The sequence below is a fragment of the Nuphar pumila genome, chromosome 5 (assembly GCF_984573655.1).
Source record: "Nuphar pumila chromosome 5, dmNupPumi1.hap1.1, whole genome shotgun sequence".
Lineage (NCBI taxonomy): Eukaryota > Viridiplantae > Streptophyta > Magnoliopsida > Nymphaeales > Nymphaeaceae > Nuphar > Nuphar pumila.
In genome coordinates this window covers 82063626-82135714 of record NC_143253.1, presented here as the reverse complement: position 1 = coordinate 82135714, position 72089 = coordinate 82063626, and the positions used below count along the sequence as shown (strand labels likewise).

At 36.8% G+C, this 72089-nt stretch overlaps 1 protein-coding gene across 1 annotated transcript; it reads left to right on the top strand.

The window, feature by feature from the left end:
- Positions 1–27152: 27152 nt before the first annotated feature.
- Positions 27153–57021, top strand: LOC149837782 (folate synthesis bifunctional protein, mitochondrial-like). Its single transcript, XM_090006206.1, has 2 exons — positions 27153–27265; positions 55523–57021. Exon 2 carries the CDS (start codon positions 55624–55626, stop codon positions 56938–56940), a length of 1317 nt encoding a protein of 438 aa, XP_089862332.1. The 5' UTR covers positions 27153–27265; positions 55523–55623; the 3' UTR covers positions 56941–57021.
- The last annotated feature ends 15068 nt before the right edge of the window (positions 57022–72089 follow it).

The window sequence follows — 72089 nt, the reverse complement described above, 5'->3', positions numbered from 1 at the left end:
TAAGGAAGTACGTACCTAACTGATCCACTATGAGGTGATTGAGGTACAGCCTAACTTGACAACAGAAGAGAGGCGAGTGGAGATTGTAGACCACTAGGAGAGGGAACTACGCAATAGCATGATCTCGTTCGTGAAAGTGCGTTGGCAACATCATGGGATGGACGAGTGCAACTCAGAGTCAGAAGCAGATATGTAGCAACACTACCCATAATTATTCGGTACGCCCTAATTTCGTGGATGAAATCCTTTTAAGGGGGTAGGGATGTAATATCTTGTATTCTTACACTTAGTTGAATTTGAGTTTTCAAAAAAATAGCAAAGTATAGAAGAAAAAAATTGGGTAAACCTCGATAATAGGCTTGTGTTCTTTGAGTCTGGAATCAACCCAGGTCTCATCGACAATGTCTAAACGAGTCAATTAAAAGGTGCAAAAAAGTTTTATTTTTGACCTTTAAATTCATGCAAATTTTGAGCAAAATTTAGGTTAAATTTGGGTGAACTTCAGAAACAAAATTCAAAGTATGTGTCGTTGGATGCATGTTGCAATCTCGAGTCCAACGATATTTTACTTTTCCCAATCCGAGCTACGGTTGGCCCAAAAAAAATCAAAAAGGGACCACCTCAATGGGCTAGGGCTGGGTCCAGATTTGGATCGGGTGGGATCCAATGTCTTTGACCGAAATTAACATGGATCTTGACTCTGTCCAAGACCCATAATTAATTAGGATTTGATTCAGCCCAGGATCCAAATGAAGTTTGGATATGGATTTGGATCTGGATCCAAATCCAAGCCCATACCCAACAATGATATAGCTTTAAATTCATTTTTATATTAAAATTAAAGTTAAAAAGTCCCTCACAGGGATAAGATACCTTTTGGAAGCTTCTAGATGCTTATTTAGTAAAAATAAGTCATAAATAAGTAATTTAATATTTAATAGGTATTAATTCCAAATTTCAAAACTTACCTTATGGTTATTCTTGAGAAGATTCTACCCTAACCATAGAATGAAGAGAGAAAAGGTAAGTAAAAAGGGGTAAAGAAGAACAATTCGTGAAAAAGGGAAAGTAGTAAAAAGGGTTTGAAAAAGTTAACAAAAATGGTTGAGGAAAAATGGGAAAGGTGAGATTTGGAGATTGAGTGAGACTCTATTTCCAGCCCACCATATGGGGAAACCCTAGAGGGGCATCACCTCTAGGGGCTTCCTCAATAAAAATAAAAATAAAAATAAAAGAGGGGAAAAAAAGAGAGGGAGAGAACAAGAAAGAGAGAGAGAGACGTGGGAAGAAGAATGTGGGATTCTTTTCAAATATCAAAAAAAGGTATGATCCCTTCTCTCTTCTCAAATGAGAAAATGAAGATGTAAATTGGATTCTACAAAGTATGAATCCAATTCATTCACCTTTCATATCTCGTTATTGATTCCCACTTCATGAAAGTCAAATCTGAAAAAAAAAATCTGGATACATGAATTTGTATGCAGATCTGTCCACTTTTACAAGAAAACAGATTTGCATAGATTGGCCACACGTAGTGTGGGCCGATCTAGACAAATCTAACACACACACATGATGTAGTCTTGGAATAGTTCGGCTATGACTGCCATACGTAGGTCTGGCCCAGATCTGCTATAGGGTGATTTATAAAGTTCTTATTCAGTTCTTAAAGAATCTATGATTTATAAAGTTAATATTCAATGCATATTAATTGTTAAATTGGTGATCTATAGGAGTATCATCCAATGCATAATGAATTTGTGTTTTATAAAGTGGTTATTCGATGCTTAATGAATGTTACATCTGGGATTGATAAGGTTGATGTCCAATGCACAATGTATGCTAGAATTAATATTTATTGCAAAGAGAATATGAAATCTGCAAAAAAATAATACATGAACTGAGATGTGTTATATTTCCATAGTTCAAACTCTTTACATATTTACATTTTTGTGCAAGTTTAGATGATTGGTTGATAAAGCATACATTGTATAAGTTCATGTGTTGAAAACAGATTTTTGTTTTTGTTGTGATTTTGTTTTTACGCATATGCATGTGGCTGGACCCAACCAACTGTGTTGGCTAGGTAAGCCTTAGTAGGGCATACACATGTGGTTGGGTGTAAACTCCTCAAATTTTCCTCATTCATTTTTAAACACACCCCTCGTGCAGTGCCAACCCTGTTAGGTTAGTGTAGGAGTCAAACCCCGAGTCTGTGTCAGAAAACTACCATTTTACCCACTTTTATTAGGAAAATTGCCATTTTGCCCCTAGGTCATGCCAGACTCTAATCAGTCAGAGTCGACCAGGCTCATTGGTCAGTTCAGAACAGTTAGAATATCAGTCATTTCAAGCTCATCTGAGCTCACAGTGAGCAGGTCATGTTCATTTCTGATCATTCTTGCCAAAATGGGATCATTTCTTCATAAATGAGCTCATTTTTCACTCAAATCCAGGTCAATTGTCTCTAAGTGAGTCATTCACAGTCAGTCATATTCCCTTGAGTCTAGCTTGAGCTCACCAGGAGTTCAAGTGCTCTAGTTTCAGTTCAAATCCACTTCCAAGTGTCCAGGAGCCCATTTTAGTTCATTTCAGCTCGTTTAGCTGAAATTGAGTTGAGTCGAGTCAGTTGAGCTAGTGTTTGAGCTTCAGTTTTAATTCATCTCAGTATTACTGATCTTTGTTCCAACTCAAATCCAGCTCTGGTCTGTAACTTACTTCACTCCAGTGACCATTTCTCTAAAAATGGCAGCTTTTCTTGACGATTCAATTCGAGAGTTCAGTCGAGTCAGTGTCTTGTCAGTTCATTTGAGTTTTGAAGCCCTAGAACCCAGCTCAATCCAGTTTATTTCAGTTCAAACCCCAATTTTCAGTATCACTCTAGCCTGGTAGAGCCCGAAAACCATTTCTTGAACCATTTTGCAAATTTTATCAATTTTAATACTTTTTGAACTGGTACAACTGCCAATCGGAGTCTAATATCCAAATTTCTTCAGTCAGGGTTAGCATTTTGCATGGCATTTCATACCATTTCTCAACATTTCATAACATTTCATCACATTTCATTTCATTTTTGAAGTCCAAAACTCCAGTTTTATAAATTTTAATCCAGATTGAATTTTAAAAGTTTTCAGAAATCAATTTCAAACTCTGGGTTTCTAAAATTGATATTTTTACCCCCAAGATTCTAAATTTGGAAATATTTTTTTGAGAAAACAATCTTAATTCTTTTCAAACTCAAATTTTCAAATTCTAAACTGGATTTGATTCGCAATAGGGTATGAAATTTCAAATTCAGTGCTCATTTCAAAAACTTCCAAAAATAGCTCATTTTGTCTAAAAATTTTCTAAAAAGACCATTCTACCCCTATGATCTTCAAAATGAATTTCAAAATTGAAAAATGGGCCCACTCTGAGATGGCTTATCCATTTGCATTTCCTTTTAATATATATATATATATATATATTCTTTTATTATGTTTTCCTTCATTTTTACTATTTTTTATTATATTTATTTTTATTTCATTAATATTTTTTTGTGGGACCCACAAGGGGGTCGATTAGCCCTCTCCCCACTTTCTTTTTCTTCTCTCCACTTTCCTTTTTTTTCTGTTTTTCTTCCTTTTTCTCATTTTTCCCTCCTCTTTTTCTTTCCTTTCTTATTTCTTCTCTTTCTTTTCTCCTTTTCTTCTTCTTTTTTTTTCCTTCTTTCTTTCCCTCCTTTCTTCCTTGCTCTTTTTCTAAAAACCCATCATACAGCTGGACCTTTCTTGCTAAAAAAATCCATTTTTGTCATTAAGACCTGATTTTGTTATTATTTCAAGGGGGAATCACATTGCTGAAGCTTTTTCTCTCCTATTCACAACCCTAACACTCTTCTCTCCCAAACCATTCACGCATTGCTCTCATCCTCTCTCTTCTTTCAGTCCCTCTCTTCCCTCTATTCTTTCTTTCCTTTTCCTCTCCTCCCTTGCTTCCTCTTTCTTTCTTTATTTTTTTTCCTTCTTTCCTTCTTCCTTTTTCCCCTCTCTTCTTATTGCTTCCTCTTTCCATTTTTCCTTTAAGCACCTCACGGCTGGGGATTTTGAGCTTTGATTTTCTCTCTCATACTCTCTCATTTAAGACCACTCTTCTCCTCTCTTGACTATTCCCTCTCTCTATCGCACGGATGAGACTTTTTAGGTTTTCTAACTCCCTTTTCCATTATCTCATTCAATACTCACCATACAGTTGGTACCTCCTTGCTCCATCCTTCATCACCTAACTGCACCAACCAGCTGCAACCTCCTCTAAGGCAGCCCTCCACTACATGCAACCTTCAAGGTCCAGCTTCCTTCCTTCAGCCGGTGCAGCAACCTCCTCTCTAGCTAGGTGCAAGCTCTCCATTGTGACCAGCCTTCAACTACCACTTCAACGCCATCACCGACAACTCCCTCTTGCTATCTCAACCTCCAGCATCGCCAAGGTGGCCATAGCCTCCTCCAGCAGCAAGATCAAGACCCCTTCATTGCAGCCATCTTCAGCAGATCCAGGCAAAACCTATTGTGATAAGGTAAAATCCCTTATAAAGCTTCTTTGTGTTGTCCTCATGAATCTGACATGAATCCAATTCACGTTACTGAAACTTTTTATTGATAAGTCTCTCATGTTAGTGCTTTGCAAGTGAGAAGATCCATCCGACAAATGGATCAGATCCCACCTTTCCATAGCAAATAATAATGAAAACTTGTCTCCCTAATCATTTCTTGTTTTATTCTTAGTTTTAGGTAGGTTTTACATTTTTTTATGTTGTATTCAATTTTCCTTCATTGTTTTATGCTACTTAGTTTTATTTCATAAAAGCATCATTATTTGTTTATCAGTCCTAATCTTAAGCATGTAGTGTAGTCTTTATTTTATATAAATTTTTTTATCAATAAATCTTGAATTTTTTATGCTCAATACATTTATTTGTTCTTGAAATCATGCAGAAAAAACCCAGATCCTTTTGAGATCCCTAGCCCCATTAAATAAATCAAACACTAAACTAGGTTTTCAACCCATTGGAATTTCCAGACTTATCTTTAGCAGACTTGAGGACCCGAGATATCCTCCATGGGAGATCTGAATCCTCCCCTAAAACTTACAGTATATCCAAGATGGAATCTACTAATTTTCTGCATTTTTGGGTTTTTTATAAATAGATTTAATCATTGTTAAAAATCAGATTTCGTATAACCCTGTGAAAATCTTGATTCCTGCTTGTCAGGGTCTAGACCGACCCTAATCCGCTGCGGTGCTTCAACCCATAGGTCTAGTGCCAAAATCATCAACAGTGGAATTGTTTCTCATGAACTCCTATACCATTTCCCAAAATGTCAGAATTTTTAGGATTCGGATTCCTATTTTTCTAGATTTTACAAGTTCAATAGTCAATTCCTTGTTAACCCGATTTTATCAGATTTAGACCTCTGATAACCCTCTGCTCATTTCCAAACCATAGCTCGAATTCTAATACTTTCAAAAGAGGAATTTTTCCTCTGTTTGTCAGAAACATGTTCCCAAAATTTCAATCATTTTCCTCACTGTTTTCTATTTTTTCCATAATTTTTTCCGAAACCTATCAGTCTGTTCTAAGTCCTAGAGTCGTCGGATTCCGATCCAACTTGCTAGAGTTGTCAAGCTCCGACCATAGGTCAAATCCAATATCTATAAAAGGAAAAAATATTTTCATAACTGTCCTCTATCATCCCATAAAATTTAGAGAATTTCTATGGTAGTTTAGTACCCAAATATCAGTTTAGATTTAGAATTTTAGGCAAAATCTTGATTTTTTGAGATTTTTAGTTATTTTTTATATTAAAAAATCATAAAAAATAGATTTTTGAGCTTCATTCTGTTTTTAGGGTTAGTCTAGGTGTCCATGTCAAATTTGGCTCAATTCTAAGATCATTTACCTTATGTGTTAGTTTATCTTTAAATTCAGAGGCGAAAATCAAGTCAAATTCAAGAATTTGTGATATTTTTGCCATTTTAGGGTTTTTATCATGTGAATAAGCATATCATATCATATCAGGGTTAATTTCAATATCATTTGCATTTCATATTTTAACTTTTTGCAAAATTTATTTCAGAAAACCCTGGTTTCAAGGCCATAGTCTTGTTATCAGGGGCATTTCGGTCATTTTGACCTCAATTTTGAAATTTCAATCTTTAATTTTTTAAGTTTTCATGCATATAATCATATTGCATCATCTTATGTTTAATCCTATTTCATTTGATTTTCAAATTTCTAAATTTTATAAAAATTCCCTTAGAAAACCCTAATTTCAATGTCATTAAGGGTATTTGGGTCATTTTTACTTTAATTTCGAATTTCCAAGTTTATTTTTTAATTTCATTACTTATTTCTCATGTTTATTTCAAAGAGAGTATGATTTGGGTTGATATCTAGATAATATTTGATAATTTCCAATATTTTCGGATAAATCCAAATAAACCTACATTTCTGTGCTAACTTGTTTTCTAAGTTTTGCAGAAACATTCAAGGAGAAGAATTTTATTTATTTATTTTATTCAATTCAATGTAAATATTTGGAATAAGAGTTACATTTTATGCTTAGAATAGGACTGTATTGCATATAGTTTAATTCTGTAAAATTTTGATATCTGATGTATGATTCATTGCATATTTTATTCAAATCCACTATGGTTGACACGAATGGAATGTGCACAAGCTCTTATGGAGTTTACAAACTCGGTGGAATTCGTATTTATGGCCATAGTCAGAATACAAATGAAACCCAGATTTGTGATCATCATATTAGCCACATTCAGCCTACACTCTTAGGCTAACTTCAAAAAAATGCAGTGCATTTCTCAAATTTTCAAAAAGATTTTCCCAATTCCTCAATGAATTATCTTTAAAATTCATTTATTCATTCAATTTGCATCATTTTCTAACTCATTTCCCAATTTCATTTTAGAAAAATTGATTTTCTCAAAATTTCCCAAGTCTTTCTCAAAAATTGATTTTCTCAAAAAACTCTGAGTTTTCAAATGATATTTCAAAGTATTTTCCAAGTTCAAATCATGATTTTCCAATGTTTTAACATTCTCAATATTATTTTCAAAGTTCAAAAATCAATTTTCTCAAAGTTCAAATTTTCCTGAGAATTCATTTTCCATTCAAAAGTCATTTTCCAATGCAATTCTTGATTTTTAATAAAATTCAATGATTTTCCCAAGTATTTCTCAAGCATTTTCCAAGCACATTTCAATATTCCAAGCAAACATCATATTTTTCAAACTTACATCTTTTCAAAATTTCATAGCACATGCCTGATTCTCTGTGCATTCTAGGAAAATAGAACATGATTTAGATATTTGAGTCAAGTTAAAGCGCACATTTGATCATTGGTTCGATTACCCCAGGTAAAGGCGCCAGAAATGGTTGAACCTTGTACCGACAAGCAGATCCCATTCCACGGATTTTTCCTATAAATTTTCAAAATGGAGGTGAGTAATTTTCAAAAACCATTTCCAAAACTTTGGTCGAGTTTGACTCGCAGAGGGAGGAGAAAAATTTTGCAATGATAACACTGTGTAAGCCTTAGCAGGGCATACACATGTGGCTAGGTAAGCCTTAGCAGGGCATATGCCTATGGCTAGACTCAGCCAATTGTGTTGGATGGTTGAATATTAGCAGGCACAGACCTAGCCAACTATGTTGGTTGGGTAAGTCTTAGCACCTATGGCTAGACCCAGCCAACTGTGTCGGATGGGTGAATATTAGCAGGCACAGACCTAGCCAACTGTGTTAGTTGGGTAAGTCTTAACAGGGAATAGACCCAGACGAACTGGGATCGGCTGGGCCAGATGTCTGCAAGCAATATATATATAATAATAATAAAAAAATATATTTCCTGTCAAGACCAGCCAAACTGGGTTTGGCTGGCAGGTGGGCTGGAATCCTGTCAAAGAAAATATATATGTGTGTGTGTGTGTATGTGTGTGTGTGTGTGTGTGTGTGTGTTACTTTTTTTTTTTTCAAACAGCGGCCCTGTCAACCCAGCCAAAAGGAGTTTTGGCCAGATCGATATAGATGCTTGTTAGGCCTAGCCGAACTGGGTTCGGCTGGGCTGAACAATTTCTGTCAAGCCAGGCCAGCCGACCTGAGTAGGTTGGGCCAAGCCATTTAAAAAAAATGCCACTTTTTAATGGGACAAAGTTGGGTTCGTTACAAAAGATGGGTGGGTTTTGTGGATTCTTGCATGAAAAGTTTGGATGGTTTCGCCATCCTGGATTATAAGTCTACGCAAATGGATTGTTTGCAGGCCTAGCAAAACCATGTGCCAATTGAACTTGTTCCTAAACAAATTCAGGATACTCAGGTGCGACTGAACAATCCATGACATGGTGTGTCAGGCTAGCACACAAAGCACACACATGTTGTGTTGGGTTAGAGCATGAAAGTAATTGATTCAATTTTTAGGTTAGTGTATCAACTTTCTGATGCAACTCTAAGGAGGCCCCTACCTTGTATATCCCTTCTTCTTAGGTCCCACAGGTGTCCTCTCAATCTGCGAGGTTATGGCATGATGCATTGAGTTTTCACTCAATGTTTTAAATAAAAACCATATTTCATACTCGCTCTTTAACATAAATGTGCCCTCACATGATGACTCAATCATTTGCCTATCTTTGTCAGACTGGCCATCATAAAAATATTGCACCAATTGTCACGTGGGCACTTGGTGGTGGGGATACTTCCTGATTACATCTTTCAACCTATCCCTGGTCTCATGGAATTGCTCTCCCTCTATTTGCAAAAAGTTAGTTAAGGCTTTTCGATACTGATTCGTCTTGCCAATGAGAAAGTATTTTTTTTAAAAAAAATGTTATAATTATTCCTATGTAGTAATGTGAACTATGTCTAAAGACTTAAGCCAGTGTTTTGCTTTGTCTTTTAGGGAGAAAGAAAACAAAGTTAACCTCAAAGCGTCATCCTCGAAGTTGTGGATTCGTATAGTGGAGAAATCTCTAAAAAATCATCGAGGTGGTGATATGGGTCCTCGTTACTAAGGCCATAGAACGAAGGTAGCATCTGTATCACACTGGCCTTAATCTCAAATTGGTTTGCTCCCATATCCGGTCTCGAGATGTAGGAAGCAAGGTTCTAGACATTGAGAATAAAGTATTCCCGGAGTGGACGGGTAAGCCTTTGATCTTCCTCCATGGAGATGGATCGATGAGATTTCCTTACTAAGAACTCGGTGTCCTCGAATGGCAATACAAGCTCAGGATCTTTTAACCTATGCCCTTGCATGCACCTAACGTGAGACCAGTGTAAGCAAACATCCTAGATTTGGGTTTTCTACCAAACTAAGGTGCACTCGTGATCAAACCACGCAAACCACGAAGCAACAATTATTTTGAAAAGTAAATAAAGCAAGTAAACACTCAAACAAACAACATGCACTTGTAATTTATGCAATTGATTTTTCAAAAATTAAACTAAGTGCAAGGTACCAATAAAGCACAAGTTATCACCTATGATAGGATTTTCCTATTTGGGTGAGTTGTGCAAAAAAGTAAACTCGGAACTATGTGATGCTGGAGTCAGCATAGGAGCCGATTCACAATTCAAGATTCAACTAGATCTCAACACACGCGAAAGCTAACAATATACTGGAGAGTCCGAATAGGACACTAACAAACAATGATTTGGTGCCTAAGCACTCTGTTTTGACAGAGGTTGCCAATACAAGAAAGTTGCATGATGCGCACACCCTTCTCACGAATCCAAAAATACTGGAATTGGATCTAGAATATCTGATCAATGGATAATTGTCTGAACCAGTGAGACTAGTCTTTGATGGGCTGGAAGAACAAGTAGTCAGTCGGCTTAGAGAGGGATTTTGAGCCCTCTAACGAAGAAGATTCAGAAAACTCTAAACTGACAAATAGTAGATCACTTTGTAATATTTCCAGAATGCCAAAGTTTGTAATTTTTGAATGACCTACAGGATGCTACATATTTTTGAAGTTGGTATGCTTTCTATCATAGTTGTTTTGAAATGTGAAACACGGGCTGATTCATGCAGCAACTCAAAGATGATTTTTGAGCATCCAACAGATTGATTCAGGCAAGACTCAAAACATGAAAAAAATTTGACAGAGTATTAACTAATTAACAGAAGTTTTAGTTTCAAAAACTAAGCACAGATGGTCGAAATATTTAGCAAACATCAAATACTATTCAGAAAATAGAATAAACAGGATGAAAATAATGATTTTTCGCATGCAAAGAATGATGATGACTTTAGACCAACATCGGTGTTGATTCAACAAAAATCATAAACATGAAACTTGTAAAGCTATGCGTTAACTTTTCAATAAATCAAACCATGTGATTTTTCATGCAGCGGGCATGGAAATTCGAGTGCAGAACAACAAGTTTCTCAACAGAAATAAAGTTCGAAGAAACCACAACTTGCAGAAAACAAAATCAAGATTTGGGATCATTCACTAATATAAAACATGAATAATTTCACTCATCAAAAGTTCATATAGGTAGAATAAGTAGAAACTTGCAAACAACAAGAAATTCAAGATTGGAATGGAGTTATCTGATTGCAGCCAATGAAAAAGGGAGCAACTGAAGAGCTGCAGCCACCACCGTGATTTCAAATGCATAATAAGCTTCAGGCTTTTCTAGAATCTTCAGCAACCCAGATCCAAAATCACACCTTCACCAGCAAAAATCAAGCCACCCTTCAAAAGTTCTCCTTCTCTCACCAAAATTCAAATTTTTTTCAAGAACCAAAAGCCCCCCTCCCATGGTCAACCTCCCCCACTTTAACATACATAGGGAAGGGGTCTCATAAAGAGAGAGTAGCATCCTCCACCGTGATTTCAAATGCACAAGAACCTTCAGACTTCTTCAGAATCTTCAACAACCCAGAACGAAAATCACACCTTCACCAGCAGAAATCAAGCCACCCTTCAGAAGTTCTCCTTCTCTCACCAAAATTTGAAATTTTTTTCAAGAACCAAAAGTCCACCTCCCATGGTCGACCTCCCTATCTTTAACATACATGGGGAAGGGGCCTCATAAAGAAAGAGAACCCTTCCCCATGCTTAGGGCTCTCTCAAGGTTGACTAGGCTAAAATTAGCACTATAGCCTTTATGAATTTCCAACAGTTATCTTGACTTTGGAGTCAAAGTTGGATTTCAAACTGAGGGCTATGGATGTCCACACAAGGTGGTGCCACCCATGGGTCCATTTAGGGTTTCGATCTTGACCCAGATCCAAACAATGTTGAAATATGAACCCTACACAAAATTACATTAAAATAAAATATAAAAATAAAAATAAAAACTACCCTGGATCCCCATACACCCTCTAGTACCACAAAAATAATCCTACAGGGCACTAGAACTATCCAGATCTGAAGAATCCGACACCTAAAAATAAAAAAAAACATAAAATAAATAATAAAGACAAATGACTCAAAAAATAATTTCACGCTGAACACCATGGAATCAATACATCCAAACAAAGGAATTGGTGGGCATAGGCTAAGTTGCAGATCCACTTGGACTAGAGACGTCTTGCAAGCGAGTGGATCGCCTTGGGTAGCGATGCTCGAATTGGGTCTGGAGAGTTGGATTGGGATCCAACTCAGCTTTTGTGCTCTGCTCATCTGGATGCTCTGCATCATCCCCCCAGGTTGAAAAGACTTTGTCCTCGAAGTTGGCTCCTCGCCATCGACGTCACCATGGTACCGCTCCAAATGTTTCATGTTGAACATGTTCGAAGTCTTGATTTGAGGTGGCAACTGAACCCTGTAAGCATTAGAATTAATGACATCAGTAATTGCACAAGAACCAATGTGCCTAGGCGCCAACTTACCATGCAATTCAGGAGGTAAATGTTCTTTAGTTAGAGTAACCCATACCAGATCTCTAGTTTTAAATAATACATGTTGATGTTTCTTATCATAACTTGATTTATACTTACTAATGCTATCTTGAAGCTTTTGATGTACGTGTTCATGAATATCTAGCAGAAAAGAAATACGAACTTGAAAAAAATTTAAAACAGGACCAACAATAGAAATAAGAGTTAAATCAACAGAAGAGCATGGATTAAAACCATAAAGAACAACAAAAGGACTAAAACCAATAGAATGATTCACAGATTTATTGAATGCAAATTTAGCTTATGCAAGTATGTACAACCAAAACTTGGGTTTATCGTTTATTAATTCTCATAACAGGTTTCCTAAAGACCAATTTATAACTTTAGTTTAACCGTCGGTCTGAGGATGATATACAGTGCTAAATTGAAGATTGGTTCTTAACTTTTTCCATAATTGATGCCAAAAATGTCCCACGAATTTGGCATCTCTATTAGAAGTGATAGTTTTAGGAATGCCATGTAACTTATAAATTTCTTTGAAAAATAAAACAGCTATGTGAGATGCATCCATGATTTTCTTATACGGAATGGATTAAGCCATTTTTTGTATAGCGATCACAAAGATAGAATCAAGGTCGTGAGAGGTCTTAGGCAACCCTAGAACAAAATCCATGGTTATATCTTGCCAAGGCTTCTCATGAATAGGCAATGGTAAATATAACCCTGCATTGGTGACATTTCCCTTAGCTATATGACAAGTATGGCATTTTTTCATAAATTTATTCACATCTTTTTTAATGTGGGGCCAAAGGTATGTTGAAAACACAAATTTCATTGTTTTATCATGACCAAAATGTCCTTCATTATGTAGCTAAGAAATTAATCGTTGTCTCAGGGAATAATCTGGGATACAAAGCAAATTGCCTTTAAATAAAAACCCATCGACTAAAGAAAAATTGTCATGAGAATAATTATTCACTTCATTAACAATTTTTGAGAAATAACTATCTGACTCATATAACGAAGTGAATTCTTTAAAACCCCAAATGGATAATTTCATGGTAGAAAGCAGAATTGTTTTTCTACTTAAAGCATCCACAACAATATTATCCTTTCCTACTTTATGTTTCAAGACAAATGTAAATTTTTGCAGGCATTCGACCCATTTATCTCTATGGGCATTCAATTTATGTTGACCGTTGATGTATTTGAGAGTTTCATGGTTGGTATGGAGAATAAATTCTTGATGAACTAAATAATGCTTCCAGTGCATTTGCTCTAACAATCGCATAAAATTCTTTATTGTAGGTGATATACTTCAGTTTAGCTTCATTCAACTTCTCACAAAAGTAAGCAATAGGCCTACCTTCCTGGCTTAAAATAGTACCTATACCTACTCCAGATGTGTCACACGATAATTCAAAGGCAACTTCAAAATTGGGTAAGGCTAATACAGACGTCGAAAAAGGATAGAATTTCAAACGTTCAAATGATTGTTGAGCTTCAGGATTCCATTGAAAGGTCTTTCCTTTAATACAATCTGTCAACGGCACAATTATACTGTTGAAATGCAGAATAAACCTCCTATAGAAGGAAGCTAATCCATTGAAACTATGAACGACAATAATAGAGTTTGGCACAGGCCAATCTCGAATTGACTCAACCTTTAAGGAGTCAACAGATATATTAGATGTCGATAACACGTAACCAAGGAACAATACTTCAGTGGCCCAGAAGACACACTTATCGATCAATGCATAAAATTGTTCCCTTTTAAGGATGTCAAATGATGATGCATAAATTACTCATATTCTTAATACATTTTCACTACATAAATGCATCATCTATAGGTTTAGAATCCGTACTTAGATGCATATTGATGTTATAGAGCTATAGTTCGAATTTCGCCAAAATCAGAATTAAAATGAGGAAGTTATTGCATTTACAGTGTAACGGGTCAAACCTCGAAGCAAATCCGGATACTTTGGATCCAAACCGCCCATTTGGGCCTTGGATCTGGACCAAAATGCATGTAGATCCACTCCAGCCCAACCCATTCACGTTTTATAAAAAAGGTTTTATAAAAAAACCCTATCAAAAGAGGCGCCCAGCTGATGTTTTGATTTTAATCCCTTTTCTGGAAAATCCAGAAAAGAGCCCAGTCGTTTAAATGGAAGAAGATGCCCAAGCATGGAAATGTCTTTGCCTAGGTTTTTGTGCCCTAGGGGCACGTCTCTTGCTCCAGCCACCTTACTCCCCAGTCCTCCTTCATCCACTATTCTTCATCCTCCATGATTGGCCATGAAGTTCACGCAGATCCATTAAAGAGCCGATCCCTTCTTCTCTCACTTCTCTTCTTTCAGATCTACCTTCTCTTCTCACCCTGCTGAAACTAATCATCAAGGTTGTCTTTTTGTAGGTTTCAGCTGCAAGTAGAGTGAACCAGCCATAGTAGAGGTGCCGCTCTTCCATGGCCGGCCGACCATGACCCCCGGAACTTCATCCAGCCTGTTTCCCTGCAAATGGCAGCAAAGCGATGTTAGACAGCATCACTGAGGTCCCTCGTGACACGAAACCATGGCGAAGTCCGCTCATCCACTACCCCTCCACTCGTCGGATCGCCCTTGAGGTATGATCTTCTCATCTCTTTCTTCTAGTAAAAACCCAAACTATGTGTGGTATTCTTTTCTTTTATTTTCTGTATGTGTGTGCGTGTTTGCTGTTTTGAACCTTAGCATAGTTGTTCATGCATAAACTAGCACGTACATGTGTCTAGGTGTTTTCTTTTAGATAATCGTGATTTACATGTCAATTTTGGTTTTGAGGTGAAGGCGTGCATGATTGAATTTTCTGCTTGAGTGTGCTTGTGTGTCTGATGTTTTCCAGCCATAGTCTAATCAGTGTGTGTTGAAATCAATTGTGTTTTTAGTTGTCAGTTTGATCTATTAAGTCATTGTGAATATCGTAGTCTTTTTAGTTGCATAAAATATTTAGTTTAATGTTAATTGGTTGTAGTGTTTTCTGTTAGATCATTAGTGTAGATAGATCAGTTTAAAGTGTTTGAATGGCTGTGTAGATTTGAGTAATGTTAATATTTCATTAGGTTTAGTCGATTGATGAATTTCTGTATTGTTTTTATCTTAGTCAATTTTAATGTAAATGCTTAGAATGCATTTTCTGTTTTGGTGTAATCTTCAGCATATTCGTTAGATTAGTAATGGTGTTGCTTATTCTAAAAGTCCATAGATAGTCGTGTATTCATGTAGTGTAATTTAGATTCTTGATTAGAGTATGATATTAGATAAATTTAGTTTAGTGGTAATTATCGTATAAAATCTATGTAGAGTTTTGTTTAATTAGATTCTTATTTAATTCTTGTTTTGTTTACATTATGTAGATAATAGTATGTTAGGTTAACGTTAGAGGCATGTAGATTAGATGTAATTATAAGGTTAATTAGCATATTTAAATGTAGTGAGATTCGTTTAGTCAATATTAGAATTTAATTAGCTAATTCGATTTTTATGTAGTCTTTAACATAGGTAGCCTCTCATTTTCGGTTTTCAATTAGTTATTCTTACCCTTTGAGTGATTTGTATATATATTAATTTAGTTAGATTAATGTTAGATTAATTTAGTTAGTGATTAGTTTTATGATTTAGATAAGGGGCAGTGAGGTCATTGTGTTTGAAAATCGGTTTTTGGTAGAATGGAAAACCCTCCAAATTCGTGGATTGCATTTAAGGAAATCTTTAATGATTTTTGTTCAGCTAATTTAGAAGGATGTCTTTCTTGTACACGTTTGGAAACAAAGTTTGATTTTAAATTCATTTCTAAAACTCATGTACAAGAGTTTGGGAAAGAAATTCAAAAAGGGATTTAGTGTTTTTAATGAGAAATTTAAAACCGTGTGGGTCCCATTAGCTGGATGGTTTTTGCAAATTCTGAGATTTCTTATTGAGCTATTAAGGTAAGAAGGAAAGGAGGTGGTTCTTGCCAAATTCGTGATTTAGCATTTAGAGCCCTATTTCCTAATTTCTTAGATTGATTTAGTTGTGTATGCCCATTTAGGTAGGTATTAATAGTATTATGCATTCCATGTAGGAGTTAAAGCATAGATAGGATAATATTAATTTAGTATGGATTAAATTGGCTTAGGATTTGCAAAGTTGTGTAGCCTAACTTAGTAACTGAGCTAGATTTGCATTAAAGTTGAATTGCATTTCATTTAGGAATTTAATTAGATAGCTTAGTGTTACTTTGATTCCTTTCATTCTTAGTTTAGTAAGTAATATTTAATTATTAGGTATAGTTAATCCATAGGTTGGCGTGAACTTAATTCCAAGCTCTACTCTAAACCGCCACCCTAGCTAACCTTAGTTAGTTACTAACCCTAGATAGTTAACCGTACCCTAGCTAATCTTAGTTAGTTACTAACCCTAGTTGACTTAACTATTAGGTTAATGGTTGTTTCAATTAGGTTTTAGAATTCATCATGGATTAGTTAGTTAGTTAGTAAGTTATATTAGATAGAATACATTAGGTTTAATTAGTTTAATTCATGTAGATCTTTTAATTAGAATCACAACTTAATTTAGGATAGATTAACCTTAGTGACTTGTTTAGATTAGACTTAGTATTAGTTTGTTTAATGCATTTACAAGTTTTATAATTAGCTTAATCGTTGCCCTTTTCTGTAGTTTAGCAGTAGATTAGATTAGTTTAGGACTGTTTTGAAGTGTGAGTTAAGTCAAAGTGTCAATAGTGGATTCACATACAATGAATAGTGCACTGATTTCAAAACTTGATTTTTACCCTATCGTGCACTCATCATTTTATGTGAATATTTTTGGAGTTTTCTGAAAATTTTTCTTTTGTTCTTTACATCCGTGTGTTCATTGTCTGCAGACCAAAAATCAGCTCATTTTGAGTTGATTTGGTTTGACTTTTAAGTGTTTTCCAAAAACTGCCTTTTCGGGATTTTCAATTTTGGGTCCTGCGATTTCCAGATTTATCCTGAATTTGAAACACTTATATCTGGAGTTTCGGAATGAATTTTTCAAATCCGTAAAAACTGTCAGATTTTTGGATTTGTCAAAAATGAAACAGAAGTAATTTCATGAAATTTGGAATTCGTTGGTCCTTCAAATCATCTGTTTGCAAAAAGCTATCAGAATCCACTTTTGCACTATTTAGGGACAAAACAATCATTTAGTTAATTGTTTGATTTAACGTAGTTTTCAGTATTTTCTAGCTTGTAGTTAGTGAATTAACTGTAGTTAGACCAATTAAGATTGCTTTATTTAGTTAGTTGAATTAGAATTTGTAGTTTTAGTTTTGTTTAATTGTTTAATTGTAATTTAATTTATTTATTAGTTTAGAAATAATTAGAGTGTAGTTTAGATTTAATTCTTAATTGTTACTAACTTTTTATTTTCATTGTTGTAGGTTGATAAGTTAGAAACAGATTTACAGGTGTATTTCCAATGCGAAGTGTAGATGCACATGTGGTGAAAAGACAGATTTACCCCTGGCAATTTGAAGAAGACTTAGATGCCTGCTTTAGTTCATTTTCATGTTTTTAGATTGTTATTTAATTCGAATTGTAATATTAACATAGTTGTAAAACTCTGTGATATTAATAAATTGTTATTTTAAAATTAATTCATAATACATCCTGTTCCCTGTGGATTCAACCCGTACTCGCCACTTCTGTGGAAAGTCAGTTTTTATTATCTTTGGTTGACGATTTTCCAATTGTTTTTATTGAAAATAATCTTTTAAAAATATCATTCCAAAAGTCAAACCATCAAACACTAAACATAAGTGTTTCAAATGTTCGAGCTCAGTTTGACTGAAGATGAGAATATCATCAAAATAAACAACCAAGAATTTGCCAATGTAGGGTCAGAAAATTTAATTCATGATTCTCATGAAGGTAGACGGGACATTGGACAATCCAAAGGGCATTACGAGCCACTCATACAGTTCATCACGAGTTTTGAATGCAGTTTTTCATTCATCATCTTGTCTAACTCGTATTTGATGATATCCACTTTGCATATCTAATTTGGAGAATATTTTTGAACCAGTCAATTGGTCCAACAGATCGTCCAATCTAGGAATAGGGAACCTATACTTGACAGTTATTTTATTGATAGCTTGGCTATCAATGCACATTCTCTACGTTCCATTCTTCTTTGGCACAAGAAGAGCAAAATTGCTTATGGAATAAGACTCTCGAATGTGACCCTTAGTCAATAATTCCTCAACTTGTCTACAAAGTTTTTCATACTCCGTAGGACTTATTCGGTAATGCGGGGCATGTGGTAAGACCGATTTTGGCTGAAAGTCTATGTGATGTTGGACTTTCTGTAGAGGAGGCAATCCATCATGTAATTCATTAAAAAGACTTCATGGAATTCTTCTAACATGAGAGTGACCCTAGAATCCACAACGGTGGGACTAGACTCATCATGAGATGAATCAGAATCGACTAAAAATGGGAAGTAACACATACTAGACTGACTCAGAGTCTCTTGGAGCTCATGTCTGGCAATAAATGCACTTAAAAGTTTAACCTTTGACATAGCAGACTTGAATGAAGTGGGGTGGGGAATTAGGGTGGTAGATGGAGTGTGAGATAATGATGCAAACAAAGAAGAATAAGACAAAAGTGGTAAATCCTTGGATGACTTCAAATGAATCTTCGATCCTTCGAAGGTGAATGAGTAGGAGTTAAATTGACCATTATGGATAACGGAATGATCATACTACTAAGGCCTTCCTAGAATGAGATGGATCATGTCCATAGGGAGTACATCACACCATACTTGATCGAAATAAATGTTCCCAATGGAAAACTTGACCAAGCAATGCTAATCGACACGGACATCAATGCTCTTTTGTAGCCATGACATCTGGTATGGACGAGGGTGAGTCCTGTAACTCAAGTTTAATTTGGTCATGGCTTCGATCAATTTCACATTCTCATAACATCTGGAGTCAATAATGAATCAATAGACTTTCCCATTAATGGTACAGGCAGACTCAAATATATGAGTTTGAAGCCAACGGTCATTTGCTTCTTGACGCAAGACTAAACAAATCCTCCTTGTGATGAGTGCTTCGCCTCTATCTGACAACAACACTTCTTCCTCCACATACTCTTCTTCTGGTTATTCTTTAAATGACTCAATCTCGGGATCATAAATTGGATCGAATTGGGCATCCTCCTCTTCATGAGATCCCTCAATGAATAAGGCCTTGCCACGACACTCCGTGAACTTATGACCAGATTTCTCATAAGTATAGCACTTGATGGGAGCATTTGAACTAGAGGTCCTCGCTTGATTTCCTACCGAGACATTTTGGCTCATAACCCTAGATGAGTTTGTTTCATTTGGGTGACGGTAGGGTGGGACGACTTTTGCATTGGGGATCATAGGGGCTCGCACTGTTGGTCTAGTCACAGGACTAGGCCTAGCCAATGTCTTCTGTTGAGAAGACCTTTCCCATTGACATGCCTTTTGTTGAGCCTCAGACACAGTCCAACACTCAACGAAATTCAACATATCCTGTAACTAGAAGTTCAATCCTCCAATATACTTGGATACGAGTTGTTAGTCACTTTCACGAATGTCATTCCGTGCAACAAGGTCATGAAATTCTTCGATGTATTGATCCACCGACCAAGTTCCTTGTTTTAAATTTTGGTATTTTTGATATAATTCACGATGATAATTTAGAGGTAGGAACTGAGCACGCAGCTTTTGCACCATGTATTCCCAATGCTCAATTGGTGCACGACCCTAATGCTTGCATGTTTGTTTGAGCTAATGCCACCAAGCCGCAGCTCGTCCCTTTAGCTTGAGGGATATTAAACCCACTCGACAATCCTTAGGAACTTCCTTAAATTCTAGGATTTCGCAAACTTCGCTAATTCAGTCTAAGAATTCTTTGGGAGTTTCAGTTCCCTTGAACTTGGAAATATCAAAATGTAAGCCAAAATTCAAATAAGATCTCATCGGCTGGAGGTTATCTTTCCTTTCTGGACTTCGATGATTTGGTTCAAAGTCGTCATCAGAATCATAAGACCGTGTCTCACGTGTTTCTCGGGAACCGCATAGACTGTGCTCAACTCACCTTTCTTGATTTCTCGTGAGTTCAGCCATTTGGCGAGTTAATTCCTCAACTTGACAATTAGACTCAACAAGTTGTTGCAAATGGCGAACTTCATAATGTTGATCACGATCGTCATTTTTTCTATTAAATTCATTTTGACCACGACCTCTCATTCGACCTACCATGGTGAATGGTACCTAAAAAAATTTGAGGGACCACAAACAATGGGATCATGTTGGATTCAGAAATTTGGAAACCTTCGCTCTGATACCAAAATGATGGTGGAGTCAACACAGGAGCGGATCCACGATTCAAGATCAAACTGGATCTCAACATACGCGAAAGCTAACAATATCTTGGTGAGTCTGAATAGGACTCTAACAAACAGAGATTTGGGGCCTGAGCACTCTTTTTTAATAGAAGTGGCCAACATGAGAAAGTTGCATGATGCGCACACCTTTCTAACGGATCTAAAAACACTAGAATCAGATTTGGAATATCTGATCCATGGACAACTGTCTGGACCAGTGAGACTCATCTTTGACAGGCTAACATAACAAGCAGTTAGTCAACTTAGAGGGATTTTGAGCCCTCTGACAGAGGAGTTTCAGAAAACTCCGAACTGACAAATCATAGATCACTTCATGATCTTTCCAGAATGTGAAAGTTTAAAATTTTTTAATGATCCTACAGGATGCTATGTATTTTTAAAGTTGGTACATTTTTTATCCTAGCTATTTTGAAATATGAAACAGGGGTTGATTCATGCAACAACTCAAAGATGATTTTTGAACATCCAACAAATTGATTCATGTAAGACTCAAAACATGAAAAAGATTTAACAGAGTATTAGCTAATCAACACAAGTTTTAGTTTTAAGAACTAAGCAAAGATGGTCAAAATATCCATTAAACATCAAGTACTATTCTAGAAATAGAACAACTAGGATGGAAATAACAATTTTCTATAGTCAAAGAATGATGGTGACTTTAGACCAACATCGGCATTGATTCAACAAAAGCCATAAACATAAAATGTGTAAAGCTATGCGTTAACTTTCCAATAAATCAAACCATGCGATTTTTCTTGCAGCAGGTAGGGAAATATGCATGAAATACAAAATACTATCAGGAAGTGTTCTGCACTGGACAAGCCTCAGAATGATTCTATCTATTCAAAATTTAACAATAATTTTTTTAGGACTAAGCAGAGTGATTCACGCAAAACCTTCAACAGAAAAGTTGTCGGGTTAGGTCTTAGCTTTCCAACAAGTTAAAGAACTCCCAATTTGGACTTGTATGCAGGTAGATATGGTCAAAACACTGGGGTCATATCTGATAACCCGAGTACAGAACAACGAGTTTCTCAACAGAAACGAAGTTCGAACAAACTACAACCTGCAGAAAACAAAATCAATTTGGGATCATTCACTAACATAAAGCATAAATAATTTCACTCATCAACTGTCATTAAAAGTTCATATAGGTAGAATAACCATAAACAACACTGAAACTTGCAAACAACAAGAAATTCAAGATTGGAATGGAGTTATCTGATTGCAGCCAATGAAAAAGGGAGCAACTGAAGAGCTGCAGCCACCACCGTGATTTCAAATGCATAATAAGCTTCAGGCTTTTCTAGAATCTTCAGCAACCCAGATCCAAAATCACACCTTCACCAGCAAAAATCAAGCCACCCTTCAAAAGTTCTCCTTCTCTCACCAAAATTCAAATTTTTTTCAAGAACCAAAAGCCCCCCTCCCATGGTCAACCTCCCCCACTTTAACATACATAGGGAAGGGGTCTCATAAAGAGAGAGAACCCTTCCCCATGCTTAGGGCTCTCCCAAGGTTGACTAGGCTAAAATTAGCACTATAGCCTTTATGAATTTCCAACAACTATCTTGACTTTGGAGTCAAAGCTGAATTTCAAACTGAGGGCTATGGATGTACACACAAGGTGGCACCACCCATGGGTCCATTTAGAGTTGGAATCTTGACCCAAATCCAAACAATGTTGAAATACTAACCCTACACAAAATTGCATTAAAATAAAATGCAAATAAAAAATAAAAACTACCTTGGATCCCCATACACCCTCTAGTACCACAAAAACAATCCTATAGGATACTAGAACTATCCGGATTCAAAGAATTCGACACCTAAAAATAAAAAATAACATAAAATAAATAATAAAGACAAATGTCTCAAAAAATTATTCCATGCTGAACACCATGGAATCAATAATCCAAACGAAGGAATTGGTGGGCATAGGCTAAGCTGCAGATCCACTTGGACTAGAGGCGTCTTGCAAGTGAGTGGATCGCCTCGAGTAGCGATGCCCGGATCAGGTCTGAAGAGTTGAATTGGAGATGCTTTGCTCATCTGGATGCTCTGCATCACTATAGCTTTGCAAGCAACGTGAATCTAATCCTAATTTTCAAAAACAAACTATCAATACTAATTCAAGTGAAAGAATTTAAAATAACAATTCTAATTATTTTTCAAAAATCAAATCTAACAATCCTAATCAAGCGTAAACAAACAAGTAGGCAATAAATGAATACTAATTTTTTCATTCGCCATTCTCTGGAGATGGCGCCAAAATTTGGTATACCTTTTTGAAGTGTATTTTCAAAGGTTATTTTTTTAAAAAGAGTTTATAAAAGTTGGTTACCAAATTTAAAAATTCAACTCTCACAAGTAGTGAGAACTGGGATCAAACACGATGAAGGGGTTGATACAACTTCGTATTTCATAAATGCTAATTATTTATTGTCTTGAAAAGAAAAATTAAACTAATTAAGAGTACTTACAAAATGAGAGTTAAAAGATTATTACAAACCCCAAATGATGCTGAAATTAAAATTAATTACAAAATTCAAATGTGGCCAAAAAACCCTATTTAACTAGGAATTGAAAATGCTAAAAAAAAACTAAAATTGGAGCTTCTTCGCCTTTGCTTCTTCACTTCAACTTTAAATCTACTTCATTTCAATCATGTGGAGTCAGTAAATGGTGCCACCTCCTGCAAAAATAATACAAAAACACATGAAATGCAAAATATACACTAATTTGAACTTTTACTTGAAATTATAATTCTGCCACTAGCTATAAAAAAAAATCCGGTCATAATAGGTTTCTGTAATTTGATAAAATCATATAGCAATTGGATTTCAATCCTTCTCAAAAATTGTAAATATATTCTCAAAATATTAATGAAAAGAATCCAATTCACAGAATTGAAAATTTTAAAGTAGAACTTCACTTATTAACAAATGAACAAGAACTTTCAAACTCTGGAAATTGTTGTCAAAACTTCTGATAGTTTTCAGAATTTAATAGATTTAGTCTAGCAAAATAGATTAAAAATGAATGAAATTTTCACAGCAGAAATTAGATTCATTTATGAATCTAATCTATTTTACGGATTTGGATTCCAAAAACTCCAGATATAACAAAAACAAAAACTAAACAAAATAAAAGTTGCAGAACATAGAGATGCCAGAATATGCAGCTGGAAAATGCTCATAACAGCCCATCAATCGAACTTTGATTGTGCTGAATTTTTGCGGAGAGCAAATAGACTCAAGCATGAATCAGATCCAATTTACAGATCATAATTTGAATTCCAAAAGCTCTAGATATACTAAAAACAAAAAGCTACAGAAAATCACGAAAAACGAACTTCCAAAATTCTAGAATTTCACACTTTGATTTATTGCATTAGATCAAAGGATGAACACTTAGAAATTCATAGAAATAAGATCCAATCATTTAACTAATCTAATTATAAATAGAAACAAAAATACAAAAATTAAAATGCAACAATTAAGATCTAAACTACAATATGAGATGGATATATCTAATGCTTTAATTGAATTGAGATCAATTAAGCATAGAATCCCATCTTGTTTTTGGATTTTCTTAAAAGCAAAAAGAAAATTACAGAAAAAGAGAAATTATAGCAAACAAATTGTAATTAGACAATGAAAAATTGTAAACTAAACAAAATTTAACAAAGAGAAATAAAGAGAAAAGAGAAAAAGAATTACAAGAGATAAAAGAGAAGAAGGGGGATTGAAAACTCATCAAACTTGTAAATTCAATGAGTTTGAGTGATCTTCAACCATGTAGATATGCAGCTCCCATTCGGAATGAACTCCAGCACTACTCCATTGCTTGATGAGAAGAAAAGAGAAAGAAGAAGAAGAAGAAGAAGAAGAAGAAGAAGAAGAAGAAGAGAAAGAAGATAGAAAGGAGAAAAAGCAAAGGAGAAAAGCTTGTTGCAAAAGAAGAGGGAAACAGGAGAATAGAGGTGGCATGAATTGGGCTGAAGATGCCCTTCACACACCTCAATGTTATGTATTTATAGTAATTTTTAGGTTAAAATAACTTCTTCAAGTTTTTCTTATTTACAAATTAATACCTAACTATTTGGATTTTTGCAAAGAAAAAGGGTTTGACTCATTGAAAAGGAGTTTTTGAAAATTCTGAAGTGAGTTTGGGTTTAAGTGGTTGCTAAACACATTAGTATTGGATGCAAGATCCAATTAATGCATTTTGGACCGGATCAAGGTCCGAATTGACTTGACATTCAGTTCAAAATCGTAAAACGACCATAATTTCCATGTTTTAACTCTCAATTCTGTAAGATTCGAACCGTGACTTCTTTAACCTTGTAATATCATAAGCATGAAATGTAAACCAATAAAATACACTTAAATGCATGATTTATGTAATAAAATGAATGCATATTCATATATTATTAAATTTCCTAATGCTTATTGTTTGCTAGTCCTCGAGCAAACACTTATTGTTTGCATGCTTAAAATGATTGTTTGCTTATCACCTTTATTTTTTAGTCATTTCTTATGTTTCAAGCAGTCCACCTTCTTATGCCCCTTCTTCTTACAAAATAAACACTTTATAAAGGAGCATCCTGCCTGAGATTTGGTTTTCGCCTGAGAGTTGAAACTCTCCCCAAAGGCTTTCTTTTTATTCTTCTTTTTGAAGAAACTTTTCTTTGGCATTGACTTCTATTTTTTCTTATAAGATGCCATATATGCACTCAACACCCTTTCACCCTCCAGTCTCTCCAACATACTTGGTCAAGAGGTCATTAAAGGACCACTCATCATTATGTGTATTTTAAGAGATTTTGAAGGGTTCATATTCAGTAGGTAATGAGGTCAAAATCTGATGGACCAAAAAAGAATCATAAATAACAAACTTCATGTCATTCAATTGAGATGCAATGTTCCTTATTTCAAAATTGTATTGTCAGATGTGACTGTCACCAATATATTTCATAGATATCAATTTGGACATAAGTTTACTAGCCCTTGCCTTATTAGAACTGACAAATTGAGCCTCAATAGCTTACAAAAATTCCTTCACTATTCTGTAGTGAAGAATGACACCTTTAATATTCTTAGTCACTCGAGATTGCAAAAGCAATATGCTAAGTTTGTTCGAGTGCTCCCACTTCTCAAAGACAATCTTCTATTCAGCTCTGCTCTGTAAGAGCTCACGTTCGTGAGTCCTAATGGCCAAATCTATGTCTATGTAACCTAAAGTGAACAACACTATTTCTTTTTAATATGAAAAATTAGATTCGTCTAATAGGAGAATGTTACTAGAACCATCGATAAGGAAATAACCTGATACAACAAGGAATGAAAGAGAAAGACATTATTATCACTTATATGAGACTCGAGATAAAAAGGTAAAAGTGAAGACCCTTTATTATTCACCTTTTTTGAGACAAGCATAGGTGAGTCATTATCGTTTCACTTTTGTGGAAACGACAATACTCATAGTTGCTCTGTCTCTTTAATTCACAAGGAATCGACTTCAGTTGGTGAAACTAACATATCATGTAATCAGAGGCAATTCAATAGTGTACCTTTGGGTACAAATGTGCTTCATGAGCTATAATACACATCTACTATTACACCCTGTATGAATTTGGAATACAACGACCTACCTTTGGGTTAAAACGTTGTTTTATAAAGTCATACATAATCATAATAACGAATCTTAATACGGTCTAAAAAATTCATAATCAACGCAACTCAGATTACTTTGATGATTGCTTGAATTGGTCAATCAAGATCTTCTATCGAGATCATATTCATATTATAGAACATGCCTACGCACACATGTTAATACATGTATATTCATCACAAAATATATATTATACCAACAAAATACAAGTTCATACTTTAACTTATATCTATAAACTAATTTTGATGATAAAATGTTATGAATTTAGTCATAATTCATGCTTAAAAACATTATGCATAACTTAACCAATATAAAACACATGAATTAACATGCATCAGTTATGTTTTCTTAACAATGAATAGTTATAAAACATGAAAAATAACAAAAATATACTCATATGGGTAAAACCCAAGGTTTATAAGTTGAAATCGGCCTAAAAACACTATGAACCGATCTGAAACGACCTCAGACCGATCATCTAAAGGTCTGAACCGGTTCTAAACCTAATGAACTAATACAAATCATGAAGAAAAGCTCATAAAACCCTATAACCGAATGAAAAAATCTTTATCTTTTCATGGATTCATGAAAACACGGTCTTTATATCTTGAAACCAGTGAAAAACCGAAAAACCCCGACAAAAAATGGCTCCGAACTAGTCCCCCAAAAGGCCGTATCGATCACTAATCCAGTTCAGGTGTAAATAATGTTTGGATTGTGTTACAAATCCTATCCGATTCAATTCGAATATAGATTCAATCCATAACAAAAACCGGGGTCTGACCTGATCCAAACAGGGCTCGGTCCTGACCCTGTCCAAACAGGATCCAGGTTTGACATAGTCTAAATAGGACCTGATCTGACCCGATCGATAAAGGATCCGAATCTGACCCGATCGATACAGGATCTGGGTCTGACCGATCCAAACAGGTTTGGGCTCTCCGGATCAGACCCAGAACACTAATGAGTTCGGGTTCAATCCAGGGTTAGGACCGACCCGATGTCCGAGCATACCCGATCTACGCAAAAAGGGTCTGGATCGGGCCCGTCACCGGGTCGGTACACCGATCCGATCTGGTACCCAGCATAAAATGAGGCCCGACGCCTTTCGGTTTCTCAGAAACCGAACGTCGCCCCACGGCGACCGACACCGGTGGCCGGCCGGCGAATAACACCCCGTTTCCCGGCGACGAGCCACGGCAGAAAACCCCGGCAACGCTCCCCTCGACAGGTAAGGCTCTGTATTTTTTTTATACAGAGGGTCGCCGGGGCTGCAGTTGCCACCGGTGGCCGGCTAAAGGTGCATCGGCGACGGTCGGAGGATGGTTACCAGTCGCCGACTTCCACCCCCGTCCGACGGCGGTGGCAATGGCCACCGATCACCATGTCCTGAAACAGGCGCCACCGTTCCAGAGACTCTCTCTCTCTGGGGTTTCAATCGTGGTCCGGCGATGCGAGCTCCAGCGAAAATCACCCCCGTCCCGGCGACGCCTGCGGCTCGGCGACGGCAGCCGGTTGACCGGCCATAGCAGAAACAGAAGAGGGCAAATGCCCCTTCGGTGCATCTGGTGACAGGGGAGGTCGCCGGTGAAGCGGCGACCCCCCCGGCGAAAAGCAACTCCAGCTCCCCGGAGATGGCAGCTGGATTGCCGGCCAGAGCAGAATCTACACTCAATCGCCTGAAGAACCCAGCCTATGCATGGGTTTTGGGGTTTCGGCCAGCACGGCATGGAGGTCCGGCCATGGGGGCACTCCTGCGATGGATCAGATCAGCCAACGGTGCCGGTGAGGCGGTCGGCTATCCACGGTCCCCTCACCTCCACCGGCAGGTAAACTTTGATTTTTTTTTTATGAGTGAGAGGGTGTCGAGTGCACATATGGCTCTCTCGTAAGAAAAAACAGAGGCCGATGCCAAAGAAAAGTTTTTTCAAAAAGAAAAATTAAAAGAAAGCCTCCGGGGAGAGTTTCAATTCTTAGACGAAAGCCAAATTTCAGGGAGAAGGTTTTCTATAAAGTGTTTCTTCTGGAAGACGAAGGGGCATAGGAAGGTGGACTGTTTGAAGCATAAAAAATGACTCAAAAATAAAGATAATAAGTTATTCATTTCATATGAGTACAATTTGATTCATGTTTCATTGCATAGTTGGTGGATTGATTCTGGTGTCACGGTGCATATTGCCAACTCTTTGCAAACATTTCTAAACAAAAAGGAATAAATAGAGCATGAAAGAAACATCTTCTCAGGAAATAAGATGCGTTCGCATGTCAAGAACGTTGGGACCTGTAAAATTATGTTGGAATCATGATTCATTTTTGGATTTGGTTGATACATTTTATGTTTCATCCTATAGTTAGAACTTGATTTCAATTTTGAACCCTGATAAGCTTTGTTTTATTTTTAAATTTAAAAATTTCAAGCTTATTATTATGAATTTTTTTATGAATGTAGGTTCTGCATACGTGTGTGTTGGTTTGTATCGGTTAAAAACCAAAATTCAAATTCGAGAATCTTATTTTGTTGAGAACTCCATGATTGACAATACACGTGATCTAAAAGAAGATCAATCCTACAAAGCATGAGTTTCTAGAGATCTGTTTTATTGTTAGGATCAACAAATTTGAAGATGATGCATGTTTGGTTATTGCAGACACCGGGTTTCCTATTTCTACATGTTGGTCATTAAATTGTTGTATGCTTTCTAGTGGCAAAGAGATTAGAGTTTAGCTATAAATAAGCTTTGTAGAACTCACTAGAAATGTGTTGGTTGTACTTTCTAGATAATGATCTCTTTGCTTGACATTGTGAAATGGTTATCCATATTTTTTTTAGCATTGTCTGCCCTTGTTTTCCTTGTTTTGGTAGGATTTGAAAGGCTCTTCCTCTAGTGCCATGAATGTAGAGACCTAATCTCTCATATGAGAAATTGAAAAAAGTAAAAATTTGTATGTCATTTGAAGATGGTGGCTTTTCACTTATTAGTGTGAGGTTTAGCAGGATCAAAACTTTAGGAATTTTAAAGTGAATGCCTAATGATCTCAATAACTTCATATCTCACATGAGATTATTATATGGGCCGGAGATTAGGGCATGTTTGGTTGAGTCCCGTCAGAATCATATGGCTCAATTTCTCATGACCAGCCAAACATGTGAAAAAGGGCCTATGTGGTTTCAAATCAAATATTGATTATGAATCACTTCGGCTTGTGAGATTTCGAATATCTTGGTTGTGATTTCCAATCCGAATCACATGATTAGAAAAAAATTGTAGTGAAAGTCGGGGTTTGAGATAGGGCTATCAATGGGTTGATTTACCTTGACCCGACTTGGACCAAACCCTATAGGGTTCGGGTATGGTGACAAATAAGATGACCCGATTAAGACCTAAGTTCGGACCCAAAAGTTTGATTAATATATGAACCAAATATATACAGGGCATGGATGTTTGTGGATAGTATCACAACAATCCCTCACGAGACCTTACTCGTCCACTAGGGTAACCTAGGAGTTTAAAGATCTTTTTGCATATGCTAAATGCAACCGTGATTCCTATGAAAGTAAGTTAGGCTAGTTAGTTGTTTTAATTACTTTATGTGTGCCTTTTGGTAGTTTAGATTTGTTTGCTCAAGTAATAGCAAACATTCAGCATGGAGAAATTTGATCATGCATAAATTATATGTATTTGGATTGGGTTGAGAAAAGAGTGAATCTTCCCTATTATGGTGATGCATTCTAGAGGTTGCCCACAACGTGAGGAGTGATGCCAAATGACTGTTGCATGTGAAATTAACTTGGAAAAGAAGAAGAAAGAAGAAGAAGAAGAAGAAGAAGAAGAAGAAGAAGAAGAAGAAAGAAGAAAGAAGAAGATGGAGAGAGAGTTCCCCACATTGGGAAATAAGATGAGGAAAGAGGGGGGTTGGTGGCAGTTCCTAAGGAGAAGATCCCCTCTCCTTAGGTTTCCTAACCTATTTATAATGATAACTTAAAAAATTAATTTCTAAATTCTTAGAAACACTTCTAACATTTCTATTTTAAAAAACACTCAAAAGTAATACTTATTTCTAAAACTACATTTAAATACCATTATTTTATAACAATTCCAACGCGGCTCCTCCTATGGAGGGCTATTTTTGACTTTTTAACCTTTGTTCAGCTGGATTTGATATTGGAGCGTGTACGATTTGGATCTTGACTCCATATCTTCGCTCAAACTGCTTTGAAACAACTCTAAAATGCTCGAATTGCACTCGATTTGGACGAAATTCCCACCAAAAACTCCTTGCACACAAAACACCAAAATTCATTAACTTGTGGGTATTTTAACATTAAAATCAATGAAATTCATGCATACATTGTATAAAAATAAATGTAATTTATGCATTAATACAATCCAATTCTTATCAAAGATGGTCCATTTAGGGCATGTTAGGTTGCTTTTGCAAATATGAAAATAAGACTTAAGATTTGAAATCTCATGAGAATCAAAATCATGTGAATTGGAATCTCATGTGACAATGATCTATTTGCTTGACATTGTGAAATGGTTATCCATATTTTTTTTCAGCATTGTCTGCCCTTGTTTACCATGTTTTGGTAGGATTTGAAAGGCTCTTCCGCTAGTGCCATGTATGCAGAGACCTAATCTCTCATATGAGAAATTGGAAAAAGTAAAAATTTGTATGTCATTTGAAGATGGTGGCTTTTCACTTCTTGGTATGAGGTTTAGCAGGATCAAAACTTTAGGAATTTTGAAGTGAATGCCTAATGATCTCAATAACTTCATATCTCACATGAGATTATTATATGGGCCCGAGATTAGGGCATGTTTGGTTGAGCCCCGTCAGAATCATATGGCTCAATTTCTCATGACCAGCCAAACATGTGAAAAAGGACCTATGTGGTTTCAAATCAAATGTTGATTCTGAATCACTTCGGCTTGTGAGATTTTGAGTATCTTGTTTGTGATTTCTAATCCGAATTATATGATTAGAAAAAAATTGTAGTGAAAGTTGGGGTTTGAGATAGGGCTGTCAATGAGTTGATTTACCTTGACCCGACTTTGACCAAACCCTATAGGGTTCGGGTATGGTGATGACCTGATTAAGACCTAAGTTCGGACCCAAAAGTTTGATTAATATATGAACCAAATATATACAGGGCATGGATGTTTGTGAATAGTATCACAATAAACCCTCACGAGACCTTACTCGTCCACTAGGGTAACCTGGGAGTTTAAAGAGCTTGTTGCATATGCTAAATGCAACCGTGATTCCAATGAAAGTAAGTTAGGCTAGTTAGTTGTTTTGATCACTTTATTTGTGCCTTTTCGTAGTTTAGATTTGTTTGCTCAAGTAATAGCAAACATTAAGCGTGGGGAAATTTGATCATGCATAAATTATATGTATTTGGATTAGGTTGAGAAAAGGGTGAATCTTCCCTATTATGGTGATGCATTCCAGAGGTTGCCCACAACGTGAGGAGTGATGCCAAATGACTGTTGCATGTGAAATTAACTTGGAAAAGAAGAAGAAAGAAGAAAGAAGAAAGAAGAAAGAAGAAAGAAGAAAGAAGAAAGAAGACGATGAAGAGAGAGTTCCCCACATTGGGAAATAAGAGGAGGAAAGAGGGGGGTTGGTGGCAGTTCCTAAGGAGAAGATCCGCTCTCCTTAGGTTTCCTAACCTATTTATAATGATAACTTAAAAAAGTTAATTTCTAAATTCTTAAAAACACTTCTAACATTTCTATTTTAAAAAACACTCAAAAGTAATACTTATTTCTAAAACTACATTTAAATACCATTATTTTATAACAATTCCAAGGTGGCTCCTCTTATGGAGGGTTATTTTTGACTTTTTAACCTTTGTCCAATTGGATTTGATATTGGAGCGTGTACGATTTGGATCTTGACTCCATATCTTCGCTCCTACTGCTTTGAAACAACTCTAGAATGCTCGAATTGCACTCGATTTGGACGAAATTCCCACCGAAAACTCCTTGCACACAAAAACACCAAAATTCATTAACTTGTGGGTATTTTAACATTAAAATCAATGAAATTCATGCATACATTGTATAAAAATAAATGTAATTTATGCATTAATACAATACAATTCTTATCAAAGATGGTCCATTTAGGGCATGTCAGGTTGCTTTTGTAAATATGAAAATAAGACTTAAGATTTGAAATCTCATGACAATCAAAATCATGTGAATTGGAATCTCATGTGATAATGATCTCTTTGCTTGACATTGTGAAATGGTTATCCACATTTTTTCAGCATTGTCTGCCCTTGTTTACCTTGTTTTGGTAGGATTTGAAAGGCTCTTCCTCTAGTGCCATGAATGCGGAGACCTAATCTCTCATATGAGAAATTGGAAAAAGTAAAAATTTGTATGTCATTTGAAGATGGTGGCTTTTCACTTCTTGGTGTGAGGTTTAGCAGGATCAAAACTTTAGGAATTTTGAAGTGAATGCCTAATGATCTCAATAACTTCATATCTCACATGAGATTATTATATGGGCCGGAGATTAGGGCATGTTTGGTTGATCCCCGTCAGAATCATATGGCTCAATTTCTCATGACCAACCGAACATGAGAAAAAGGGTCTATGTGGTTTCAAATCAAATGTTGATTCTGAATCACTTCGGCTTGTGAGATTTTGAATATCTTGGTTGTGATTTCTAATCTGAATCGCATGATTAAAAAAAAATTGGAGTGAAAGTCGGGGTTTGAGATAGGGTTGTTAATGGGTTGATTTACCTTGACCCGACTTGGACCAAACCCTATTGGGTTCGGGTATGGTGACAAATAAGATGACCCGATTAAGACCTAAGTTCGGACCCAAAAGTTTGATTAATATATGAACCAAATATATACAGGGCATGGATGTTTGTGAATAGTATCACAACAAACCCTCAAGAGACCTTACTTGTCCACTAGGGTAACCTAGGAGTTTAAAGAGCTTGTTGCATATGCTAAATGTAACTGGATTCTTATGAAAGTTAGGCTAGTTAGTTGTTTTGATTACTTTATTTGTGCCTTTTGGTAGTTTAGATTTGTTTGCTCAAGTAATAGCAAACATTAAGCTTGGGGAAATTTGATCATGCATAAATTATGTGTATTTGGATTAGGTTGAGAAAAGAGTGAATCTTCCCTATTATGGTGATGCATTCCAGAGGTTGCCCACAACGTGAGGAGTGATGCTTGCATGTGAAATTAACTTGGAAAAGAAAGAAGAAGAAGAAGAAGAAGAAGAAGAAGAAGAAAGAAAAAAGAAGAAAGAAGAAAGAAGAAAGAAGAAAGATGGAGAGTTCCCCACATTGGGAAATAAGAGGAGGAAAGAGTGGGGTTGGTGGCAGTAGAAGATACCCTGTCCTTAGGTTTCCTATCCTATTTATAATGATAACTTAAAAAAGTTAATTTCTAAATTCTTTAAAACACTTCTAACATTTCTATTTTAAAAAACACTCAAAAGTAATACTTATTTCTAAAACTACATTTAAATACCATTATTTTATAACAATTCCAAGGTGGCTCCTCCTATGGAGGGTTATTTTTGACTTTTTAACCTTTGTCCAATTGGATTTGATATTGGAGCGTGTACGATTTGGATCTTGACTCCATATCTTCGCTCCTACTGCTTTGAAACAACTCTAGAATGCTCGAATTGCACTCGATTTGGACGAAATTCCCACCGAAAACTCCTTGCACACAAAAACACCAAAATTCATTAACTTGTGGGTATTTTAACATTAAAATCAACGAAATTCATGCATACATTGTATAAAAATAAATGTAATTTATGCATTAATACAATCCAATTCTTATCAAAGATGGTCCATTTAGGGCATGTCAGGTTGCTTTTGTAAATATGAAAATAAGACTTAAGATTTGAAATCTCATGAGAATCAAAATCATGTGAATTGGAATCTCATGTGATAATGATCTCTTTGCTTGACATTGTGAAATGGTTATCCATATTTTTTTCAGCATTGTCTGCCCTTGTTTACCTTGTTTTGGTAGGATTTGAAAGGCTCTTCCTCTAGTGCCATGAATGTGGAGACCTAATCTCTCATATGAGAAATTGGAAAAAGTAAAAATTTGTATGTCATTTGAAGATGGTGGCTTTTCACTTCTTGGTGTGAGGTTTAGCAGGATCAAAACTTTAGGAATTTTGAAGTGAATGCCTAATGATCTCAATAACTTCATATCTCACATGAGATTATTATATGGGCCGGAGATTAGGGCATGTTTGGTTGAGCCCCGTCAGAATCATATGGCTCAATTTCTCATGACCAACCAAACATGTGAAAAAGGGCCTATGTGGTTTCAAATCAAATGTTGATTCTGAATCACTTCGGCTTGTGAGATTTTGAATATCTTGTTTGTGATTTCTAATCCGAATTATATGATTAGAAAAAAATTGTAGTGAAAGTCGGGGTTTGAGATAGGGCTGTCAATGAGTTGATTTACCTTGACCCGACTTGGACCAAACCCTATAGGGTTCGGGTATGGTGATGACCCGATTAAGACCTAAGTTCGGACCCAAAAGTTTGATTAATATATGAACAAAATATATACAGGGCATGGATGTTTGTGGATAGTATCACAATAAACCCTCACGAGACCTTACTCGTCCACTTGGGTAACCTAGGAGTTTAAAGAGCTTGTTGCATATGCTAAATGCAACCGTGATTCCTATGAAAGTAAGTTAGGCTAGTTAGTTGTTTTGATCACTTTATTTGTGCCTTTTGGTAGTTTAGATTTGTTTGCTCAAGTAATAGCAAACATTAAGCGTGTGGAAATTTGATCATGCATAAATTATATGTATTTGGATTAGGTTGAGAAAAGGGTGAATCTTCCCTATTATGGTGATGCATTCCAGAGGTTGCCCACAACGTGAGGAGTGATGCCAAATGACTATTGCATGTGAAATTAACTTGGAAAAGAAGAAGAAAGAAGAAAGAAGAAAGAAGAAAGAAGAAAGAAGAAAGAAGACGATGAAGAGAGAGTTCCCCACATTGGGAAATAAGAGGAGGAAAGAGGGGGGTTGGTGGCAGTTCCTAAGGAGAAGATCCCCTCTCCTTAGGTTTCCTAACCTATTTATAATGATAACTTAAAAAAGTTAATTTCTAAATTCTTAAAAACACTTCTAACATTTCTATTTTAAAAAACACTCAAAAGTAATACTTATTTCTAAAACTACATTTAAATACCATTATTTTATAACCATTCCAAGGTGGCTCCTCCTATGGAGGGTTATTTTTGACTTTTTAACCTTTGTCCAATTGGATTTGATATTGGAGCGTGTACGATTTGGATCTTGACTCCATATCTTCGCTCTTACTGCTTTTGAAACAACTCTAGAAGGCTCGAATTGCACTCGATTTGGACGAAATTCCCACCGAAAACTCCTTGCACACAAAAACACCAAAATTCATTAACTTGTGGGTATTTTAACATTAAAATCAATGAAATTCATGCATACATTGTATAAAAATAAATGTAATTTATGCATTAATACAATCCAATTCTTATCAAAGATGGTCCATTTAGGGCATGTCAGGTTGCTTTTGTAAATATGAAAATAAGACTTAAGATTTGAAATCTCATGAGAATCAAAATCATGTGAATTGGAATCTCATGTGACAATGATCTATTTGCTTGACATTGTGAAATGGTTATCCATATTTTTTTCTGCATTGTCTGCCCTTGTTTACCTTGTTTTGGTAGGATTTGAATGGCTCTTCCTCTAGTGCCATGAATGCAGAGACCTAATCTCTCATATGAGAAATTGAAAAAAGTTAAAATTTGTATGTCATTTGAAGATGGTGGCTTTTCACTTCTTGGTATGAGGTTTAGCAGGATCAAAACTTTAGGAATTTTGAAGTGAATGCCTAATGATCTCAATAACTTCATATCTCACATGAGATTATTATATGGGCCGAAGATTAGGGCATGTTTGGTTGAGCCCCGTCAGAATCATATGGCTCAATTTCTCATGACCAACCAAACATGTAAAAAAGGGCCTATGTGGTTTCAAATCAAATGTTGATTCTGAATCACTTCTGCTTGTGAGATTTTGAATATCTTGTTTGTGATTTCTAATCCGAATTATATGATTAGAAAAAAATTGTAGTGAAAGTCGGGGTTTGAGATAGGGCTGTCAATGAGTTGATTTACCTTGACCCGACTTGGACCAAACCCTATAGGGTTCGGGTATGGTGATGACCCGATTAAGACCTAAGTTCGGACCCAAAAGTTTGATTAATATATGAACCTAATATATATAGGGCATGGATGTTTGTGGATAGTATCACAATAAACCCTCACGAGACCTTACTCGTCCACTAGGGTAACCTAGGAGTTTAAAGAGCTTGTTGCATATGCTAAATGCAACCGTGATTCCTATGAAAGTAAGTTAGGCTAGTTAGTTGTTTTGATTACTTTATTTGTGCCTTTTGGTAGTTTAGATTTGTTTGCTCAAGTAATAGCAAACATTAAGCGTGGGGAAATTTGATCATGCATAAATTATATGTATTTGGATTAGGTTGAGAAAAGGGCGAATCTTTCCTATTATGGTGATGCATTCCAGAGGTTGCCCACAACGTGAGGAGTGATGCCAAATGACTGTTGCATGTGAAATTAACTTGGAAAAGAAGAAGAAAGAAGAAAGAAGAAAGAAGAAAGAAGAAAGAAGAAAGAAGACGATGAAGAGAGAGTTCCCCACATTGGGAAATAAGAGGAGGAAAGAGGGGGGTTGGTGGCAGTTCCTAAGGAGAAGATCCCCTCTCCTTAAGTTTCCTAACCTATTTATAATGATAACTTAAAAAAGTTAATTTCTAAATTCTTAAAAACACTTCTAACATTTCTATTTTAAAAAACACTCAAAAGTAATACTTATTTCTAAAACTACATTTAAATACTATTATTTTATAACAATTCCAAGGGGCTCCTCCTATGGAGGGTTATTTTTGACTTTTTAACCTTTGTCCAATTGGATTTGATATTGGAGCGTGTACGATTTGGATCTTGACTCCATATCTTCGCTCCTACTGCTTTGAAACAACTCTAATATGCTCGAATTGCACTCTATTTGGACGAAATTACCACCGAAAACTCCTTGCACACAAAAACACCAAAATTCATTAACTTGTGGGTATTTTAACATTAAAATCAATGAAATTCATGCATACATTGTATAAAAATAAATGTAATTTATGCATTAATACAATCCAATTCTTATCAAAGATGGTCCATTTAGGGCATGTTAGGTTGCTTTTGCAAATATGAAAATAAGACTTAAGATTTGAAATCTCATGAGAATCAAAATCATGTGAATTGGAATCTCATGTGATAATGATCTCTTTGCTTGACATTGTGAAATGGTTATCCTTATTTTTTTCACCATTGTCTGCCCTTGTTTACCTTGTTTTGGTAGGATTTGAAAGGCTCTTCCTCTAGTGCCATGAATGCAGAGACCTAATCTCTCATATGAGAAATTGGAAAAAGTAAAAATTTGTATGTCATTTGAAGATGGTGGCTTTTCACTTCTTGGTGTAAGGTTTTGCAGGATAAAAACTTTAGGAATTTTGAAGTGAATGCCTAATGATCTCAATAACTTCATATCTCACATGAGATTATTATATGGGCCGGAGATTAGGGCATGTTTGGTTGAGCCCCGTCAGAATCATATGGGTCAATTTCTCTTGACCAACCGAACATGAGAAAAAGGGTCTATGTGGTTTCAAATCAAATGTTAATTCTGAATCACTTCGGCTTGTGAGATTTTGAATATCTTGGTTGTGATTTCTAATCGGAATCGCATGATTAAAAAAAAATTGTAGTGAAAGTCGGGGTTTGAGATAGGGCTGTCAATGAGTTGATTTACCTTGACCCGACTTGGACCAAACCCTATAGGGTTCGGGTATGGTGACAAATAAGATGACCCGATTAAGACCTAAGTTCGGACCCAAAAGTTTGATTAATATATGAACCAAATATATGCAGGGCATGGATGTTTGTGGATAGTATCACAACAAACCCTCACGAGAACTTACTTGTCCTCTAGGGTAACCTAGGAGTTTAAAGAGCTTGTTGCATATGCTAAATGCAACTGTGATTCTTATGAAAGTTAGGCTAGTTAGTTTTTTTGATTAGTTTATTTGTGCCTTTTGGTAGTTTAGATTTGTTTGCTCAGGTAATAGCAAACATTAAGCATGGGGAAATTTGATGATGCATAAATTATGTGTATTTGGATTAGGTTGAGAAAAGAGTGAATCTTCCCTATTATGGTGATGCATTCCAGAGGTTGGCCACAACGTGTGGAGTTATGCCAGATGACTCTTGCATGTGAAATTAACTTGGAAAAGAAAGAAGAAAGAAGAAAGAAGAAAGAAGAAAGAAGAAAGAAGAAAGAAGAAAGATGGAGAGAGAGTTCCCCACATTGGGAAATAAGAGGAGGAAAGAGTGGGGTTGGTGGCAGTTCTCCTAAGGAGAAGATCCCCTCTCCTTAGGTTTCCTATCCTATTTATAATGATAACTTAAAAAATTAATTTCTAAATTCTTAGAAACACTTCTAACATTTCTATTTTAAAAAACACTCAAAAGTAATACTTGTTTCTAAAACTACATTTAAATACCATTATTTTATAACAATTCCAAGGCTCCTCCTCCTATGGAGGGCTAGTTTTGACTTTTTAACCTTTGTCCATCTGGATTTGATATTGGAGCGTGTACGATTTGGATCTTGACTCCATATTTTCGCTCCAACTGCTTTGAAACAACTCTAAAATGCTCAAATTACACTCGATTTGGACGAAATTCCCACCGAAAACTCCTTGCACACAAAAACACCAAAATTCATTAACTTGTGAGTATTTTAACATTAATATCAATGAAATTTAAACATACATTGTATAAAAATAAATGTAATTTATGCATTAATACAATCCAATTCTTATCAAAGATGGTCCATTTAGGGCATGTTAGGTTGCTTTTGCAAATATGAAAATAAGACTTAAGATTTGAAATCTCATGAGAATCAAAATCATGTGAATTGGTATCTCATGTGATAATGATCTCTTTGCTTGACATTGTGAAATGGTTATACATATTTTTTTCAGCATTGTCTACCCTTGTTTACCTTGTTTTGGTAGGATTTGAAAGGCTCTTCCTCTAGTGCCATGAATGCGGAGACCTAATCTCTCATATGAGAAATTGGAAAAAGTAAAAATTTGTATGTCATTTGAAGATGGTGGCTTTTCACTTCTTGGTGTGAGGTTTAGCAGGATCAAAACTTTAGGAATTTTGAAGTGAATGCCTAATGATCTCAATAACTTCATATCTCACATGAGATTATTATATGGGTCGGAGATTAGGGCATGTTTGGTTGAGCCCCGTCAGAATCATACAGCTCAATTTCTCATGACCAACCAAACATGTGAAAAAAGGTCTATGTGGTTTCAAATCAAATGTTGATTCTGAATCACTTCGGCTTGTGAGATTTCGAATATCTTGGTTGTGATTTCTAATCCGAATTATATGATTAGAAAAAAATTGTAGTGAAATTCGGGGTTTGAGATAGGGCTGTCAATGAGTTGATTTACCTTGACCCGACTTGGACCAAACCCTATAGGGTTCGGGTATGGTGATGACCCGATTAAGACCTAAGTTCGGACCCAAAAGTTTGATTAATATATGAACCAAATATATACAGGGCATGGATGTTTGTGGATAGTATCACAACAAACCCTCACGAGACCTTACTTGTGTTAGAATACAGTTTGCATATGCGTATGGATCTGGATCCAGATCCATACGGATATTATATGAAACACATGTTAAATAGGATCTCATTAATGACATTCTTGTAATATGTATATGTTTTTACTTTATAATGTTTAGGGTTTTGGAGGTCGTGTGTTGTAGTGCCGCCCCAGCCATTGTGAATTTCTCTCTCTCTCTTTCTCTTTCTCACTCTCTCTCTCCTTATTTCCTGTATACAAATCTGATATGGTATCAGAGCATTAGGTTAATCCTGTGCGTGAAGAAGTTCCAGCGTGAACAACAAATCTGAAAAAGTCCCTGAGCAGCATGTAGATCATGGTTCTTCATCGTGAACAGCAACCCAGCGTGATCATCTCATGGTTCGTCAGCGTGAAAAGCAACCCCAGCGTGGACAGTTCCAGCCGTGCAGATCGTGGTTCTTCATCGTGAACGACAACCCCAGCGTGGACAGGTCCCAGCGTGATCATCTTCTCTTTATCTGAAATCTCATCTTCTAAATCTGAAATCTCATCTTCTGAAAGTTGGTACCTTTTTTTTTCTTCTTTTCTGTTACTCATTTTTGTTACTCTCGTTCATTGGTATTTGTTTATCTTCATTCCATCGTCTGTGTTGATTTCCTCTTTTCCTCAACATCAACGACTGGTTTTCAGACCTGTGTTGGTTCCATATTTTTTTTTCTCTTAAACACCAACGACTGGTTTTCAGACCTGTTTTTCCTTTCCTTTATTGCTGTTTTAGTGTTCTTTGTGCAACACTTTTGGTAGTGCAGGTATATGCCTTATTCAAGGTTTACTGATTGATTAAGTGATCTCAAATCTGTTTATTTCTTCCCATTCATCTTGTTTGCTTATTCATCGTTTCACTGCTATGGATTACTCTTCGTCAATTTCTTGAGTCAGCTCGTTACTGAAAAACTTACTCATTCTAATTTTTTGACCTGGAAGATGCAAATCCTTCCTTTTATACGGAGTCAGGATCTCGATGAACATTTGGGTGGTTTAGTTCCTATACTACCACGGTTTATTTTGCAGGAAACCAAGGATGAGAAGGGTGACACAATTACCATTTCTATTAAGAATCCAGAGTATACAGCTTGGAGGAAGCGGGATCAGTCTTTGGTTGCTTATATTACGTCAACACTCTCTCAAGAAGTGTTGGTTACTCTTTCAGATAATTGCACTGTGGCAGATCTGTGGAGTAAGCTGTCTCACACATACTCTCAGATATCATAAGCCCGAGTTATGTACTTAAAAAATGAATTTCAAAGTTTGAAGAAAGGCTCCATGGCCGTCATGGAATACATAGGCCGCTTGAAGAGTATTACTGATCAATTGGCTGTTGTTGGAAGTACTATTGCAGATAAAGATAAAGTTCAACAACTTCTCAATGGATTGGGTCCTGATTTTGACATGTTTACCACAACTTTATCATGCCTTCCTCACTTGCCTACTTTTGACGACCTCCAAGCGAAACTTCTCCAGCATGAGATGATTATGAAGCAAAGGGCAACAGAAAATGAATCAGCTCGTCCTCATTCAGTTTTGGCCATGGACACTTTTGTAGGTTTTGGACGAGGGAATGAAGGGCATCAAGGAGGCAGAGGCCGCAGACGTTTCGGGCAGAGAGGACGTGGTATTTTGCCTACACCTAATATTTCAGGGGTTTTTAATACAGGGAATCAGAGGAGAGTGCCCACTTGTTTTTTATGTAACAAAAGAGGACATGTGAAAGCTGATTGTTGGTTCAATCTACAGAATAGAGGAAAACTAAACAAAATTGAGAATAAATCAACTACTGCTATGGACACAAAAGTGCCATCCACAGATGTGCAACAACTTTTGTTATCAGCATTGTCACAGATGACAATCAAGCAAAATGAACAAGGCGAATGATATGTTGATTCAGGTGCCACCACACATTTTACGGGTAATGCGGGTAAGTTATCTCACTTATTGCCTTATTTTGAAAAAGGTAGTATAGTTACGAGAGATTGAACTTATCACTCCATTAGTCATACTGGCAATGCACATATCCCTATGTCAAAGTCCTCACTTCATTTGTCAAATGTCCTTCTTGCTCCTAATATTAAAAAGAACATTGTTTCTGTAGCTAAACTTGTTGACGATATGAATTCTTCCGTCGAATTTACTCCCTCTTCTGTTTATGTTAAGGATCTACGAACGAAGGAGACGTTCGCTAAGGGGGAGCGACAAAGAAACATGTACGTCTTCAAGGAGATTCCTCCAGTGTCTTCGCCCTCAGTCCCAGTCCTCCAGTTGAAGTCGTCCAAGCATTCTTCAGTGTCTTCGCCTCCAGAGTCTTTGTTTTTTCCTTCATTGGAAGTTTTTAATTCATTTCATTGTAATAAGCCAGATATTTGGCAAAGTCGTTTGGGACATTGTAGTCGAGGTTTCGTTGAAAATCTTGTATCTGATGGTCTCCTTCCAGAGTCTAGTTTAAGTTCATTTTTTGATAATAATAATAAATGTTCTTCATGCGATCTCTGCAAAAGCCATGTTTTTCCTTTTCATATTATAAATAAAAGAGCTTCAAAGCCATTTAAGATTATTTGTTCCGATGTTTGGGGACCCACACCTATTCCTTCTCTTTCTGGCAGTCGTTACTATATTGTCTTTATTGATTCCTATTCCTGTTATACTTGGATATATTTCTTAAAACACAAGCATGGAGTTTTTCAAATATTTCGGGAATTCCATTCGATGGTCAAAACAAAGTTTGCTTGTGATATTGTGCATTTACAATGTGATAGTGGAGGAGAGTATTCGTCGAACGCGTTTATTGTCTTTCTTCGGGATAAAGGAATAAGCCAACAGGTTTCTTGTCCTCATACTCCTCAACAAAATGGAGTTGCGGAGAGGAAACACAGGCACATTGTCGAGAGCGCGATGAGCATGTTACATGATAGCAATGTGCCCGCTAGTCTCTGGACAGAAGTTTTTCACACATCTGTTCATATCATAAATCGTCTTCCTATGGCACTCTTGGATCAGAAATCTCCCTATTATTACTTTATTTGGGCAACATCCCTCTTACGATGAACTGCGTGTTTTTGGTTGTGTATGTTATGTACATATTGATTCATCTCTGCGAAATAAGTTTCAGGACAAGGCTGTCAAGTGCAGATTTGTTGGGTATGCAGATGAATACAAAGGTTATCGATGCTATGACCCTACTACAAAACATATTAGGACCTCCAGAAATGTTTTTGATGAACAAAATTTTCAGGTCAATGACTCTGCCGTGTTGCCGGCAGCTCGAGAATTAGAAGTATATGATCCATGGATGAGCGCCGATCTTTTTGCTAATACAGGAGAAACATGTCAAACAAATTGTCCTTCCTTCGACTCGAGTAGGGAGTTGAATGACTCACAAATGCATGGTGAATTATCTCCAGTTGAGCCACCCCCCGTAGAACGTTTCTCTGGATAGATATACACTAGACGAGACAAAAATACAGAGCTGAGGAATGTGGAGGAAAGCATCGCCAATGATTCGGCTCAAAGGCCGTCACGCATTAAGCATCCTATTCAACGATGGGTGAGTTATGAGACCTTCTCCCTTGATTTCCAGTTGTTTATGTCTCAACTCACAAAACATGAAGAACCCACTTGTTTTAATCAAACTCTTCAATCCCGTCATTGGACTGAAGCTATGAATAAAGAAATGGAAGCTCTTCATGAATGCCAGACTTGGAAAATAGTCCCTCGGCCAGAAGGAAAGAATGTAGTTGGCTCAAAATGGGTTTATAAAATAAAATATAAGCCTGAAGGAAGTATTGACAGACATAAGGCGCAACTTGTTGCTCGAGGATTCACACAACAATATGGTGAAGACTACGACGAAACTTTTAGTCCCGTAGTCAAAATGAGTACTATTCGTATCATTATATCCCTAGAAGTCGATCAAGGTTGGAGCCTTAGCCAAATGGATGTTAAAAATGCATTTTTGCATGAAACTTTAAAGGAAGAAGTGTATATGGAGCAACCACCTGGTTATGCCGAGAAGGATCCTATTGCCTGGGTGTGCAAACTAAGGAAATCTCTATATGGGTTGAAACAGGCGTCCCGTTCCTGGTTTGAAAGTTTCTCTATGCAGATTCAGAGTTATGGTTTTAGAAGATGCTCTCTGGATCACTCACTCTTTATTTACCAAAAGGCGGACATTGTTATACTTCTTATATATGTTGATGACATTGTGATCACTGGGAGCTCAGATAGTCATGTGCAAGACGTGAAACAGTTTTTAATGAAAACTTTCAAGATGAAAGATTTAGGAGAGTTGCGGTACTTTCTTGGTGTGGAAGTTGACAGACAACAAGACACATTGACACTCATGCAACAAAAATACACTCTTGACCTTCTGGAAAGAGTCGGGATGACGAATTGCAAACCAGTCACCACTCCTAGTGTATTACATCAAAGGCTGAGCTCCGAAGATGGTCATCTTTGTGTCAACCCTACAACGTATAGAAGTCTCGTGGGGATATTACAGTACTTGACCTTTACCAGACCTGATATAGTTTATGCTGTCAATCAGGTATCCCAGTTTATGCATGCTCCAACGGAGGGTCATATGGAAGTTGTGAAGCGCATTCTATGCTATTTAAAAGAAACTATAGGAGACGGACTTGTTTATCGCACGAACGATAATCTGCATAGAGGACATGCACTCATCACTTATACAGACGCAGATTGGGCAGGGGATCCAGATGAGAGATGATCTGTCTCTGGATATTGTGTTTATATTGGGCACAATTTTAGTGTCCTGGAGCAGCAGAAAACAAAAGGCAGTGGCACGATCGAGTACAGAGGCTGAATACAGATCGATGGATGCAGGCACGACAGAAGCCACATGGAATAGACACTTATTGAGTGATCTTGGGGAGACAATTATTCGATCATTTCTTTTATGTGACAATCAAAGCGCAATAAACATTGCATGTAATCCTATCCAACATAGTAGAACGAAGCACATTGAGATTGATCAACATTTCATACGGTAGAAAGTCGAGATGAAGGAGATAGAACTACGTCATGTTCGAACAGAAGATCAAGTGGCAGACCTGTTTACCAAGGGATCAACAGGACGTCAATTTTGGCTATTGAAGAGCAAGTTGTACATGCTCCAAAATCACGTACAACTTGAGGGAGAGTGTTAGAATACAGTTTGCATATGCGTATGGATCTGGATCCAGATCCATACGCATATTATATGAAACACATGTTAAATAGGATCTCATTAATGGCATTCTTGTAATATGTATATGTTTTTACTTTATAATGTTTAGGGTTTTGGAGGTTGAGTATTGTAGTGCCGCCCCAGCCATTGTGAATTTCTCTCTCTCTCTCTCTATCCTTATTTCCTGTATACAAATCTGATAACTCGTCTACTAGGGTAATCTAGGAGTTTAAAGAGCTTGTTGCATATGCTAAATGCAACCGTGATTCCTATGAAAGTAAGTTAGGCTAGTTAGTTGTTTTGATTACTTTATTTGTGCCTTTTGGTAGTTTAGATTTGTTTGCTCAAGTAATAACAAACATTAAGTGTGGGGAAATTTGATTATGCATAAATTATATGTATTTGGATTAGGTTGAGAAAAGGGTGAATCTTCCCTATTATGGTGATGCATTCCAGAGGTTGCCCACAACGTGAGGAGTGATGCCAAATGACTGTTGCATGTGAAATTAACTTGAAGAAGAAAGAAGAAAGAAGAAGAAAGAAGAAAGAAGAAAGAAGAAAGAAGAAAGAAGACGATGGAGAGAGAGTTCCCCACATTGGGAAATAAGAGGAGGAAAGAGGGGGGTTGGTGGCAGTTCCTAAGGAGAAGATCCCCTCTCCTTAGGTTTCCTAACCTATTTATAATGATAACTTAAAAAAGTTAATTTCTAAATTCTTAAAAACACTTCTAACATTTCTATTTTAAAAAACACTCAAAAGTAATACTTATTTCTAAAACTACATTTAAATACCATTATTTTATAACAATTCCAAGGCGGCTCCTCCTATGGAGGGTTATTTTTGACTTTTTAACCTTTGTCCAATTGGATTTGATATTGGAGCGTGTACGATTTGGATCTTGACTCCATATCTTCGCTCTTACTGCTTTTGAAACAACTCTAGAAGGCTCGAATTGCACTCGATTTGGACGAAATTCCCACCGAAAACTCCTTGCACACAAAAACACCAAAATTCATTAACTTGTGGGTATTTTAACATTAAAATCAATGAAATTCATGCATACATTGTATAAAAATAAATGTAATTTATGCATTAATACAAACCAATTCTTATCAATGATGGTCCATTTAGGGCATGTTAGGTTGCTTTTGCAAATATGAAAATAAGACTTAAGATTTGAAATCTCATGAGAATCAAAATCATGTGAATTGGAATCTCATGTGATAATGATCTCTTTGCTTGACATTGTGAAATGGTTATCCATATTTTTTTTAGCATTGTCTGCCCTTGTTTACCTTGTTTTGGTAGGATTTGAAAGGCTCTTCCTCTAGTGCCATGAATGCGGAGACCTAATCTCTCATATGAGAAATTGGAAAAAGTAAAAATTTGTATGTTATTTGAAGATGGTGGCTTTTCACTTCTTGGTTTGAGGTTTAACATGATCAAAACTTTAGGAATTTTGAAGTGAATGCCTAATGATCTCAATAACTTCATATCTCACATGAGATTATTATATGGGCTGGAGATTAGGGCATGTTTGGTTGATCCCCGTAAGAATCATATGGCTCAATTTCTCATGACCAACCAAACATGAGAAAAAGGGCCTATGTGGTTTCAAATCAAATGTTGATTCTGAATCACTTCGGCTTGTGAGATTTCGAATATCTTGTTTGTGATTTCTAATCCGAATTACATGATTAGAAAAAAATTGTAGTGAAAGTCGGGGTTTGAGATAGGGCTGTCAATGGGTTGATTTACCTTGACCCGACTTGGACCAAACCCTATAGGGTTCGGGTATGGTGACAAATAAGATGACTCGATTAAGACCTAAGTTCGGACCCAAAAATTTGATTAATATATGAACCAAATATATACTGGGCATGGATGTTTGTGGATAGTATCACAACAAACCCTCACGAGACCTTACTCGTCCACTAGGGTAACCTAGGAGTTTAAAGAGCTTGTTGCATATGCTAAATGCAAATGTGATTCCTATGAAAGTAAGTTAGTCTTGTTAGTTGTTTTAATTACTTTATTTGTGCCTTTTGGTAGTTTAGATTTGTTTGCTCAAGTAATATCAAACATTAAGCATGGGGAAATTTGATCATGCATAAATTATATGTATTTGGATTAGGTTGAGAAAAGAGTGAATCTTCCCTATTATGGTGATGCATTCCAGAGGTTGCCCACAACGTGAGGAGTGATGCCAGATGACTATTGCATGTGAAATTAACTTGAAGAAGAAAGAAGAAAGAAGAAAGAAGAAAGAAGAAAGAAGAAAGAAGAAAGAAGAAGATGGAGAGAGAGTTCCCCACATTGGGAAATAAGAGGAGTAAAGAGGGGGGTTGGTGGTAGTTCCTAAGGAGAAGATCCACTCTCCTTAGGTTTCCTAACCTATTTATAATGATAACTTAAAAAATTAATTTCTAAATTCTTAGAAACACTTCTAACATTTCTATTTTAAAAAACACTCAAAAGTAATACTTATTTCTAAAACTACATTTAAATACCATTATTTTATAACAATTCCAACGCGGCTCCTCCTATGGAGGGCTATTTTTGACTTTTTAACCTTTGTTCAGCTGGATTTGATATTGGAGCGTGTACGATTTGGATCTTGACTCCATATCTTCGCTCAAACTGCTTTAAAACAACTCTAAAATGCTCGAATTGCACTCGATTTGGACGAAATTCCCACCAAAAACTCCTTGCACACAAAACACCAAAATTCATTAACTTGTGGGTATTTTAACATTAAAATCAATGAAATTCATGCATACATTGTATAAAAATAAATGTAATTTATGCATTAATACAATCCAATTCTTATCAAAGATGGTCCATTTAGGGCATGTTAGGTTGCTTTTGCAAATATGAAAATAAGACTTAAGATTTGAAATCTCATGAGAATCAAGATCATGTGAATTGGAATCTCATGTGATTCCAATTCCCATGTTTGGTTGGCGTGAGGGAAAAAAAGGAATAGGCGGTCCATGCCGAAACAAGGGCTTACCGGCATGAACCCTTATTTCGATTAATTTTTTCGGTGTGGTAGAGCTCACCGGAGGGGGTACTCCGCAGAGCTCCCCCTTGGCTTCCCTTCCTCTTGATTGAAAGCACAAAAAAAAACTACGAACAAGAAGGTGATGACCGAAAGAGGACCTCGCCAGCAACAACCCCTATTCGATCCTATATGGGGCAGTGGAGCTCGCCAAAATAGAGATTCCGATGAGCTCCACCATGCTGCAACAAGAAGAAGAGGTGGTCTATGCCGAAACAAGAGCTCACTGGCGTGAGCCTTGATTTCAATGGATTTTTCTGGCGTGGTAGAGCTCGACCTTCGACGATCTCTCACCATGCTGCAACCACTCTTGGTTGCAACATCAACCAGGAAAAGCAAAAAAAAATCCACCTGATCTTTCAATGAGCTCCACCCTCCGGTGTCCTTTTCTGGTGAGCTCCCCCCCCTCTTCTGGCATAGAGCCTACCTCCTTCACAAGCTTCATCATATAGGTGAGAAGGAGTTGAGCATTGGGGATGGGGTGTTAACGGTTTGAGTTTGGTTTGCAGCCAAGTGAAACCAGACTTGGATCGGATTTTTGGGTACGGTATCAGTCCGAACCTGGGTTTAATTGGGTCAGATGTAAGAAAAACCATACTCGTACCTGATAAAAACTGCATGAACCAGACCCATGCCATACCCGGTAAAATAATATTTTTTATCAGTTTTACATTGAAAATTTGCGGGTCTTAATCAAAACTCGGGTCAAGACCAGGTCTGGTATAAAATTTCACAAACTATACCTGGTTCATATATTAATCAAACTTTTGGGTCCGAACTCAGGTCTTAATCGGGTCATCTTATTTGTCACCATACCCAAACCCTATAGGGTTTGGTTCAGGTCAGGTCAAGGTAAATCAACCCATTGACAACCCTATCTCAAACCCCGACTTTCACTACAATTTTTTTCTAATCATGCGATTCAGATTAGAAATCACAACCAAGATATTCGAAATCTCACGAGTTGAAGTGATTTAGAATCAACATTTGATTTGAAACCACATGGGCCCTTTTTCTCATGTTTTGTTGGTCATGAGAAATTAGGCCATATGATTCTCATGGGGTTCAACCAAACATGCCCTAATCTCTAGCCTATATAAGAATCTCATGTGAGATATGAAGTTATTGGGATCATTAGGCATTCACTTCAAAATTCTTAAGGTTTTGATCTTGCTAAACCTCACACCAAGAAATGAAGAGTCACCATCTTCAAATGACATACCAATTTTTTCTTTTTTCAATTTCTCATATCAAGGATTAGCTCTCTGTATTCTTGGCACTAGAGGAAGAGCCTTTCAAATCCTACCAAAACAAGGTAAACAAGGACAAACAATGCTAAAAAAATGTAGATAACCATTTCATAATGTCAAGCAAAGGGATCATTATCTAGAAAGCACAACCAACACATTTCTAGTGAGTTTTAAAAAGCCTATTTATAGCTAAACTCTAATCCCTTTGTCACTAGAAAGCATACAACAATTTAATGACCAACATGTAGACACAGGAAACCTTGATTCTGCAGTAACCAAACATGCATCATCTTCAAAATTGTTGATCCTAACAGTAGAACAGATCTCTAGAAACTCATGCATTGTAGGATTGATCTTCCTTTAGACCACGTTTATTGTCAATCATTGTGTTCTTAACAGAATGGGATTTTCGAATTTAAAATTTGGTTTTTAACCGATACAAACCATCACACACGTATGCAAAACCTACATTCATAGAATTTTTTCATAATAATAAGCTTGGAATTTTCAAATTTAAAAATAAAACCAAGCTTATGAGGTTTCAAAATTGAAATAAGGTTCCGACTATAGGATGAAACATAAAATGTATCAACCAAATCCAAAATGAATCCCAATTGCAACACAATTCTGCAGGTCCCAACGTTCTTGACATGTGAACGCATCTTATTTCCTAAGAAGATGTTTCTTTCATGTTATGTTGGTTCCCTTTTGTTCAGAAATGCCTATAAAGAGTTGGCAATGTGCACCGTCGCACCAAAATCAATCAACCAGCTATGTAATGGAACATGAATCAAATTGCACTCATGAAAAACAAACAACTTATAACTTTTATTTTCAAGTCATTTCTTATGCTTCAACCAGTCCACCTTCTTATGCCCCTTCTTCTTACAGAAGAAACACTTTATAGAAGAGTATCCTGCCTGGGATTTGACTTTCGCCTGAAAGTTGAAACCCTTTCCAGATGCTTTCTTTTGATTCTTCTTTTTGAAGGAACTTTTCTTTGGCCTCGACCTCTGTTTTTCCTTATGAGAGGCCATATGTGCACTCGGCATCCTCTCACCCTTCAGTGTCTTCAACTCTTTAACAACTTGGCCAAGAGGTTATTAAAGGACCACGCATCGTTATGTGTGTTGTAGGAGATTTTGAAAGGTTCATATTCATTAAGTAATGAGGTCAAAATCAGATGGACAAGAAAGAATCAGAAATAGCGAACTTCATGTTATTCAGTTGAGATGCAATGTTCCTCATTTCCAAAATGTGTTGTCGGATGTGGCTGTCACCAGTATATTTTATAGATACCAATGTATTCTTTTTGAATACATTAAGCCTCAATGGCTCATTGTTGAGTTTCTAGAATTGTACGCAATTTGAATTGTACATGCTTTGTAAGAAAAGTTCTCCCCTAATCTTTTTTGATACATGGTTCAAAGTAAACATTGATCTAATAATGAGCAAGATAGCTTAAACATGCCATGCTAGTCTGAATAAAAAATGCTATTGCTTGAGAGAAGATGATCAAAATATTGGAAATAAAGTCCAACATTAAAGAGGAATCATGAGTACTTTCCTCAGGAAAACATTATCAAACAATGGTAATTTCCTTTAGGGTTCATTTGGAAGCAGGAAAAAATCTCATAGAAATAGAAAATTTTTTCTATAAGAAGTTTTGATGTGAGAACTTTTCTGCATGAAATATTTTCTCTGATTTGTGTGACATGAGAAAATCAGATTGGAATAATGTCAACATGTTCTGATCAGTGAGGCTCAGTGTTATTAAAAGCGTGCCTCAAGGCGCAAAAAGCGCGCCTCGCCTTAAGGCGAGGGGCTTTATGCCTTGAGGCACATGTGTAAAGCGCCTTGCCTCGAGGCGTGTGCCTCATAGGCCTTGAGGCGCACGCCTCGAGGCGAGGCGCATGCCTCGAGGCGAGGCACACACCTCAAGGCGAGGCGCGCCTCAAGATGAGGCATACACGCCTCGAAGCATTTGGTCAAATGAGGGTCAAAACCCTTATTTGACCAAAAAATAGGGCTTAAACAAAGCACCCCGACCGTTTATGTTGTGATTTTGGTTTTTTTTTTCTCACCCCTCTCTCTCTCTCTGTTTTTTTTCTCGCAGCAGTCTCTCCCTCTTGGCTCTCACAACATACTCTCTCTCTCTCGTGGTGGAGCCTCAAAACAGGTACGCTCTCTCTCATCTCTGGTTTTTTCTCTTTTTCTATGGTTCTCTTCTTCTTCTTATCTCTTCTCCTTCTCTTTATTCCTCTAGATTGTATAATTGTTAGGGGTCGGACTAACCCCAACTTGCCTTTAAAAAAAAAAAAGATTTTAAGCCCTAGGTGGCTGCTTCCTAACTCAGTATCAGGCTGAATGCGACTCAGAAGGGTAAATGACGACCCAATTTTTATTTTACTAACTGAGATGCAGTGTGTTATTTTTTCATACATAAATTCCGAAGTTTACATTCAAAGGAAATTTATTCTTTCACATATTCTTGTGTAGTTTATGTCTGAACTCTGAAGTCTGTCTGTTTTGCTTGCTAGAGATTAGTCGATTCAGCTTGTTAGAGATTATTCATGACTGAACCCTTTACATATGACATGATATTTTGCCTTTCGAGGGGTGCAAAAACTATTGTTTTCTTGACAGACTTGATGAGATATTTGAGTGCAACATACTTGAGTTCATGCTAAATTGGCAGTGTAGTTTGAACAAAATGAACAAAGCGTCATTGGAGGCAATGTTACTTTATTAACATCTGAATGCCTGTGGAATGAGTTTAAGTGCACCATACACCCCCATGGTTCACAAATTAGAGGAAACATTTTCCTCATAATTTTAAGGCCTTCCTGCTGAATCCAATGACAACAGTCATATTATCGAGTTGACATAAACTACACTACACTGACAAAGTTCATGGTAAATTAGCAAGTACTCTCTTTACAGTCATGATGATCTTGAAAACAAGTTGGCTTCCTTGACTGAATTTTAGAAAAGAAGAACTAGAACAAAAAGGTTTATGTGAATGGCTTTCTGCCAGCGTCCACTGCCTTTGAATCCATTCAATACTCAAAGTAAGTATACCTCACACACACACATGCCAACATCAGTTAGGGACTACCATGCTTTGGTGGAGAACCCAATGGCAAAGTTCAAGTATGTTTTGATCATTCATTACTTAGTGGCAAAGTTCAAGTATGTTTTTTTCAGTATTTATTTGAGATTTTTTATTTTTTGTTGGTTGTTGCTTCATCAATAAAGATTTTTTTATTTATTTATAATTTTAGATATTTTTAAGTTTTTTTTTTTAAAATTTGAGGCTTACGCTTTACGCCTCGCCTCAGATTTTGGTGGAGCGCGTCACTACTCCTCAACGCTTTTCACAACATTGGTGAGGCTTCTCTCAAAAGTGATTTTTTTTATAGGAACATTTTCTCCATCTTTGAGTTTGAGAAGATTTTTCCATCAAAATAAGGGCAAACTATGAAAATTTTCCTTTCAAACATTTTCCTGTTGCTTGAAATGAATGAAAAGATGCCACTTTCTTTCAACCTGCATTTTTTTTAGCATTTTCTTACTTCAATATGCCCTTATAGACTCCACGACAACCTTAAATCTTCAAAGCTTACTGAAGAAAATTTAGATAAAAATGAGGTGCATGAAAAAATACCAAGGGTAAATTAGGGGTGAATTAAGCCCTTGTGGGCACCCAGTAATTCTCAATGTATGTGAAACCCCACTAACGCTCATGGGATTTTCTCAGGTCAAGATGCAAATCGAGTTCCTATGTATACGAAACCCCAGTAATTGGGTGCACCCAGTAATTCTCAATGTATGTGAAACCCCACAAACGCTTAGGGTGACAACTCGTAAGGAGAAGATCCTCCTTAGTTTTTCTAACCTATTTATAATGATAACTTAAAAAAATATTTTCTAAATTCCTAAAAACACTTCTATCATTCCTATTTTAAAAAACACTCAAAAGTAATATTTATTTCTGAAACTACACTGCAAATACCATTATTTTATAACAATTCTAAGGTGACGCCCCCTATGAAGGGTTATTTTAGACTTTTAACCTTTGCCCAGCTCGATTTGAGATTGAAGCATGTAAGATTTGGATCTTGACTCCAAATCTTTGCTCCAACTGCTTTGAAATAACTCTAGAATTCTTGAATTGCATCCGATTTAGACGAAATTCGCACCAAAAGCTTCTTGCAAACAAAACCACCAAAATTCATCAACCATGAGTATCTTAATATTAAAATACTCATGGTTGATGAATTTTGGTGTTTTTATGTGCAAGGAGTTTTCGGTAGGAATGTTAGAAGTGTTTTTAGGAATTTAGAAATTATTTTTTTAAGTTATCATTATAAATAGGTTATAAAACCTAAGAAGAAGGGATCTTCTCCTTAGGAACAACCCCCCCCCCCCCTCTTTCCTCCTCTTCTTTCCCAATGTGGAAAACTCTCTCTCTTCTTTTCTTTTTTCTTCTTCCTTCTTCTTTTCTTCCTCTCCACGTGAATTTCATATGCAGCAGCCATCTGACATCACTCCTCATGTTGTAGGCAACCTCTGGGACACAACACCATCATAAGGGAGATCCACTCTTTTCTCAACCCAATCCAAAATCGGGAACCACCGTCGATAAGTTCTTTCTTCTACCTCTTTAGATTTTTAGGGTGTCTTGCATGTAGATCAGATTTTGTTTTATTCGTCTTGCATATTTATGTATGCTCTCTGTGATTTTTGGGTATTAGGATTGTTTAGGATCATTTAGACTCCTTGTTTTATGTTTTAAAATTTTTATTTTGGCTGGAAAACTCTTTTCTTCACCGACCAGATTTTCTGGTCTGATTAAACAAACTGTTTCAGTCGATCCAAAAACAATTTAGGGCTACAATTTTAGTATGTGTTAGCTGTACGTGTCTAAAGTATTTTCTCTAAATTTTAGCTCAATTCGACTAGGGGTTGAGATTCTACGACCATTTTACCGAAGCCGGTTTATGGCTTTACAGAAATTCGACTTTCAGTTCTGAATTTTTCGGTCTGATAAACCGACTGTTCCAGTCGATCCAGGAGTTTAAGGCTGAAATTTTAGTATATGTTAGCTCCAAATTTTAGCTCAATCCGATCAGGGGTTGGGATTTTAAGACCATTTTACTGAAGCCGGTTTTCTGGCCTTGCAGAAATCCATCCTCCTGTTTTAGTTGGAGTGATTTTTTGAAATTAATTTTATTTTTTATTTTTTTGTAATCAAGTGTCGAGTTTTTTCTTACCTGAATGTGATTAGACATATTTAAGAAGTGTTTAGATATTTTTGTCTGATTTTTAGAGTTGAGTCTTTGTCGGGTCATTAACATAGATAAAAATAGTTTTGTCTTTTGTGTTTTCGTTTTGTGTGATGGTAGGTGGTGGCCTCGATGAGCACTAAGGTGGACAAGGTGGTTGAAGTGGACGCACTAAAGTTCCTTGCACACTGGTTGAAGGAAGCTAGCTCGCGGTTATATTTAGAGTTTTTATAGTTAGGTCATTAGGCCATTTTTATCATTTTCAGGTTGTAATTCATTTAAATTTTATTTTTGCACGTGCTTTTATAATAGGCTTTGTGCCCGTTTGCTTTCATAAATTTTTTTTAGGCAGTAAAGAGTGTGATTTGTTTGAAATACTTGTTCTTATCCCGTTTCCTATGGTTCGACTCAGACTTCACCACTTTTGTCTGAGCCGATTATTTAGATTTGGTGTGCGGTTTACACGATTTTTATTGAAAATATCTTTTTAAAAAGTACACCAGATTGGATTGTGTTCAGCTGGATTGGGTTTGTCACATAATTAGTGACTCTCGGTTTCCTGTATAATTGTGTACTTCCATGTACCCCTTTTACTCTGTGAGACCTCTTATCATCCACACTTTTGTCACATTAATTATTATCTTGACTTAAAAATGAAATTTCTAACAATTACAATTTTGGCAGAATGAAGATCTTTAAGAAAGTACTTCCCAGAGTTACATACGCATTTAGAGGAGTTGTTCTCTTTCGTCAATTCAGTGGTAGATATATTCTTCAGAAGCATCTAAAAATATGTTTTTCTTTGGAATAGCTATTAAGCTTATGCATTTGTTTCTTGTGTTTTCTTTCAGACATCCTCATTTTAGCTGAAACACTGGTTCTGTTTTACATTTTCTTGCAGATTTCACTGTGGAAGTGCAGTCCCCAGTGGAGGAAGTAGTGATTGCTGTAGGAAGCAATGTGGGGAATCGGATATATAATGTTGATAAAGCTGTGTCTTTGATGAAAAGGTCAGGTATTAATATCACAAGGCATGCTTGTTTGTATGAAACAGAGCCTGCTTATGTGACTGAGCAACCCTTATTCCTTAATTCTGCAATTAGAGGTTTCACCAAACTTGGACCACATGAGTTGCTAAGAGTTCTTAAGCAAATCGAAAAAGAAATGGGTCGAACAGAAGGAATCAGATATGGTCCAAGGCCTATAGACCTGGATATTTTATTTTATGGAAAATACAGAGTAAACTCAGAGATTCTTAGTGTACCCCATGAACGTCTTTGGGAGAGGCCATTTGTGGTTGCTCCTCTAATTGATCTGTTGGGTTCCTCTGTTGACACTGATACTGTTGCTGCTTGGCATTCTTTTGCTGGTCAATCTGGTGGCATTTCAAAGGTGTGGGAGAATCTTGGTGGTGAGTTGTCAATTGGAAGAGGACTTAGAAGGGTTTTACCTGTTGGTGACTACCTATGGGACTGGTCAAAGAAAACACATGTGATGGGTATTTTAAATTTGACTCCTGATAGCTTCAGTGATGGTGGGAAGTTTGTTTCAGTAGATGCTGCAGTTTCCCATGTCAAGTTAATGATCTCAGAAGGAGCTGACATTATTGACATAGGTGCACAATCAACACGCCCTTTAGCACCAAAGGTCTCTGCTGAGGAAGAACTGAATAGGCTGATGCCTGTTTTAAAAGCAGTTCTAAATATTCCTGAAGCAGAAGGGAAGTTTTTTTCAGTTGATACATTTTACTCAGAAGTTGCATCGGAGGTGATTGCTGAAGGGGTTCATTTTATTAATGATGTGTCTGGAGGTAGGTTAGATGCCAGCATGTTCTCCACTGTTGCCCGTCTTGGTTCACCTTACATCATAATGCATATGAGAGGAGATCCAAGCACAATGCAGAATAGTGAAAACGTGTCCTACAAAAATGTATGTAAAGAAGTGGCAGACGAGCTGTACTCAAGGGTTGAAGAGGCAGAATTGTCAGGGATTCCAGCATGGAGAATCATAATAGACCCTGGTATTGGGTTCTCTAAGACTGTTGAACAGAATTTGGAAATTCTCATGGGTATTCCGACCATTACGGAAGAAATTGCCTGTAAAAGTTTTGCTATTTCTCATGGACCCGTCTTGATTGGACCTTCTCGAAAAAGTTTTCTGGGTAAAGTTTGTAACCATTCACATGCTCGTGATCCTGCCACTATTGCTTCAGTTACAGCAGGAATTTTGGCTGGTGCTAATATTATACGAGTACACAATGTTAAGGATAATGTAGATGCTGCAAAGGTCTGTGATGCATTAATATCACTTAGAACCTAATGTATTATTTATTTTTTGCATTTTGGTAGCTTGAGTCAGTCTGTACTTTAAATTCTTTTAAAACACAAGCAGAGAAAACATGTGTGTGTGTGTGTTTTGTACTTCTGGTTTTCTCTTTTCAATTTGATATCTCTGGACCATACAAATGCATGACGAGCCCACTCAGTTTTTGTAGTTTTGGAATTGGGCTATTGAATCTGATCATATTATAACTTTCAACAACTCAACTCTAATTACTTCTAATTTATCTAGAACGTTTTTCTTGTTTATGAATCCAACAGCTTAGCTGCATCAATTAAAATCAATTTATTGTTAAACCTTATGCAAATGAGGAGTCTGATCAATGTAAAATCTGCCTTTGCTTGGATCAACTTATCTGCTCGCTTGATAACACCTTGAGTATTTAGTTTAAGAACTTTTGCAAAAACTGATATAGAGGTGTATACTGCACCTTTGTTGGTTGATAATGATGTTCTCAATCTTGAGCCTTTGCAATATTGCTGTTGCACCCATGCCATGAATTTAGAAACTCTATTCAAACCCCTCCTTTTGAAAACTTAAATTTAACCCCCCCCCAAAAAAACTTTCGAGGTTCAGTTTTGGATGCTAAATTCAACCTAGTGTTCTAATAACAGAAATCTGATATTATGAGTGTTAGGTTTATATTTTATTTTTTTCAGCCGTTTATTTCTTCCTCCACTTTTATTAGTCGTGTTTCTTATTTGTTTGGTTCCAAGGTCTTTTGTAGTTATAACTATGCTATCAAGCATGCATTATTATGCAGTTATAATCCTTACCAAATTACTTGATTGCATCCATCTATTTTTTTCTATCCTTTTTCTCATATTAATGCGTCCACTTTATTAGACTCTTGAGGAAAACCGTTATCGTGTTGGATTAATTTGGTCTGTTGATAAAGAAGAATGACATCCAAATCCAGAACAGGACAGAACTGTGAAGACAAGCTGAAGGTCATGTTTCATAAGAAAACTCCAGCGTGAGAATGCTGCTGGGTTATGAAAATTCTTGTTTCTGTAATACTACTGCTAATCACTGTAGCATGTAGCAGATATATAGTTATTTGTGCTATGAGGCACGAGAAGAGTGATAAAAATATGAGTAATTTATCATTTCTGTTGAGTTTATCCTTTACCAAGTTCATCTTTAAAACTAACACGATTTTTCTGTCCCTTAAACAATTATTCAAGTTCGAGGAAAAAGTGATAGATATGGAGCAAACGTCATACATAATCAAATTTATGATTGTCAGATCGAGCAATCATTTTTTTCTACTTACAACATGAAATCTTATTAAGATCTACCTTTGAATCATGACTGAGAAAATTTCATGAATCCGAATTAGAGGTCAAATGAGTCCAGCCCATTTGTGCCATTATTTCTGCCAATTTTGATCTATGACATTTTTGTTGCATCATATTAGAATCAACTATTGATATAGGGAGATTACAATGACAAAGTGTTTGATGATGTCCAGTTGAAGGTTTTCATCATTATTTAGGCATGAGTCCATGAATAATAAATGTTTGATTTTAGTTAGAATGATAAATATTTTGTGTTTTTTTATCAATTAGTATAAATGCATAATTTATGATGTTTGTAGGAATTAGGCTTTGAATAATGAATGTTTGATTTTCATTACATTTGGTTTTTCGTTTTATCAATTAGGTAATAAAAAGATTGGCCAAATCGAACCAAATCAAGACAAATATGAATCCAAGTTGAATTCAAGTCCAAAGTTCAATTGATAAGCCCCTTGAGGGCGTTGCCCATTAAGTCAACTCTACACATTTTAAACCAAATGTGTTTCTCAAAAATGTTAAACGTGAGGCTAAATATTTTTCATAAATTAGACTTTTCTTCCAATTTCTATTTTTCAAAATATACAAAGAGTTTGGTTTAAAAAACTATAAATTTTGAGCCAAACAAGAACAAAATTCAAACACCATTCAAGTTGGCGCTTGAAAAAATTAAGTGCCATCTAAGTTATCAACACCATGATTTCGACATGTGACAAAAGAGTAAAACTATAAAAAAAAGTAAATTGGCCATGTTCATCATAATTTTTTAGTTGGCAGCTAATTATGACATTGTGCCAAAAATTTGTGCCACCTACTTCATTGTTTAATAATAAAATGATAGAATGGAGAGTAAACTAATATGATCTCATAAAAAAAACAAAAGAAAACTCTACACACAGGATGTGAAGAGAGAGAGAGAGAGAGAGAGAGAGAGAGAGAGAGAGAGAGAGAGAGAAACCTGCGACAATGGTATAAATAAAAGTTTTCTTGGTGGGCAAAGGGAGAGGGAGAGAGAGAAAACAGTTGCTAACTTTGTGTTAGAAAAAATGCTATGTTATGATACTCCTATCAAATTTAAGTTATGAAAGAAGGAACAATGAAATATCAAGAAAAATAGTGCATAAACTCAAGAAAAATAAAGCCTTAACTCTATGATGAATTTTAGATAAGACACTCGAATACGAAAAAACCCAAAACATAAATCCAAATCATAAATACTATGGATCTAATTGGATCTTGGATTGCTTATAAACCAACTTGCATGCAGCTCTGTTTCTGCATCATTATCCTCGGGTTAGAAAAAGACTCGACCTCGAGTCTGATACACTTTCATTTCTTTCAGTTTCACTCGACTTCTAAGAATTATGAAAATGCCACTAACGAGTGTAGATTGATGCACTGATTTAGAGAAACAGACGATGGCAAGATCCATGTTGCCAACAATCTAAATAATAAAAGTATATGGACCCTGTTGCTCCCTGGTGGTTGGTGTAGCATAATACTAAATGAATCCACTTGCAATATTTGAGACAAGATAGAGAGGTCCAAGTGTGAAGGCTTCTGAATCCAAATATAATTGATTGGATCTAAAATGGTTTCACAGGTATTTCAAGGGTGCATGGGTATTGGTGGGTGTTGGTGTTGAGTAGGCTGATTTTGGGTTTGGGTGAGGTTCAATTCATAGGTCGGATTTAGGTTTGGGAGGCCAGGATATCAGGCTTAGTAAGGATTCGATTGAATCACGATCGGTTCAGGAGGATATTGAATAGTCAGACTCGGATTGGTATAGGTCGGATATTGGATAGAGTTTTGAGGGAAAAAGGTTTGGCTAAGACCTGATCCATATCCAAAATTATGTTGGGTCTGTCCTTGACACAATCCAATTTGAAATTAGAGCTCGATTCAAGTCCAATAAAATTCAGTTTGGGTTTGGGTACTCATATTTGGACAAAATACAAGTGGTAGGTTCTAATCTGATGGACGTGGATATTGATCAAGGCCCACCAAACTGGGACCAGATGGCCCAGAGCTCGAAACCAATGGATTTTGGATCGAACTCAAGCTTAAAACACCTGGAACTAGGTTTTGGGCCTAACAACTGGCCTGAAATTTGGTTATGGGTAGAAAATAGGGGTGGCAATCGGGTCGAGTTGGCGGGTCAGCATACCTCAACCCGAACCTGACCCGTTTATTAAATGGGTCAGCTGTGTCAAACATGAACCTGACCCGTTTATTAAACGGGTAACCCGACACGACCCTCCAACCCGCTTAATAAACTGGTTGTGTCGGGTAAACAGGTTGGCGGGCGGGTTGGCAGGTCGGGTTGGCGGACGGGTTGCCGAGTCGAGTTGGCGGGTTGGCGGACGGGTTGACCCGCCCGCCTAACCCGTTTATTAAACGGGTCAGCTGGGTTGGCGGGTTGGCATACCCCTAACACGAACCGACCCGTTTAATAAACGGGTTAGGCGGGTTGACCCATTTATTAAACAGGTTCATTTTTGCCAAACCCGAACCCGCCTAAGAGGCGGGTTGGCGGGTCGTGTCAGGTTTTGCCACCCCTAGGTCTAAACAGTTCAGAGGACTAGTTCCCCCAACCATTCCAACAGGTGAGACTCCACCGACATTAGGAAATGTTGGGTAGAGTTTCCCACCCGCATGGGGAACCCACTGAACCCCCATCATCGCTGGCGAAGGTGATCTTGTCGACAATAGGTAGAGAACCCGCAGCCCACCAGTGTCCAATGGAGGGTCACCGAATGACAGTCAGGAGCTAGGGCAAGAGAGAAAACCAAGGGGGGGCAATGGTGTAAAGAGTCTTACACACAATCAAGTCTACAAACAACTTGACAAAACATACATTCACCCAATATGGTAAACCAAAATAGCATACAAAATGCTCCACAACACAAACATAAGAATAGTGCATAAATGCACTTGAATCTGAATATGTAAGAGGTAAAACACTCTACCTTTGTATTATCATTACAATGGGCAGCATGCCCTTATTTATAGAGAGGTTACATGAGAGGAGCTATTAAAATAGCTGTTGGGCTACTCCCAACAGCTCTAATTAGAGCCGTTGGGAGTAGTCCAATAGCTCTATTCAAACAGTCCAAAAGCAAAAAGGCTGTTGGCTGTTTTGACAGTCCAACAGCTCTAGTCAATTATGACTGTTGGACAAAAAGACAAAAAAATAAGAAAGAAATAAAATTACAAAAAAAAAAAAAGTATTACAAGAATATAAGTATATACTTAAAATATATAGTTATATACATATATATATATATACATATACATACTCTTGTATTACAAAAAGTATGTATATATATATATATATTCAAGTATATACATATATATGTCATTTTCTAACAAATGGTACCCTCCGGTGGGTTTTCCAGGCAGCCAGAACCCCTGCAGGTTGGCCCCTTCCATCTATAACTCAATGGGAGGTGGCCGGTTGATCAGAGGCCTCTCCCTCACCGATCTTCTTGAAGGAAAAGAGGAGGATGGGTAGGAGGACATCGATCGTCAGATTTTGCTTGATCCGTCCACGATAGCGTACCTTGTGATGGATCCTCTGTCTAAACATATTTTGATGGTGAAGGCTGATTAGCGAACAATGGTTGGGGCGAGCAGGTTATATGTTACCCCCCGAACAGGACAGGTAGCTACATCTCATGTTCGGGGGTCCCAATGAGCGCCACATATAAGATCTAGCCCGACTAGTATCGCCATGTGTGTCTGCATCACATAGCATCAAAATTTGGTGCCATCGTAAAAACTTAAGTACCCTTTACCACCATTCTCTTCCTCTTCCTGAAACGGACATAAATGCCCTCCATAATCGTCGGTTCGTGAAAAGGAAAAAACTTCCCTCCGTTGTGATGTCGCCAAAATTTTCAGCAAAGTTTGCATATGTAGGAAGCTTTATCTCTAGGATTTAAATAGTCTAAACAATCCATTTTCGCCCTAAGCAGAAAAGTCTACCAGAGCATCCTTTGCCTTCATCTGTTGTCGCCGGATCATCCGTTGCCGTCGGAGCAGCCTTTGCTTTCTTCTTCTACCGCCAGAGCATCCTTTTCCGTCTTATGCGCAGTGGCAGCATCGTTGCCACCATCTGTTGCGTCTACCTTCTGAGTGTTTCTTACTCTATAGTTGGATTACCCAAACTCCTATCGTTTCAGTGAGTTTCGTGTAAGGTTTCGTTATGCAATCTAAAGGTTGTGATTTATACAACGATTTGTAAGTTTGAATCTGCGTCAATTTATACATTCAAAGCAATAACAATGTGTATTTATGAAGATACCTCGATTTGTATATAAGTTTGTTAAATCTTACAACGATGTTTACTTATGAAGCCAAATACTGTGACAATTTATAATCATGATGATCGTTTAACAAATGGGATAATTTGTATTATTAATGTGTTGTGCAGGTTAGCAATGTCTGCGGCTCATCAGAGAAGAAATACCCCGTCATTCTATGGGTTGTGTATTAGAGAAGTGATCCGCCAGTCCCATCTATCTGAGTTTTTTGAAAGGTACCAAAATATACTTAAGATTGAGAATGATAAAGATAGGGAAAAAGCATTGAAATTATATTCTGCGGAGGATTATCTATCAGATATTGAGGCTGCGGACCAAAGGAAGAATGCTGAAGAACTAAAGATGCAGAAGAAGGATGACCAAGAGAAGGCAAAACAAAGAAATAAGGAGGAAAATAAAAAGAAAAGGCAAAGAAAGAAGGAAGAGGAGAGGAAAAGGCAAAAAAAAAATGAGGAGGAGAGCGAAAGGCAATTGAACAATCTAAAGGAGGAGGCTAGGAGGGAAATTCCAAAGATGTTCATGGAGCATAAAGCTATGCAAATGAGGGTAAAGCAAATGAAGGAGGCAGAGGAGAGGCGAAGGCAATTGAATAAGGAGGAGGAAGAAAAGGAAAGGCGAAGGAGTTTGAGGAAAAGAAGGAAAGACAAAGGAAGGATAAGGATGCGGAAGAGAAAGAAAGAGAAGGAGGAGGGGGAAGAAAAGGAAAGAGAAAGAAAGAAGCAAGAGGAGAAAGTGGAGGAAAGTAGGAAACAATATGAGAAAGAGAAAGAAAGGCGACAGAAGGAGAAGGAGGATAAGGAAAAGAAGGAAAGATAAAGGAAGGAGAAGGAGGAGGAGGAAGAAAAGGAAAGAGAAAGGAAGAAGCAGGAGGATGAAGTGGAGCAAAGAAGGAAACAACATGAGGAAGAGAAAGAAAGGCGACAGAAGGAGAAGGAGCACGAGGAAAAGAAGGAAAGAGAAAGGAAGGAGAAGGAGGAGGAAGAGAAGGAAAGGGAAAGGAAGGAACAAATTGAAAATCAGATGATATCGGTGATGGAGCTAGGGACGGTAGAAGTGGAAAAGCAGTGGGAGGCAGTGGACCAACCAGAAAGGCCTAGGTTGGAGGGAATGGTTGAACAAGAAAAAAGTGCGACCAAGGTAAATAAATCTGTCCTGTCTGTGAAGAATTAATACTATGTTTAGCGATTTTTGTATAGCGATTACTGTGATAGGTATTAATATGTATAGCGATTACTGTGATAGTATGTGTGCAACCAATATTATTTATAGCGATTAGTAGAATATTATTTATAAGTACAAATAGGACTAATTTACAATTGGTACGAATAATATGTTATTGCGTGTTACAGGGAGGTCAGAAGAGAAGTAGAGCACCAGGTGAAAAGCTCAGAGGTCGGTGTCAGTGACTTGTAGTTCTGTCGTGGTATGGTCAGCTGAGTGCATATCAAAAGGACTGATTACGAAATATGCACTTCGGTGGCCTTTTGGACCAACAATATTTCAAAACTTGCTGAAAGACCATGACCCACCTGGTAAATAAGTGGAATGATAAGATAAACACATTCCAGTTTGATTCTTTTGAGATCACCATGACCCTAGAAGATGTGACACGAATAACTGGCCTTTATTGCGTTGGCAGTGTTGTCTGTAAACACCCCAAATTTTCCTCACTCATTCTCAAACAATCCTCCTTGTTCAGTGCCAACCCTGTTAGGTCAGTGTAGGAGTCAAACCCCGAGTCAGTTTCAGAAAAGCACCATTTTACCCATTTTCATTAGGAAAATTACCATTTTACCCCTAGGTCATCCCGGACCCCAGTCAGTCGGAGTCAACCAAGCTCATTGGTCAGTTCAAGACAGTTAGAATATCAGTCATCTCAAGCTCATCTGAGCTCACAATGAACAGACCATTTTCATTTCTGACCATTCCTGCCAAAATGGGATCATTTCTTCAAAAATGAGCTCATTTCTCACTCGAATCCAAGCCAACTGTCTCAAAGTCAGTCATTCCCAGTCAGTCATGTTCCCCAGAGTCTAACTTGAGCTCACCAGAAGTTCAAGTGCTCCAATTTCAGTTCAAAACCATTTCCAAGTGTCTAGGAGCCCATTTTAGTCCATTTCAGCTCTTTCAGCTGAAATTGAGCCGAGTTCAGTCAGTTGAGTTAGTGTTTGAGACTTGATTTTAGTTCATCTCAGTATTACTGACCTTTGTTTTAGCTCAAACCCAGTTCAGGTTCGTAATTCACTTCATTCCAATGACCATTCCATACCATTTCTCTAAAAATGGCAGCTTTTCTTGAAAATTCAGTTGGAAAGGTCAGTTGAGTCAGTGTTTGTTGAGTTCATTTGAGTTCTGAAACTCTAAAACCCAGCTCAATCCAGTTCATTTCAGTTGAATCCAGCTCAAACCCTAATTTTCAGCGTTACTCTAGCTTGGCAGAGCTCGAAAATCATTTCTTCAACCATTTTTGCAAATTTTTTCAATTTTAACACTTTTTGAACTGGTACAAGTGTCAATCGGGGTCTAACATCCAAAATTCTTCATTCAGGGTTAGCATTTTGCATAGCATTTCATGTCATTTCTCATCATTTCATATCATTTCTCAGCATTTCATAACATTTCATCACATTTCATTTAATTTTTGAAGTCCAGAACTCTAGTTTTATAAAATTCAATCCAGATTGAGTTTTTAAAAGTTTTCAGAAATCAATTTCAAACCTCGGGTTTCCAAAATTGGCATTTTCACCCCAAGATTCTAAATTTGGAAATATTTTCTTGAGAAAAACAATCTGGATTTCTTCCAAAATCAAAATTTTAAATTCTATACTGGATTTGCTTCGCAACGAGCTATTAAACTTCAAAATCCGAGCTCGTTTAAAAAATTGCCAAAAATAGCTCATTTCATTTGGAAATATTTTCTCGAGAAAGACAATCTGGATTTCTTCCAAAATCAAAATTTTAAATTCTATACTGGATTTGCTTCGCAACGAGCTATTAAACTTCAAAATCCGAGCTTGTTTAAAAAATTGCCAAAAATAGCTCGTTTCGTCTGGAAACTTTCTGAAAAGACTATTTTACCCCTCTAATCGTCAAAATGAATTTCAAAATCAAAATTTGGACCCGCTCTGAGATGGCCCATCCATGTGCATTTTCTTGTTTTAATTTATAAGAAAAAAAAATTAATTATCTTTTTCTTTATTTTTTTGGTTTGTTTTATTTTATTTATTTTACTTTTTTTTTTTTAATTATTTTATTCTTCCTAAGGTGGGACCCACAAGGTGGTCACCCAAATCTCCAGCCCCACTTTCCATTTTTTTTCATTTTTTTCTTTCCCTTTTCCTTTTTCCCTCCTTTTCTTTCTTTCCTTTCTTTTTTCCTCTTCTTTCCTTCTTTCTTCCTTCCTTCCTCCCTTCTTTTCCCTCTTGCCCAGCCATTCACGTGGAGTCCCTTTCCCTTTCCTTCCCTAATTAAAACTAAAACTTAGGGAAAGATAGGATCTTCCCTAAGTTAAAAAAACCAAAAAAAAAAGAAAACAAGAAAGAGGCTACGGTGACCTCTTCACTCACCTCTTCCTATCTCTCTCTCTCTCTCCCTTGAACTCTCTCTTTCTCACCTCTTGGCTGTGGCTTCCAGCCATTGAAACAACACCCTCTCTCCTTCATCACAACCTTCTTTGGTGGCAGCAAGAGCCCAGCCACCTGTAGCTTTTCGTCAGCCACCCACCAACTTGCAGCCACCACAAGGGGAGTACCAGCAGCCTTCTCCAGCTTCAAGCTTCAGCAAGCTCCACCACAACAACCAGCACCTTCAGCCAGCAGCTGCACCACAGCCCACCTTGCTTCATCTTCAACGCATCAAAGGGGCAGCTGCTTCTTCCTCACACAGCCCCAACAATCACAGCAAAGGCCACCCTTTGCTCCAGCCCATACAGTTTCCCTCTCTTTGGTTGCAGCCATAACCAACTTCTTCCAAGTTGCTGACTAATCCCCAGCCATCCCCTTCCACCAGTACAGTCACCTGCAGCCTCCAACAACACCCAAGCCATCTTCCCCGCCTCTTCCCAAACGATCCAAGGTAGGGCCTTTTTTTTTCCTTTTTGTGAATGAACCACCATATGTGAATTCAATGCTATGAGATGAAGAGTTAAAAAATTCGAATGTTTTCAGTTTAGTAGGTTAATATTTACTTTTGTTTTGTGTGTTCTTTATTCCAAAAAGATGAAAAAAAAGAAAAAGTATACATACTACATGTGTGGGCTAACTAAACGGTAAGATCCATCCGTTCAATGGATTTGATCTTCCATTTCGCAAGCCAACAACAAAGAATATATTGTATCCCCATTGATGTGCATTTTAATTTTATATTTCGTGATATTTTATTTTAAAAATACATGTAGATTAATTCATTTTCTTTTATTTTCATTCATCTTATATAGGATTCATTGTTACATAGTTTAAAATCTACAGAATCTTAGTTTTAGACAAAGTCCAACTGTTTTTTTTATGTTTATTTGTTCATTGTTAAATCCCAAAAAAATTTATGTCAGTTGAGGTTATGTGTCAGTGATATTATGTCAAAAACCCAGTTTCATTCTGGTTTTGGAACCCACCTAAACCGATCAAACCCTACATCGGGTTTTCTGCCTTTTTGAATTTCCAATTTTCGCTTTAGCAGAAAAGAACCTCCGGCACCACCCTCATGGGAAATCCAAATCGACCTCAAAAAAATTATAGCGGATTCATAATTGAATCTACTAATGATCTGGAAATTTTGAAGTTTTTCCAAGTAATTTTGACCTCTGTCAAAAATCGGAATTCCCAGACCCCTGGGAAAATTTTGATTTTCCTGTGTCAGGGTACCCTAATACATCGAGTCTGTTCAATCTATAGCCTGTATGCAAAAACTTTCAACATGAAAGTTTTTCCTAACATAATGTTCTGCAATTTCCCAAAATTTGGGATTTTTTGGATCTGTTTCATTATTTTTCCCGGATTTTCTCTTTCTGTCTAACAGATTCCAATGTCCAGAAATCTCAGAGATTTAGGTCTCTGATAACAGTATGTCTTTTTCCAAACCGTAACCCGAATCTCAATAGTGTCAAAATATAAAATCTTCCTATGTTTGTCAGGGACATTTTCCCACAATTTCAGCCATTTTCCCATCGGTCTGCTATTTTCCCCATATTTTCTACCAAAACCTATCTGTTTCCTTCATTTACTAGAGTCGCCGGATTCCGATCCGACTTGCCGGAGTGGTACAGCTCCGACCATAGGTCAAAACCAGAAAGTGTCAAATGAACAAATCCTTGTCTTACTGTCCTCTGTCATCCCATAAAATTTGGGAAATTTTTATGGAAGTTTGATATCCTAAATCCCCTTTAGAATCAATATTTTAGGCAAAAATCATGAAATTTAGGGTTTTTATTTGAATTTCCATATTTAAAAATACAAAAAAATAGATTTTCGAGCTCCATTCTATTTTTAGGGTTATTTTAGGTGTCCATGCCAAATTTGGTTTAATTCCAAGTTCATTTGCTCCATGTGTTAGTTTATCTTTAAATTCAGAAGCGAAAATCAAGCGAAAATCAGGTTAAATTCGATATTTTATGATATTTTCGCCATTTTAGGGTTTTTCTCATGTACATAAGCATGTAGAATCATATTAGGGTTAATTTTAATCTCCTTTGCATTTCATATTTTTCAATTTTGCAAAATTTATTTCAGAAAACCCTGGTTTCAAGGCCATAGTCTTGTTATTGGGGGTATTTTGGTCATTTTGACCTAAATTTCGAAATTTCAATTTCTAATTCTCCCAAAATTTCATGCATATCATCATATTTCATCATATTATGTTTGATTTATTTCATTTGATTTTCAAATTTCCAAAATTTACAAAAATTCTTTTAGAAAACCCTGATTTCAAGGTCATCAGGGGTATTTTGGTCATTTTGACTCCAATTTCGAATTTTCAAGTTTATTTTCAAAATTTATTCATTATTTCTCATGTTTATATCAAAGGGGGTATGATTTTGGGTTTATATCTGAATAATATTCGATAATTTCCCATATTTTTGGATAAATTCAGAAAAACCTACATTTTTGTGCTAACCTTGTTTTCTAGTTTTGCAGGAATATTCAAGAAGAAGATTTTATTTTCTTATTTTATTTCAATTCAATGTAACATCAAATGTAATAATTTGGAATAAGAGTTACATTTCTGCTTAGAATAGGGTTGCATTGCATATAGTTTAATTTCTGCAAAATTTTAATATGTGATGTATGATTCATGCACATTATTTCAAATTCACTATGGTTTACACGAATGGCACGTGCACAAGCTCTTATGGAGTTTATAAACTCGGTGGGATTTGTATTTATGGCCATAGTCAGAATACGAAGAAAACCAAGATTTATGATCTTCATATTAGCCACATTCAGCCTACACACTTAGGCTAACTTCAAAATGCACCGCATTTTTCAAAGTCTTAAAAGGATTTCCCAATTTCTCAATTGAAATTCCCTTTTCAAATTCATATTCATTCATTCATATCATTCAAATTGCATTATTCTCAAATTCATTTTCCAATTTAAATTCCAGAAAAATCAATTTTCTCAAGGATTTACCAAGTCTTTCTCAGGATTTGATTTTCTCAAAATCCTAAGTTTTCAAATGACATTTCAAAGCATTTCCCAAGTTCAAATCAAGATTTTCCTATGTTTTCAAATTCTCAAATTTCAAAATCCTAAGTTTTCAGAAATCGATTTTCTCATATTTTCCAGTTTTCCTGAGAATTTATTTTCCATTTCAAAAGTCATTTTCCAATGAATTTCTTAGATTTTCTTAGAATTCTCAAATCTATTTTCTCAGCAAAGCAATTCCAAATTTCAAAATCGATTTTCCAAAGTTCAAGTTTTCCTGAGAAATCACTTTCCAATGCAAATTTCTGATTTTCAATGAACTTCAATGATTTTCCCAGGAATCCCAATTTCAAGTACTTTTCCAATCATTTTTCCAGCATATTTCAATTTTCCAAAGCAAACATCATGTTTCTCAAACTTGCATTATTTTCAAAATTTCATAGCACAAGCCTGATTCTTTGTGCATTCTAGGAAAAATAGAGCATCATTTAGATATTTGAGTCAAGTTAAAGCACATAATTGATCCTTGGTTCAATTACCCCTGGTAAAGGCGCCAGGAACGGTTGAACCTCGTACCGACAGGCGGATCCCATTCTACGGAATTTTCCCGCAAATTTTCAAAACGGAGGCGAGTAAATTTTCAAAACAATTTTCAAAACTTTGGTCGAGTTTGACTCGCGGAATTCGTTTCTCTCGCAAGGGAGGGGAAAAAATTTTGCGATGATAACAGGTTTGGCGACCGTGATGGGACCTGTCCTCGCCTGATCAATTCTGTGCTTTAACTTAGCCCAATTGTCAAAATTATGTTCTATGAAATGTCAGCTTTAATTTCTGATATCATGTGAACCTAGGAGCCTAGACTTGAACCCAGCTGACATGGATTGCATATAGACTAGGCATGGTTTGGTAGGACCATATTGAGGAGAATTATGCATGCTCACATAGACTTAGGTCTGAAATACAACACTCCTCAATCTAGGACTTGTATGAAAACAATGTTTGCTTCTTCAAAAGTTTTCAAAATTCTATCTCTTTAGGACTTAGAGCCCTCTGTTTGCCTGCATGTGATCATATTTCAAAAACCACCCCACCTATGTCTACCCGGTCTTCACGTTGCTGGGCTCTCTTCCAGAACCATAGTTCGGGACAGAGCCTCACAACTGGGCCACTTATTTGGGCTAACGCCCCCCTGCCACGTACCAAGGGCCATAGTCCAACGTATATCGGCAGACGCTCAAGGATGTTGGGAAAACACAAGCCTAGACCCGGAGATGAGTTTTATGCCACGACATCGAGCCTCGGCTCGAGTATATCGGCATAGCATGATTGGACACAGTTGATCTAAGCCTAGAGTCAGGATTAGGGTCCTAAAGCTCTTTCAAAATCAATGCATTTAGAGTTGGCTTCCTAGGGATTGCTGTATGTGCATAATTGTTTGTAATTGTATATATGATATTCATTTTCGCCTTATTTTCTCATATTTTTCCCAAGTTTTCCAAAATACCAAACAATTTTCCAAAATACCTCATTTTTCATCTTTTATGAAATATCTCCTTTTTCTCAAAAACCCTGGACGATTTTTCTAAATTATCCACCTTTTCCTTCAAAACTCCAGGAAATTTTCCATTCTTTCGTTCCTCTGGACTTCGAATTTCCAGCTTTCATTTTATCCTGCCTGCAATTTTCAAATTTCTTATATTTTTCCAAAGTCTAATTCCAGTCTTCTTGTCTTTCAGTCCAATGGCATCCAGTCAGCTCGATTCTGTTTTTCCTGAGGGTCACATCTCCTATGAGGTGCGACAAAGTCTTCTTGAGCATCGATCTCTTAGCACCGGACCCTTCTTCCCCCGGTGGTATTATGTCTGGTTCAAAAAATTTCTCTCGTATGTTTCCGGACCACTTGAGCGATTGTGGGTTGGAATTGGCATCTGCAGTGGGAAAGTTGACAGTCAACGGCAATCTGATTCATGCACTGGCGGAGCGGTGGAATCCGCGCACTTGCACGTTCTGGTTCCTGTGGGGCGAGATGACAATACTGATGGATGAATTTTCAGAGATTATGGAACTGCCCGAGCCAGTCGATCAGCCTGGAGATCCATTAGAGCAGCAATTTCTGATCAATGTCAAGGGTCTGGACCCCAAAGATGTCGTAGCTCGCATGACAGGGGGCAAGTCTTTGCCACTGATTGAAGAAAACGAGAATGAGTACGTGAGCCTGATCGAGATCTACCGACAGCATGGAAAATTTGCAGAAGTCAACTCGCTGTCCAGAACAGCTCAAGAGAGAATTCAACATGCGATGGTTCTATGTACTGTGGGACTTGCTTTCTTTCCAGATGGACAGAATTAAGTGGATGTCAGAATAGTTCAGCTTTTGAGAAGATGAGGAAGTCGACAGACCAGCCGTCTCTCGATAGCCATGGCTGCGCTTGCTTTTCTATACAGAGGACTGACCCGCTTCACACTTGGAGAGTCCATCTTAGTCGAGGGATGTACTTATGCTCTTCAATCTTGGTTCCTTCAGCATGTACCAACCAGAGCTAGTTCATTCAGATACAACGGTAAGGAGCTCCTTCCAGTTGCGCGGTACCGATTCCTGATCGACTATCTGCAGGAAGAAGAAGTGGTGTGGGACTATTTTGATCGAGAATTATCGCCTCCCAGATACACCTATGCATATGGCAAGAGATTCAAGTTGCTTGGTCCATTCTTCTGTGCTTACTATCATCCGGAGCGGTGTGTTCGACAGTTTTCTCAGAGACAGAAGCACATAGAGATGCGGCTGCTATCTGGAGTCGTGCCAGAGTTCGACCTTACATCAGCACAGTGGTCCGGAGCATACCATTCTGCCATATATGGCTGGGATT

Bases quoted from the DNA above. Each gene is read 5' to 3' on its own strand.
- LOC149837782 (XM_090006206.1), top strand. From the start codon at position 55,624: ATGAAAAGGTCAGGTATTAATATCACAAGGCATGCTTGTTTGTATGAA.